General features: G+C 36.0%; 1 protein-coding gene and 1 pseudogene across 1 annotated transcript; both read right to left on the bottom strand.

The window, feature by feature from the left end:
* Window positions 1-49,278: 49,278 nt before the first annotated feature.
* Window positions 49,279-59,020, bottom strand: LOC137400756 (uncharacterized). The gene is made up of 9 exons (XM_068087092.1): window positions 58,877-59,020; window positions 58,529-58,626; window positions 57,078-57,246; window positions 56,562-56,742; window positions 55,964-56,059; window positions 55,323-55,445; window positions 49,744-49,946; window positions 49,358-49,432; window positions 49,279-49,296 (listed from the first exon to the last, which is right to left on the bottom strand). Exons 1-9 carry the CDS (start codon window positions 59,018-59,020, stop codon window positions 49,279-49,281), a joined length of 1,107 nt encoding a protein of 368 aa, XP_067943193.1.
* A 2,084-nt stretch (window positions 59,021-61,104) lies between these two features.
* On the bottom strand, window positions 61,105-67,106 carry LOC137400755 (THAP domain-containing protein 2-like; annotated as a pseudogene).
* Window positions 67,107-72,089: the final 4,983 nt, after the last annotated feature.

The raw sequence follows: 72,089 nt of genomic DNA, 5'->3' as shown, positions 1-72,089 counted from the left end.
TTTGTAAAATTTTATTTTTTGCAAAACCTTTAAAACCTATCCGAGTTTGACTCTATAGATATTTGAAATATAATTATTATAGGAATAAAATGTTTAGTTGATCTAACCTTCTTTGCTTTGGTAATCCTTTTTCCTCTTCTGGTTTTGGGTCAACAGAAGGACATTTTCCCCACCCCTTAAACTTAAAGGTTGACTTGCAACAAATCTCACAATACAGTTATTCAATATGAAAAGATTCACCATGTCTTACTCTGTCGTGTTGTAGGTGCCAAATATGTGGAAATGTGATTACAAGCTCTTAAAAGCTCAAAAACGAACAGTTAATCGCTGCCACAAGAGAGACCGCCGTAGTTTGGATTCTTTTTCCAAAACGGCTCAAATGTGACATAGCTGTGGTAGATGGTTTCTGTTTACACTTTCATGCAACCTTATTCGTCGAAATATTTTCACAAATATACTTCACGCATTCAATAAAACCATTTCTATTGTTCTTATGCGTCTGTTTTATCGTCATTGTAATGCTGTCACTTTTAGCACTGATATCTTATAACTTACCATAAAAATTCGTTTAATTTTTTAGCCTTAGCTTGAAGGAGTACATATCATTGTCTGATATCATGACGAGCCAGTTGATCACTTGTGATAATTGAAAAGTGCTGCAAAATTATTTGCGAAGTATTGGGTCACATGATCAGATGACGACTTGCTGATTAGACCAAACCGAAACAAAACTGTAAAGTAGCAAGCATCTGTATTTGATACGGGGTCTTCGGTAAAACCCAAAGTGTTTGTCATAAACTAGTGCGACGATAAGTTTTATATTGAGCTTTTTATTGGCCTTTCAATTCACGTGAAAACATTACGTGACAAGACAATAAATAAATTTTATGACTTCGTCAGAGAAATAAAGAGATTTCAGTGTACGGCGGCTTTTCGTTGTGGAGCTTTTAAGAGGTTGTAATCACATTTCCACATATTTGTCACCTACAGCACAACAGAGTAAGACATGGTGAATCTTTTGATACCAAATAACTGTAACGTGAATTTTGTTGCAAGTCAACCTTTAAAGTTTATTTGAAGGTTACCTCGGTTCTCCCTGCTTGCGGAGGGCTATCCCCAAGCGGATGTTTGGTAAAATTTGATTTTTTGCAAACCTTCAGAAAGTCGCTAACAAAAATATTTTGCTGATAGTGGTAATAATGATGCCTAAGAACTACTAAAAGTTGTTGTTTATCTCTATGGCTTGGAATAAAGTGATATGCATTCTAAAGCAATAACAACCGTCTCGGTAGCCGTTGGGCAAAAAACTGTTCGAGTTAACGAAGTTAAGGTCGAGTTATCTAAAGCAATTTATCATTGCGTGGGAACGGACCAAACAAGTCCGTTTGAGTTAACCATGTGTTCGAGCTATCCGAGGGCGAGTTATTTGAGTTTCACTGTACATGTAAAGAGCTGCATGGAGATAGACTTCCAGGTGCTCTGCTCTTTGTCGCTTTATCAGCTCTTTTTCTATATTTCGTCTTTGCATGGCTCCACCCCTTCGTAGCATGGCTCCATCCCTCGGCTGCATGGCTCCACCCTTTGGTAGCATGGCTCCACCCCTCGGTAGCATGGCTCTACCCCTCGGTAGCGTGGTCGGCTCGGCAGCATGGCTCCACCCCTCGGTTGCATGACTCCACCCCTCGGTAGCATAGTCGACTTGGCAGCATGGCTCTACCCCTCGGTAACATGGCTCCACCCCTCGGTAACATGGCTCTACCCCTCGGTAGCAGAGTGGACTCGGCAGCCAACCTCCGACCAACTGGAAGTATTACCGGAGGCCGTGTCGTCAGCTGGGTGGGTGCTCGTGCCGGTCGGGGCATCGGCTGCCTGGGGATTGGCTACGGTCTGACATCTGGTTTAGGCCTCAGCGCTCGCTCGCCACACTTTATTTAGAGTTGGTTTGCCGGCCTCAGCAAACCAACTCTAAATGAAGTATTATTTGCATTAGCAAATTTTGCAATATTTGCAACATTTGCAATAATAAACTTTTTGCAAATTTTGCAATATTTGCAAATTTTGCAATATTTGCAAATTTTGCAATATTTGTACATTTTGCAATATTTGCAAAATTTGCAAATACAGTATTGCAGTATTTCCAAAAATTATACTTTTACCTGATTTTCGGACCAATTGTATGATTTGCAGAGTTAGAAGAGACATTTGGAGAATTTAAAGTCTCATGATAAAACTATTATGACAGTGAAGATAAGCCACAGAAAGTAGAGCTGACGCATGGCCAAGAAAAATATTTTAGATCAGCTGAGACAACTTGGAAACCAGATAAGGTGTTAAAGAAGTTGAGTGATCAGTTTTCTAAGGTTAGGAGGTCAAATATTCAGGCTCGAAAAAATAGGGTTGACACCAGGATACGGTATTGTACTGGGAATGAGGTGGGTGAGGATTTTAGCACCACCCATACCTTTTTTCCTTAGTAGTATGTCATGTTAGTAATGCAAATGCCCTATTGGATAGCAAAGCAAGTAATTCCTAGGGGAAATGGTGACATACAAGAGTTACCAGTACCAAAAAACAACCTTCAGCAAAGCTGCATAGTTCTTGCTGATGCAGTATTTTTATAAAGTGAAGGAAATAAACAAAGTTTTTGTTTAAAAACTTTGTTTATTTGCTCAATTTTTTTTTCTGGCGTCATATTTTACAACTTTTGAGAGTTCTATGTATACTAGTATGCTTGCCAGTCGCATGCACTCTGAGAAATCATGAGTAATCAGTATATGGGGAATTATCTAGTAAATTGTTAGGAATCCAAGTGATGTGATGGAAGCGTGCTTGAAGTGCAATTGGATGGTGTTGGTGTTAATCCCAGATGAAATAATCTTTTTCCATCGCTCCTTAATTTGATAACACTTAATATTTGTCAGGGCCGCATATAAATCATCACAACTTTTGGCTCATGCGGTCTATAACAAATATTTTGATACCAAATTAGTCATCATAAAAATTTACATTAGCTGATGCCATGAAAAATACCACAAATGCGTTGCCGAACTAGAACGAACACTTTTTCAGACATTTTTGTAAGCATGTCCGAGTCGGACAACCTATATACATGTATATAAATCTCAAAGTTTGTCGTCGTTTGTCTGTTGTCATTGTCTGTAAGGTTGTCTGCCTGTCCAGCTATAGCTATTAAAATCTTAAAATTAAAAATTATCCCAATTGTCCAATTCAAGTAGTCCAATTGTCTAACCACGAGTCTAGGAAAGCTTTTACTATTTATAGCTTAGACTATATACTGTATACACCTTTTATCGATTGCCCAAACTGAATGACCTATTAATTGAAACTCTATAAACTCTATGAAACATGATGAGTTTTTGACCACGCCGTACTAGGGCAATTTTGTTTTCCGCAAAATGATATCAACAATAATTTCTCTTGAAATTAAAATTTGTTGATTATATCTCAGTTCAGCGTCATCCGTTAGGGTAAAAATGGTTTTGCAACAGATAGGTGATAAAATTTTAGTTGAAAGTTTACTAAAATTTATACTAAAACTTCCTTCAAGTTTGTGTTTAGTAAGCTAAATTCATTTAAGTTAGATTCAGCGTTATGTTACACGTCTGTTTTGAATGTAAAACCTCTGCACGTAGTACATTGTAATGTTACATTTTTTTGCAGATCATTCCTACAACATGCACTAAAGTTATTGTAGGTAACTATAGTTGCTAAAATTAACATAATATGTTAATTATCGTTTTGTTACTATTTTTTAATGATGATGATTTTGAAGATTTTTAACTGGCAGTGTTGGATTAGATAATTAAAATGGGTTTCTATACCACTTTTTACGTTCATACGATATTTTTGCTTTACGATGTAACACTGAAACAAACTAAAATAAGATGCTCATATATAAAATGATCTTTAATTGTAATCGTAGCAAAACAGACTATATTTAGCCATTACTTGCTAATGATTTCCCTTTTACATTTAATCACCTCATGATCGTAACCCGTGAGGACATTATCCACTAATACATCATTTAGCATGTACAATCGAGAAAAGGTTATACAGTAGATGGTAACAGCAATTGAACTGTAAGAACTCTGTAGCCTTGTAGTTGAATGTGAGTTTAGAAAGTTGTGGTCACAATTTCCGTGAGTTCAAATCCAGCATAAATCAAGCTTTTCATTACACGATTTTAATAGCTATAACTGAACAGACAGATGATGGCAAACTTGGAGATTTCTAGATCTATAGTATCTCACTATGATGCTCCTTCATTATATACATTATCTGTTTTGAATCTATTACTACTAACAATTTTAGTGAGTCATTGCGTAGCTGTCATTGTAATTAGTTAGCCTTGATTGATAAACTTTGGTACACAATTTGGGTTCCAAATGTTTTGATCAGCACAGTATGGCCACCGATTTTCAAATCATGCATTATGGAAACAGGGATGTCACATTAGGAATGTTAGAATGGAATGTAAAAACAGCTGCTATGTAATAGTAACCGTCTTTTAGTGAAACTGGTAGTTGCTGCTTAGCTGCTGCTGACTATACATTTACTATCAACTTAATCTGTGTGAAAGCTATCTGTCTTTATTTGAGTCACAAAATAACATTCATATTTTATACTCATCACTCATGTTAATATCCTTTGATTAATATAATAATAGAGTCCTGTTATAACCTCCCAGCGTTGTGATGAGTTATCAATGGTTAATTTTAAACAGACACACGGAGTTGCCTTCCCATGTAGGTACTGCCAGCTCATCTCTTCCTCTAATACTTATTTGCCCTGAATTACCTGGTAGATTACCATTACTAATCTCCTTCAGTCTCTCCCCTGTAAACAGATACTCAGCTGATAATAGTATGGTGTAGACAAGATACCTTAGAGTCATAGTAAGTTATATATGATCTATATTGATGTGTACTAGCATATAGAAATTGTATGTAATCTGTATATTCTATAAGAAGCTAACCTTGAGGAGAGATGATGTAGATGACTTTTCTTTCTTTACTAGTGACATAAATAAACCCATCAATATCTGAGGTGACTGCACGGGCTGCCTCCAGTTCTTCACAAGTCCAGATGGTAATCAGCTGGTCATTCTCTATTTTACATCTAACAAGAGTAGCTCTCAGTATGCTCACAACCAGTAGCTCTCCATCTGGTAAAAAGTGCATATCAGATGGTGGGACGGCAAGAGTCAGAAGTGTTGTACTCCTGGTGGAGAAGTTGTAGGCTACCAACTTCTGTTTAACTCGTTCCGATGCAACAATGTAGTCTTTATTAACAGCCATTACAGACACAGTATTACCTAAATAGTTGAAGGAAAACAACTCCTCTCTCTGGCTCATATTAGGCAGACACTGGTAAACCGTTCTCTCATCTCCAATGTGATCCAAGACATAAGTGCTGTTATTACAGACCTGAACAGATCTATCTCTCAAAGTAATTGAATACTTAATAATCACTGTAGATTCTCTATTCAGAACTCTGATACCATCATTGCATCCTAAATAAAGTTCATTGCTTCCCTTATAAGCAGATGAGTAACACCTGTTGCTAGTGCTGTGTTCAGACAGGAAAGTCAGTGATGTGGGGGTTGGAGCTAACTTTGGTTGCTGGAATGGTTGTTTACCTATAAAATTACACTTTAGTATGTAGTGTGACATACGCTTTGCTATGAACAAAGGACTTATCAAGCTCACACTCAACTAACTTGGATTAACTTGTTTAATCAACATTAGTAAGGAAAGAGTTGGGATAACTTTGGTTGCTAGAATGTTTCTTTGGCTATAAAGGTCAATAATAATATGTATCGCAACAAGTCACATTTTATCAATATAAATATCTAAAACATTGCAAGTAAAGCAAAAGATTTAACAGCCTGTTATTAGTTTTTCAATTATAAATTATTAATAATAAAAATCTTGTAAAACTTTAAAGGTACGAAAGTAGCAAGAACAGCAGTAAAATTACATCTATTAACCATGAGTAGTTTTTCATAGCATATGCTACAATCCTGTTAAATGTATATACTTGAAGAGGTCATTAATGAATACAGGTTCTTGTTATTAACTTGGCTGTATACAAAATTATAACTGTTTAAATTATGCTCTAATATTTCATAAACGCTTTAGAAGACAGTTGTAACTTTATAATATGATGATGTAGCGAAACAGGTGTAAGATTTGACATTCAACAACAGGCTCACTCCAACCAGTACATGCATTCTATAGAAACTATAAAATTGTTGAAATAGAGGTACAAATGGAATTTATCAGAAGAGATGCAAGTAGGGTGGGTCGGAAACAACCCCCACAATTATTGAGCATCGCTTAATAGCAGAATTGAAGAATTCAGCTATCGGATGCGTACAGCTATTTTATATGTAAGGCTAGCTTTGTGCTATAACTACTTTGTACTAGACAATGACTAATGGGGATACACATACTGTATGGGAACACGTAACTTATTGTGTTTCTGGATGTTCTCAAGTTGATCGAAAAACAAGAATCTACAAGTCATAAAACTACAAAGAGACTAATAGAGTGAAAAATGAGGTGATTATATATATATATATATATATATATGAGAGTTAGCTGCTTTCAGAAGCTGCTAACAGTTTGTTTACCATCATAATGTTTGAATAACTGAAGACAGATAGAATAACATGGAAATACATTGGTAATAAAGCGTATAACCTGATGCCTTGTGTCAATCTAGATTTAAAATTTACCATATCACTTCATTGTTATAATGCTTCTAAAAAATAGCTGAACTACATAGCAGCAATAATAAAACTGTTAGTTTTTCTAGAATATCATGTAACACCTGACCATGTTAACTGTGTGTGAATAGGATAATGACCAATAGTGATACTGATTATCAATGATCAGGATCTTATTGGTTAATCAAATATACAACCTCCAATATCACTGTAACTATATAAAAGCTGTTAAAGATGATTTGAGTTTATTTTCCACATCAGAAAGGAACTAAATGTACTCACTAGTCTGCATAAAGGCCAAAGTTCTTGTAAGTGGACAGTCAATAATTAGATCTGTGTTATTCACCAGCTCATCTGTCATCTGCTGCCTCTGCTCCACCTTCTCAATCACATGACTCTCTCTCAACCACTTCAGTACTTCTGTACATGACTCCTCTAGTCTCTCTTTCTTAGCCACCAACTCTGTATTGTATGACTCTACTTGATCTGTCAGCTCTCTCTGGTACTCATAGATCTGCTCTTTTAGTTTCTCACTTTCCTCTTTAATCATTTCAATCTGAAACCAAATCATAATCTAGAAAATTCTGGAGTGTGCTGCACTTATTGAGCCTTTTCGTAGATACTGTTTATTGCAATCAATAGATTTGGAATGGTGAACTTATGTATTATCTATGAATATGAGATAACAAATTAGACTGCTTGGTAAGTCTTGTTCATTAACAATTTGATTTTTAATCCCTCTACAACGAGTGATTATAATTGTGAGAGCCAAAATCTGATAACATGTCACTTTAGTAATGAACTAGTTGAACGCTAGTTAAACGCTAGTTGAACGCTAGTTGAACGCTAGTTGAACGCTAGTTGAACGCTAGTTGAACGCTAGTTGAACGCTAGTTGAACGCTAGTTGAAGGCTAGTTAAACGCTAGCTGAAAATGTGCATTATCAAACCACCTGCTCATCACGGACTTTTTCTATCATCTGTATCCTCTTAGCACACTCAACTTCCTCCTCATCTAGAACTTTCCATATCTGTTTATCAGCCTTACAAATCTCTGTTAACTTCTCACCAGCAGACTGGAGTAGGTTGTTGAAATGAGCAGTTATCTCCTCTTTCAAAGTGTTCAATGAACTGAATTTGTGATCAGTCCTAGCATCTGTAAACAAAAGACATAAAAGGTACATGCATAAACAAGAATACATTTGTATTTTGTATGAAAACCAGTATACCTTTTTTGTGTTGCTGGATCTGGAAAAATTAAAAGTTGGTCTAAATTAGAGGGTATTGGTAAAATCATATTTATTTCTGATCTAGACAAAATAATGGGTGGTGAATGAACATGTAGCTTTCAGTCAGTTAACTAACCTATTGGTTGATTATTAGTTGTTGTATTTAATCAATGTTTCTGTTCCCAAGGTTTACAAAGGCCAAGACTTTGAAAAAGAGATAGCCAGCAAGCTGAGCCTGCCTAATGAAGCGGCTCTCTCATACTGCATGACAAACTTGACTGGCAGGAGGAGGCTGTTTTAGAGACGCCTGCTTTAAAAGTGGAAGACGGTTCTACAACTAAGCCAGCCAAGACTAGTAGGATATCCATGATACGAATGAACCTGGCCAAGAAGAGGATGGAACCTGCTTTGCCATTCAAGGCACCCTCAGTAAAGGTACTGAGGCTAGAGGTGTTTGGATGTCAACTTCTCCCATCACTGGAGACATACAGAAGAGAAGGGTTGTGAGTACGACTAGATACCTCTCAGCCCAAACATTGGAGAAGGTAACCATCACACTAAACAAAAGGAAAGACCAATGCTTTGGTTGCTTCACTGCAAGCAACAAAAGAAGCAGGCTCTATTTGATGCAGCATTTTGCTTTGTTTGTCTGTGCGGCTGGCAGCACGTCTCTTGAAATCAGGTGCAGCAGCATCTACGCAAGCGCAAAGTCGGGGAATATGAGCTGGCTATCTACTATTGGTTTATCCAATAGTTATTGGTTATCCATCTATTGGTTTATCATTAGTTGTTGTACTTTGTCGATGTTCCTGTTCCCATGTTTCCCGTGTTTCTGATATACAATTTATTGAAAAGAACAATTAACTCCGTAGCGTGGCTATTACGTAGCCACAATTTATTTTCGTGTGCTAATCGAAACTGCACTAATGTAAAATTATGCTGCCTATTTTGTGACCAAGGTAAGCGAATAACAAATTTTTGATTTCAATTCACTACTAGTGCTCCCATTTCTATTACCAATTTTTATATTATCTGGCAAACTGCATTTCAGTCAGCTCTTTTACAATCTTTCATGGCGATTTTTAAAATTTTAGTACGGTTACCGCCAAGTCACCATAGCCACATCTTATCCAGATCAATGAGCCCCTGCCAGGAAGGCTGTGGTAAGGACAGAAAATTATTATATCTCAAGATATGTGGGACAGCATAGCAACTGCCTAGAAAAGCCGCAGGACAAATGTGTTTCTATGGTTAAGAGTCAACAGAAACATATCCAGGGTACTGCAGCATTTTGCTATCTTTGTGTGTCCCTGCACGTGGCAGCATGTATCAAGAGACCAAGTGATGCTGCATAAAGAAAAGCATTGGTGTACCAGTTCACCACCCCGAGTGGCCTCAGTTCTTGAAGGTATATGACTGGCTATGATTCTCTCTATGAAGCTCCTTGACAATGGCTCACTGAATCCAACACGATCAGCCGGCACAAACAGTCAGAGAGGACAGATATGAACCCATAGAGAGAAGGGCTAAAAAGAGTTTACAAGAAGACTCACCAGCACTGCCAAAGAAGGCACCAGCCTAGCCTCTGAAGCTTCAACTAAGAAGAGCTCTAGCCAAACCAAAAGCTCTAGCCAGCCCGTCATCTGAGTCATGAGTGTCTGCAAACCCCCTCACACAGATACATGTATTAACATACCACCTAGCCAGCAAGAGGGGCGGGTCCATCAGGTATTATCTGACAGTCAGCACTGGCCTAGATTGGCTAAAGCTACGGTCAATGTTCTACACCATCGATGACTGATTCCAGTATCCAGTTCTTAGGAATGAAGGCAGAGCCTAAACCTTCCCAAACGATATAAAAGAGGCAAAAGCCAGGTTGAGCGCGGAAAAGCCTCATTATATGCAGTCTATTGTATGCACAAACACTGACTATTTATTTATATATTTACATACATTCATTTATGTAAATTTATTTATACCCTTTTAGTAGATCGAGTGGGTGGTTCATTGTGAAGCAGTAAAGGGTTCACGATGAATCTTTTACTAGACAAACATAATCAAAATTAGTTAGCGATAATTATTGGTATTTATCTAAGAATGAAGCCATTTATGAAGCTATTAATTTATAATAGTTATTTTTCAATAGATTTTATATTTAATTTTGTGGCTTCTCATTATTGCACAAAGTGCTCGACATAGATTGTATTTTAAGTCAATCTATACTTGTGATTTATCATAAATCCTTGTGTGTAAGTTGCACCTGTGGGCATATAATTTTGTTTAAGAGTTAGGTGTTCGGCTTATACAAGCAGTCTAAAAATTATACCTGTAAACTTGTCACTTTGTTCAAAGTTAGAGTAGTGTCACATGAGAAACTTAATATCACATATAATAAAAATATATAAATATGCCTATTTAAAAGAATTAAATCAGAGATTATTAGGTCTAAATAGGATTTTTTATAATAGCATATATCGAAACAATTTGAATTAATTGTGGAAATTCGCAAATGCTAAAAATAATTAATTCAACAATGAGATGCTAAGAAATATTTAGTGCTTGTACGTTCGTAATGAGGTTACAAGTCACCATCAATATCATGCAACATCACATGCACTCGATTCCATTCATAAGGTCATTTTTTGTTGATGCCAACAACTGCAACAGTATTATGGATGGTAGTTTTCAGAGCTAAATTCACAACTTAGAATTAAATCGCTGCGTCGTATTTTGCCTTTTTCAAAGATGTGGGTTATAAAATGTGCTTGCTGATCTGGTACTTGTGTAGGTAATGTTTTTTCCGCAAAGATAAAAACACTCAGCAGTCCATTGTCACCATGTCAGCCAACACACGCAAGTGACGACAAACGGAGACAGTACACTTGGCAAATAACTAAATGTGGCTTGTATAAGTTAAATAAATGGAAAGATGGCATTTCCTCATCCTCTCTAAGAAAGTGCTACAAAAACCTTCATCAGCAGAGTTGGTTAGGGACATGTTTGACAAGTCAGCATTGCTTGGTGATCCTGCTGACAAACTTGATGTAGATGAAATTGGTGAATCAGGCTGATTTGATGTACATGGTACAGCTTCTGTAACAATAACAACATCATAGCATACATACTGATAAATACGAGCTATGATTATAACAGCCATAAGAGATTTTGTTAATATTAATAATTTGGCGCTGTGTACATACAGATAAGTAAAAGCTGAGAATAAATAAAATAGGTGAGAGTACTGCAGAACTACAGGAAAATAAACTCTATAGATCTACAAGAAATTGATAGCCAAAGCTCTTACAATTTAAATGATGGAACTAGTAAGAGTCTCTCTAACTATTCATGAAATGAGGTGTGACAGGAGCAAACAAGCATCTTACATAAAGAGTCCTGCAGTTCACTTCAATCAAGAATTGCTAGCTTGCTTCCTCAGAAAATAATTTATATTTTTTCATCACAATTTTTAGTGAGCCGACAATAAAAACAATCAATTTGAGTTAATGATGTCATTGAATAACTTTGAAAACTTATACAACATTAGGATGATCCTAGATAATATGAAAAAATAAGCTAATATTTATGACCAGAGTTTTCATGTCAATAATTACCCTCCATCATTTCGCTAGTGTACTTGATCCTTTTTACCGGTTCTGCACAAAATTCATCACTACTCTTTCTAACTTTTTTTTTCTTCTTTGACTTTTCTACAAACACCTCACCAAATTGATCTTCACACTAAAGAGAAGCCTACTTATAAATTAAAGTTATTCAACAAATGATCAAATTTATTTCTGTTTTAAAATTGGAATGAAATCATGCAAAAGACATTAGAGTACGTTATTTGCAGGGTACCTATTCACATGCAATATAATGTTCAACTTTCATCTATAGGACCGGCTCTTGTGAATTTGAAAAATACCTTTTCTACAGAAAAACCCCCAGAAACTGATTGAGAGGTTATTCTTGAGAGGTAGCTTGATTCTAGACAATTTTATTACATAAAGCCTAGAAAAAAGAGATTAATGTCATTTAAATGATTAAGGAAAAATCAGCAACTGTTTTTCTACTGTTGTTTTTACATGTGAAACTGTGGCTAAGCTGCAAACGCTAAAGTTTAAATAAACTGGCAGTCATCTGATGAGTGAATCAGCATAAAATCAGTATGTTCTGACACCAGCTGGTAAATGAGAAACATAAGCGTTAAACACACACCTTGACAAAACAGCAGAAAAAATAACAAACTTGGGAGAAGTAGATAAATAAGTTCAGAGATATTTACATATATAGATAGATATGTGTTGTAAAGGGTGTCTACCTTGGCATCTCCCCTCATTTCTGTCACATCTTATACAGGCTGTGCGGTTGCATTTATCACAAACCTCAAACACCTCTCCACCATGTTGCTGACACAGGACCTTCTTGTATGTCCCAGGATGCAACTGATATGTAGAGCTTGGTATGGTTTGGTGACGATCCCCAAAAAAAGACTTGTGAATCTACACCAAGAATACATAAAGTAACTGCATATGATGTTGTGTTAGGTGCAGATAGCATTATTCATTTGTATGTACAATATTACAATATCAAATATTTAAATAACATAATTACTACAAAATGGTTAGTCCATTTGCAACTGAGCAAACATAAATGTTAAAGTATAAACAATACTGCAATTGGCTGAAATATGTTATTGTATGATCTACAACACCAAATGACTACTATATGCTGAAGATAGCCTTAAAAGATCAACTAGCGTTGAGGGTTAGAAAAGTAAAAAATTAGGCTATATATTCACCATTATTTAAAGTCTGTTTCAAATCAGCAAAGCCACCTGCTCATGAGTGTCACACATCTTCAGGACGCATTCAATGCAGTAAGAACCAGCAACTCCTCCATCACAGTTGTGACAATCACAGACAAGTGATGCGGGTGAAGTATAATTTTTAGTTGTCAGTTGTGCTGAGGGTAACTCATCAAATGTATCCATATCATACTCAGTTCTAAATCAGAATGTGAAAAAAAGCACTCTTGACTAGATTATCTCTACAAAGTGAAAGTATAAATACTTGCCACAATCGGGAAAAGGGCTCTAGATACAAATATTCAGAACTTTTTTTAAATCATGCTTGTCTGATAGCAGCATGATTCTTTTTCAAAATTCCATAAATTTTTACAGATTAAATATTATATGCTTTTTTTCAACTTTATATTCTCTCGGTGGTTCTTTTCAGTATGACATATACTCCTCAATAAACTTATATTTAGTGCCTTGAATATAACGTAGTAAAAACAATTAGGATTATGTAAAGGAGGCAACAGAGTATTCCAAAAAAGTAGATTGAAGTTTTTGATCTCTACCCTCTCTTTTTCTTTCTATCCCTCTTTTTCCCCCTTCCTCCCTCTCCCCTCTTCCTCTCTCCTTCTCTTTTTCCCTCTCTCTCATTGTCTCTCTCTCCCTATATCTCTCCCTCTCTCTTTCTTCTTTCCCTCTCTCTCTCACACTCTCTCTCTCTCTCTCTTACCCTCTCTTTTCCCCTCTCTCTCTCTCTCTGTCTTTCACTCCCCTCTCTCTCTCTCTCTCTCGAAGGATGCCTGTACCTCATTCTTTCATGTCCATGTTTCTCTTTGCTTCATAACCTTGTACAGAGACTATGTCGTAGTAATAAAGCTCCATATGTACTACCAGTAAAAGCCTATTGTGCCGCACAAAGTTTTGCGGCTACCGGAACCCCAGGGTTGAGCTGACCTGCTCGTGCCTTTTTAGGGCCAGCAGCTATCTCTTTTTGCATTCCACATGGTTTGGGTAAAAGACTTGCAGCTGGAAGAGTTTGCCCTTGGATAGTTTGAGTTTGAACCTGAATCCTTCAGCCATTGGAACACTTCCTTCAGTCTATGCTAGTAGGTGTCAAAATCCAGTAGGACGACTATGTCATTTATTCAGAGTAGCAGCTTTCATCAGTGAAGGCCAAGCATACATTATTCGATACCCGATACCCAATACCTGATACTCGATACATACTCATACATACCCGATACATTATTCTCTAATTGGTAGCAGGGGCTGAAGTTAGCCCAAAAGGTTGCAAACACTGGCTTCTCTGGTGCATCGACATCCAAATAAAAAATGGCAGCCAATCTCTTAGCAAACTAACAATACAACCAGTTGACCACAGCACCAACAGGTTGGAGAGGGAGAGTAGACACTCGGCTTAGCGAATATGAGAGTAGGATCCAGCCGGAAGAAAAACAAAAGAAGACACGTTCAGCTGACCGGCCACCAGATGCCCACCAGACAGTTGGATTACCGGGCAGGTACTGAGCAAACCAGCTAGCACGGGAAATAAGCGTGACCTTGACATTAATAGAGAGCTATTTATCCAAAAATAAGCAAAGTAAAAGAAAACCTCATTCTATGCAGTTAATCGCATTCATAAACTATTGATCAATATATATTTTTATTGAAAACTTAAACTTGATACTTAAACAGAGCGGCTGGTTCCAAGTAAAGCTGTAAACGTTTATGGTGGATTCTTTACACTTCACATCACCCAGCAAACTAACTTCACAGTACTGTTTTAATAGGGCAGCAGTAAGAGAAAACCCAGGGAAACCGAGTAACCTGAGGCGAAACACCCTGCAGACCCTTGAAGGCCGAACTGGCTAAAAAGTGGCCCATATAAATCTCTAATAAGTGAATCTCAGCAAAGGTGAAAACACCAGCATGGTCAACTGACATGCTCAAAGTGCAGAGAGGAGTATGTATGGCTTGGATGACGTACAATGACAACTGATGATGGTGCCTTGGACCCCAGCTTTCCAGTCTAAAGTGCTCCACTGCAAAGCTGAGATCAAGGCTTTTTATGTTGTTGCACGTAAGAGATGCACTGAAGGAGAAGGCGAAAAATTTCTGTCAAGCCAGTCAATTCAAAACTGTTTTTGCTACACTAGACGCACAGTTTAGCCTATCTCTCCAGCAGAGGCAGGTAAAACTGAGTGCTCCATGGAGCCCATTCTCAAAGAGCATGCCGTCTGGGTGTAGCAATTATAATAAGCGGCATATGGCTGTTGGCCTATGGTCTATGCCTGTTGAACCCTCCTCGAGCCAAGATGGCGGTGTTCAAGGAGGTGTTCTGTAAAACACTTAACAACCCCTGTCTGCAGCAGCACTTACTGGCCATACTCACTCTCACTATTAACTGACACGGTACGAGCTGGTACAGAGTTCTTCCAGCTTAAAACTGGGTAACGTCAGCAAATTGCCATCACGTTCTTTGAGGGCCAGTTGGGCAGATAACAGTAGTGCAGGACCAATCTATTTGACCACGTGTATTTTTGGTAAAGCAGCTAACAAAGTAAGTTAGTTAGTTGCAGAATGAGTAGCAAAGCATCAAAAGCCTTCTTATGCTGATGACCTCTGTAGCAGGATCTATAGAGAGCAGGGTTAAATGCGACGAGACTGCCTTAGCAAGAAGCACCTGAACAAAGAACCGTTTATGAAATTTGCAGCAAAACTAGTATTTGATTCAAGCACGCGAAAATGAAGAGGTTTCTTTTTGAAAATTTAAAAGAAAAATGACAGCACTACATCACGGAGGCTTTACTGATGTAAGCACGGATGGTTTTGTGATAGTGTAAACCTTGTTATCATCGATGATCACTAAGGTATTGTGACATCAACCTCGAGATATGGCGATATAGTGCAAACCAGCTTTTAACCATCAGTATTTGATGCAGAACTGCAAATTTTCCATCATTTTAGACCAACACTACAGGGGGTTTCAGGCACTTTCTTCGTTCGGTTCAACAAGCTCTTTTTCTAAAAAGCCCTGTACCTGGCACTCCGTCTCAATCTTTTCTCAGGTTCAAGTCAATGGGAAAAAGGGAGAGGGGCTGTTGACATATGGGTCGAGTTCTTTCCTTTCATGGAATGAAGTGTTCCACATGGAAGTGTAGCCTTTATTTGCTTCCCATGGTGGCCTGATGCCGTGTCAGAAAGTCAGCCAATCGTTCGGCTTGTCAAAGCTCATTATAATTCTTCCAGTTTGTCTAAAACAAGTTCTTTAAATGGGTTGGCACCCATACTTCTAGTGCTTTTGCATCCCGGGCCATTTGGCACAAACATAAAAGAGGTCATTCCTTGGTCATTCGGTGGTCCTTTTAATCCAGTATCAATCTTAACAGTGGTACGAGCACAGAATGTCTGATGCCGCTCAGTGAGACTGAGGCACCGCGTGACTATGTTTCTCTTCAGACCTGGCTGGTTAATACTAGTAGCTATCAGGACCCACTGGCAGCCTTGTATCATCTCCAACAGGAAGTAGTTCTGGTTAGTGACCCAGCATGGAATAGCCATTTCAGTCAAAGCAAGTACTACCACTTTTCTCATCAGCTGCACTTTGCTCAAAAGCAGCTGCTGGTGTCTATCCATGTTTGTCAATGGCCTTTCATCCACAAAAACCACAAGCTTCTAGAAATCCATAGAGCACAGATGAGCCACCAAAAATGGCACCCCTAACATGGCATCATTTCTGATGTGACTCACTACAAAAACCTTTTTGGTTTTTATGTCTTTCAACCCGTAGAGCAGTTGGCGAGTTTTATCAGCCAGAAGGCTGTGGCTAATGCTCTCATCTATTCAATCCTCTATGACTTTAGGAGCCACTCGCCACTTGCTCATTCAGCTAGTCGATAGTGCACTCAGTGCTGATACGGATAGATCATCTTTTTAGATTCTCTGAGGAGAAATCGCTAGTAGAATGGGACTGATTTAGAGCCTATGCTCTCATGAGTTCTGCACCACTATTAATCTGACAAGCATATGGGTCTAGATTAGATGCTCTTTAGCCTGTCACTTCTTGTTGCTGTTCTCTGGTTTTCCAGTTTGTTCTTGAGGCTGAAGGCTGCTGGGACCAGGTTCTGTCACTTTAGAGGCAGGCTTCTGGTAGGCTGCTGGTCCAGTTCCCTGTACCTCTGTTTTCTTTACCCTTTCTACTGTTGCTCTCCCAATACCTGTGTATGGAGGAGCTTCTAAATTTATGGCCAGGACTGAGGTCAGTGACACCGTTCTCAGCCTTCCATACACAATGGCCATGCAGGCAGTACCTCTTTCATCGCTCCCAGCATGCCAGGTGGCCATGCCGGTGACTTCCCTAGCGAGCTTACCCCTTAGAGATATAGAGGCCAGCTGCCACTTTTAAAGCAGCTCAGTCTCTACCAGCTTGCAAGATGTTTTGGCTTTGGTTGATTTATCCACTACTGCTGCTTTTAAAGCATTTGTTGGAAGTTCATCTAGGGGCTCGCTGGCTTGTGTGAAGCTGGGACTAAAAAGATTTTGCTGTTTCCACCAGTGTACCACCAGTGTTGCCAAGCCATTTCTTTCTTGACCTGTCAGATTGATATTTTTACACAAGCATGCACCCCCACGCTTCTACAGTAATATACATAGAAGTTTAGTGCTCAACCACAAAGTCTCTCCAGCAGAAGTCACTAAATATATACAGTGTGTATTTAATATTTACTGCTGTACCTCAAGATTCCAATGTCTTAATCAGTTACTATTGTCTTATCAGAATAATCTTTTACCATACTTGTAATTATGAAATACATCTATGTAATAACCAGGTATATTTGCTTTAAGCTTTAAGAAGATGAGAGAATATCTTACTTACAGACATGATCTGCATACGATATTTCTATGGTCTGAATAGTCCTCTTCTAAACATGTTATACAGAAAACATGGAGACATGGGAGTTCTTTAGGGTCAGTCATAGAGTTGATCTGTTCATAACAATATCCACATCTGTAGTCCTCAGTCAATTGAAAATCAGCCATCTTGTTGATAATCCTCCGCACCTAATTACGTACTTGTACAGTAATGTTGTGTTAGGAGCCTAACAATTACGCTGTCTGCGCCATTTACTGTTCATTCTTGTTAAACTAGTATGAATACAATCATTTTATTGATGCATCAACTAGATATCTATTTTACTGTTGGATAGTTATCATTTTATCAACATCAAAAAAGCATATACATTTGACTACCTTGGATGTACTCTTTGAAAAATACTACTGGTTTTTATCGAAACCAAAACTAATTTTCAGTTATAGCTAGTTTTAAAACTCTCCTTTCACTGCATCGCCATTATGTATGTACTTAAATACTAGTTTCATGTGATCAGTACTAAAGTACTCGTTTGATCTAACCACTTCAAATGTACTTGCTTTATTACTTAAACTCAAATGTTATGCCAGCTTTATTATGCATTACTAGTATATAGCTCAGCTGCTGTTCACTCAATGTAGAGTTCACTATTTTTTCTGGTTTATAACGTACAAGCACAATGAGAAACATAACAGGTAAAGATTATTAGTTTGAAAAACTGTAGCTTCCATACAGCTACAATGTGATAAATACTATACCTATCACTATTTACTTGATGGACAGAAAACTTTATGAGTAGTAATTCCATCAATATTTTAGATAATAAAATTAAGGTTAATACATAAAAATGTGCATGTAAAACATTCTGACATTCAAAATTATTCAACATTGCCACCTCTTTTCAAGTTCAAATTTCTTTGACTTCAGTTTTTCGCACTAAAAACTACCTAATGCCTTCAAAAAATACAAGCTTGTGAAAAACGAACTTGTGAATATTATTTCACATTTTCTATTGATTGTCTAACAGTTTTGCATTATAATGAAAAACTTCTCGTAAATCGTTTTTTCCAATTTCAGAACAAACAGTAGTTTCATAACATCAAATTAATTAATTAAAAGTGCGCCTACTCACTCTAAAACACGCAAGCTGCACACGAAAATGTAGCAGATATGTATACAAGTATCAACGCTCAAAAATACTACCTGAGTCTAGTTGTTCATTTTCTTTTGTTGGAAAATGTTAGCCGCTTTTATTATAACATTGTACGAATGCATTAGGGTGCTTCCAAAAATGATTTTGGAAAGCAAAACTGCTGGGATTTCCCAGTACATTAAACCTGAATTCCACATTTTAAGTCAAATTCAATATTGATTTTCAAAAAGAGGCTGCATCTAATGCAATCTAAGGCTTAATAAATAATCGTTTTTATTTAATCGTTGTCCAGGCTGTCTTGACAAACTGTGGTTTTTGCGGAGTTGTCCCACGGCGAGTGCGGCGAGAAAAACAACAAATTGTTGTTTTGCTCACCTCACTCAATGGGGGACAACTTCGCAAAAACAACAGTTTGTCAAGACAGGCTGTACCATAAAGTTATCTCCTCCCGAGTGTGATAACTGTGCCTTCAAAAACACGAGCGTTTCCGGTGCCAACAAGGAGCGTTTAGGCCATGCCCCTTTTTGTGCTAGTCAATCGTAGTGATTGAGTGAACAATAACATCAGCCATGAGAATGACCATGACTTTCCACAGTTAAAATAGTAATTATTGCTCATATTAAAGAAATGATGATTATAGTTTATTACTCTAACATATGCTTATTATTTAAAGCAATTCAATACCTAAATGACTTGCAAAGTCACTGAATAGATATATGTGTTAAGCAAGTGAGTTAATGCAATCAGTTACTCCAATGATATACAGCCCCACACATGGTGGCTGTATATCATTGGTTACTCAATAGATAAGATAGATAGTCATACTGGGGTTGTATTACATTGGTGTGATGGGAAGCTAATCGACTACCATCAACTGAAAGTATTGACATTGTATGATGATAGAGTGATTCATTGACACCACAGTCCACAAACAGCCCTTGCATGTAATATCAGATTTCAACACATATCAATCAAATACATAGACTAGCTTGAAGCAAAGATGTCCACTAGTTAGTGGACATTTTTGCTTGATGTAAGCAAGCAAAAAGTTTGAAAGTTAGAGTGGCAAATGTTGTTATATGTTAAATAAATTATACTTAATTATACTAAATTATAATTATTTAAAAATAGAATAGACTTTTTTATTACTTTATTTAAATAATTTTTTATTGTAATCAAAGCTAAACAGATTGTATTTAGCCATTACTTGCTAATTATTTCACATTTACATTTAAACACATTTGCAGTTTCATTTTTCTTCGTAATTTATTTCAACAAAAAACTTCTTTCATGATATGAAATTTAAAAGTTGTAGTTGTTTGAAAAAGCTTGAATACATTTACAGTTGTTTTTATTTTCTTTCTTCTTTTCATTTATTTCAATTACACAAAACACTTCTCATGATATGTAGTTTGAAAGTTAAAGTGGCAAATATTGCTATACGTTAAACAAAAATAAATTATACTTAATTATACTAAATTATAGTTATGTAAAAATAAAATAAACTTTTTTATTGCCTTAATTATTAAATAACTTTTCATTGTAATCATAGCTAAACAGATTATATCTAGCCAATACTTGCTAATTATTTTACATTTAAACAAATTTACAGTTTTATTTTTCTTCCTAATTTATTTCAACAAAACACTTCTTTCATGATATGAAATTTAAAACTTGTAGTTGTTTGAAAAAGCTTGAAAACCTTTACAGCTGTTTCCTTTTTCCTCTTAATTTATTTGAGCTGCTTAAAAATATTTTCTCATGATATGAAGTTTAAAAGTTAGAATGGTAAATGTTATATAAAAATAAATTTTCTGTCCAAAGACTTTTTTATTGCTCGGGCAACTTGGGTAGTACAGCTCATAGTCGATGGCAGTCGATTAGCTTCCCATCACACTAATGTAATACAACCCCAGTATGACTATCTATCTTATCTATGAGTAACTGATTGCATTAACTCACTTACTTAACACTATCTATCCAGTGCCTTTGCAAGTCATGTAGGTGCTAGGTATTGAATTGCTTTAAATAATAAGCATATATTAGAGTAATAAACTATAATCATCATTTCTTTAATATGAGCATTAATTACTATCTTAACTGGAAATTCATGATGCTTGTTTAACCATTCTCATGGCTGACATTATTGATCTAGTCAATCACTATGATTGACTAGCGTAAAAAAGGGGCGTGGCCTAAACGCTCCTTGTTGGCACCGGAAACGCTCGTGTAGCTATCACTCTAAGGGGAGATAACTCTATGGGCTGTACTCCCGAACAAGTGTGGCGCACATTGAACTCAAAACCCCTGGAATGGCAAAGGTCATTCGCGAGTACAGAAATCTGGCCGACGCCATGTTCAGTTAACGTTTGAGTTAATCTCATCGTGTTCAATGTGAGAAAGAAATCTAATTTCAGGTTTAACAGCTATGGAAGATAACGAATACACAGCTAAATCAAAAGAACAGACGACTGAGATTACTACTAATAATTTATGTAAGAGACAGAAGAGTGTAGGTGCCCAGTACTATTGCTATTCTATGAACTGCAAAAACCACAGGAATGGACTTTCAAAGGAAAGGGCATGACATTTCACAAGTGAGTCACTTCTACTACTAGTTCGATTACTATTGCTAAAGTCTACGACTACTACTAGTTGTGCTACCACTAGTTAGTACTGCCACTAGTTAGTTCTACTACACTAGTCACTGGGTGAGTGAGAGTCGATCAGTGTCCCTACTGAGTGTACGAGTCTGTATGTTGTCAGTGATTAGATAAATTTATAAGCTAGTGAGTGGAAATTTTCTTCTTTCAGAACGAAGGTTTTTTATTATTTAAATTTGGAATTTTTATTATATTAATGTTTCGGAACTACAAACCATTAGGTTATTTCTAAATATTATATTTGAAAACAATATAATACAATACTATAATATTACAATTACTATAATATTACAATATTACAATACTATTATAGTAGTGCCTATAATATTATTTATTGTTGTACCTGGATATAGCTAACAGTAAGGAGATAAGAGTAATAATACTATTGTTATTATTACTGTTGCTAACTAACTACTACAGTTTCATTTTAATTTTTATATTTCCAAACAAAGCAACTGAGAACTCTCGTTATTTACAATGGTATTGCAACCACAGAAGAGTGAATAAGCCTGATCCTTGGGCACTTATCTGCAACGAACGTTTCAATGATCCATGTTTTGACAGAGCAGGTTAAAATGTTCGACTGAAGTAATTTAAAGGTAATATTTTTCAATGTTGAATGGTGCTTTTCAATGATTGAATTCAAAACAATATTGTCAAGCACAGTGCTGCAAGGTTGTTCAAATTAAAGTAGATATATCTAAAAAAAAATCAGAAACCTCAAACAGCACGCAAAACAATGACAGCTGCCACAGCAAGTGCTTATGAATATGTCTGCAGCTCAGCAGAAGATGTTGATGTGAATTTCTCTAGTAATGCATCTGTGGCAATGGTTAATACATCTTTGCAGTATTTCTGCAATGTTTGTTGTCATTTCTATTGAAATAATCTCATAGATGTAATCTATTTTTGAGTCATACTTGATTAAGAAATTTCCGCCTAAGACGTGTGTGAATGACTTCCAGTGAAAATTGCCACATTTTCATTTTACATAGCGATATGGTAGAATTTTGAGCTGTTTTATTTTTGCTTATTTTATTAGTTGTATTGTTGTATATTAAGGGTACTATGTTTATGTGAATAAGACATTCATTTTTATTGATTTTATGTAATTGGTTTAATTGATGCTTTTGTTTAGATTGTTGAAATAATAATCTTACTGTTACTCAGTTTAAGGCTACCTTTCGCAAACTTTTCAGCAAATGTGGTGCAAAATCAGATGCTGGTAAAACAGGTAATGTTACTGCTCAAAACGAGATTCTCATCATACAGGCTACTCCAAAAGTTGATCAGTTTGTGGAGCTCACAATGATTTCAGATGTCAAATTTCTGTTATAGGTAACAGTGTAGTCTACATAGCTGGCTACATTGTGCAAAAGCTAACTAAAGTGTTGTCATGACATTGGCAGTCAGTCGCTGGTTACTACTAAGTCAAGTATCTGGTACCGACATCTCTATACTTTAATCGAGCTACAAAACAATGGAGGATTGGTGTGTCCATCAGACGGTGTCATCAGGATGCTGCTAGTTGCAGATCGATACTTTCGTATTAATACAAAGCCAGATCCACTCTATTGTGTGGTGTATGTTATCAGTAGTGTAGGATATAGTGATGTGCTATGCCTTGAGAAACACCTTACGAACTCGGTAGATGGCATATCCAACCACTGCGTCATTGATGAAAAACCTTATTCAGTCGTTTTATGATCTCCGAACGCATCATTATGCTAAAATCCTACATTCAAACTGCAAGGTGCATCTTTGTGGCAAAAAATACTAAAGTAGTACCTTTTAAAAGCCAGTAACAAAGTAATCACTGTAATATTCATCTGTAGTTGTTGTTGTGCTGTTATTTCTAATCTGATTTAGTTCTAAGAAACTCTGATGCACCTTGGCTCAATAATCAGTGGTATACAAATCTCCTTTTACACAGTTTCTGTAACGTGTATGTATAAGTTTAATCATCTGATTACACTAATTCCTGCATTTCCTTGTTTGCATCATTTTATTTATCCTCTATTACAACTGTTTTTAATTTCAGTTTAGTTGTTGCAGTAGTTTATTTCATCTTTTACAGATACTGTATTATACATATCATACATTCATAAGCTATTATCACTTAAATCTTGAAAACGGTTTCTGTTTTGGCAGCATATGTGTTGTTTTTATTGAAAAACTTTATGTGCTAAGTTTCTCCATTATGGTTTATGCATATGTAATATAGCTTTTAATATAATGGAACAGACGTTATTTGCCTGAATATATCATTTGCTGGGTTTATGCATCCGTAATACAACAGTTTGTATGACTAATATGGTGCACGAAAATCTATTTTACATCTACTTATCATTTATTATATCCCACACCATATGTTATAAGTTTTCTTCTATCAGGGCACTCTAAACGTTGTGTAGGAAGAGTTTTCAATAACACCCAGCTGGAAAATAACTATTCAACATGTATGTTTCTGTCATTTTTCACTGTTTGTTTACAAACGAAACTAGTATACGATTAGCTCTCCAATACGGCGCATGCATTACATATCGCTGTCAATGTAAAAGTCACGTGATTGCCATTTCAGCGGTTCTAAGTTCAATGGTGGCGCAGCTAGCAGTGCAGCACCAAGTGGAAGAGTGAGAGTGGATGCATCGGTCGACTTCCGGTAAAGCACTGGCAGCGGATAGTCAGTTGTACCATTAGAGTTAATATGAATTGTTGTAATTTTGGCCTCTGAAATATCAAACTCCTTAGAAGCAAAGGCTCTAACAGGAGTAACCAACGAAAAGCCCAGAATGTGCCCTATTCACTCATATACCTTTCCCTATAAAATTACTCACCAGAATGAATACATGAGTACACAATTCTCCTCATATTATGTTATACAATAACCAGGTTACATGGTATAATGCACATGGTAGATGATACCATTTGATCATGTATGCAACTAATGTGTATATGTAAATATGTACATAAAAGAAAGTTTTATATTCCAAATGTGTTGCCAGAAGGTGTTTAATCTCAAAATAACAAACCTGCATGTATAGTAGTAAATGAAAGTTTAAACAAATAACATAACATACTGCAATATTAGACATACAATAACCAACAATATTGTGACAGCATTTCATTTACCAATCAATATAATTCATAATGTTATATCAAATAATTAAATTATCAATATTGCCACAAGTAGTATTTCAATTAAAAATTTTAAAATTAATATTTTGCATGTTGCATGCTTTTATAAACTATAAAAATGTATTATTTTTATATGATTTATTGTTATTATAAAATATTTAATTTTAATATCATAGTCCTACACATATTTAAGTTTAATTTTTATTACTTTAATAATATTATATGATACACGTTTTACAATAAAATATAATTTTAATGTAAATATAGTAAATGAAAATGTAATTGAATAAATTATTATAATTATTACACTGTGACTAAAGCTAACTAATAAAATAAGACATGATGAAATATTATAATAGTTATATATTTATCACTCATGTATTGTATGTAGTTTGTGTAGTATTGTTAATGGTACAGAATATTATTTAAAAAGATAGATAAACTATGATAACGATATAGAGTTATGTGTAATTTAAACTTTGTAATAAATCAATAAATACATTTATATAATAGTATAAAACATAGATAAATGCAAATAATATTTATATTTGTTTTATGATACTATTTTAAAAATATATCGCCTGATACTCACTCAGACACTGGTAACTTTTCCTCTATTTATTGAACTATTCTGTTTAATTCTGGAATGGCAAACTAGAAATTTGAACATAAAGGTTGACTTGCAACAAAATTCACCTTACAGTTATTTGGTATCAAAAGATTCGCCATGTCTTACTCTGTTGTGTAGTAGGTGCCAAATATGTGGAATTGTGATTAAAAGCTCTTAAAAGCTCAAAAACGAACAAAAAATCGCAGCGACACGACACCGCCCTAGTTTGGATTCGTTTTCCAAAACGGCTAAAATGTGACGTATGTGTAGGAGATGGTTTATGTTTACACTTTCATGCATCCTTATTCGTCGAACTATTTTCACAAATATACTTCACGCTTGCGATAAAAACCATGTCTATTGTTCTTACGCGTCTATTTTATCGGCATCGTAATGCTGCAACTTTGAGCACTGATATCTCAAAACATAGCATAAAAAAATGTTTAATTTTTCAAACTTAGCTTGAACGATTGCATATCATCCTTTGATAAAAATGATGAGCCTTTTGGTCCGCTATGATGGTCGAAAAATGCTGTAGAAGTTGTTCGCGCCATATGGCGGGAATTGTAAGTCACATGATCAGATAATGTTAATTTCAGTTCAAGTTTGATCTATCGCAAATAACAGATACGCTTTCTCGTATTAAACTTGTTAATTTTAATTCGTCATAATCTTTAACGCGCCACATCGTGTTTGTGCAGCTGGCAAGCTGAGAAGCATCTTTTTTCTTAGCCAAGAGCAGAGAAAAGACCAGACCTTCACCGGGCATGGAGCAACTGGGTGAAGCTAGATGTGACAAACTTTATTTATTCGCCTGCTTACTCTTACCTTTGTTTTCGCCATTTCAAAGACGACATGTTTTCTAACCTGTTTGCATACTCCACATGCCACCAAAGCATGTGAGTAATTTATTTTATGAACCACTTGTATTAGTAGTAGTAACTCGGGTTATTTTTTAGTATTCTCCTAATACTACTGTATTAATCTATATTTAATATTACAATATTAATGTCATTTAATTTTAATATGATATTATTAGTATTTTATCTTTTTAATTACATGTATTATTCTTATTATAATAATAAAACTAATTCATACTGCATATATATCTGTAAAACGTAATATATTAATCTATAATTGATAAAATATTGTTATAAGTTTCACGATTAATTTCGCCAAATTTCTTAACCCCACTCACTTATAGATATGTTATATAGAATAGTTATCTTCATTTTCAGGTACCATCGTTAATAGCATATTAGTATTATTAGATGATTATTATTAGTATTAGATGATGAAGAGTTTGTGCCTACCACTGAAGACTGGGAAGAGTTTGAGCGCTATGTTGGCCAGCGTGAAACACTTTCCAATTACATGTAAGATAGAGCTGAACTTAACCAATCTTGACAAAATATAAAGAATATCCATAGAGTTATTACTCACATTTTTATGTTTACAATATCATGGATTCTGATAAGGTTTTGTAAAATCTGTGTCGTGGTTGCATGGCTATATATTTATTTTTTTTCTGATCAAGCAAATATGATATAATAACAGGAAATGATGTTGTACAAATCTCATTGCAAGTCAACTATTGTGTTGTGATTTCAGACCCGAATCCTCCTTCAAAGAAGAGAAAATAATAGTAAGTGTGACAGCACTCCAGCGACTATTTCACTGTCATGCCTGCGCCCTCCCCTGCTCATTCACGATGGTACGAGAAGGCGGATAGGTAGAGTTCAAGGTTACATGTGCCTCCTGTCACCAATCGTACACTTGGGAAACAACTGCCAGGGTGAACAGAGCTCACGTCATCAACTCCCTGCTGGCAGCTGCATCACTCTTTTTTGGCGGATGCCTTACGCAGAACCTCCGTTTTCTGTCGCTCCTGAACATCGCGATACCAAGCCACAGCGTTTGCCTCTACCAACAAAGAGAATACTTACATGGTGTGTGTGTGTGTTAATATTTACCCATAAACTTGGAAAATGTGAGTAAAAGCTAGGCACACTAACTGAATAACGACATTTAGAAACAATTTTTTTCTTGAAATGAAAATATGTCATCCTTCAAGCAAAATATATTATAATTTGAAATTCTGATTCTTCATCATAATATAACACAAAAAGGGGGAAGAGGATTCTACATTCTTAGACTAATGATAATGATACAAATTAATCTTGTATAATGAAGTTTTACAATATTTTACAGTGTATTGCTGAGCAGTACACCCTGCATAACGAGGGACTGATGGCAGCAATCGATTGGGAGCTTGATTTGGCAGGTGACAGTAGATGTGATAGTCCGGGGCATTGCGCACTATACGGGCCTACACTATGATGGATCAGAGCTGCGGTTTAATAGTCAGCAGCCATCTTTGTCAAGGTAAAACTTTGACAGTTTTTACTTCACAGCCTGACAAAAACCGAAATTTTTTAGTAGGTATTAATACATAAACATGAAGTTGCTGATCTAGATAAATAATACATTCAAATAATGTGAAAGTGATTGTTGGTCGTAACTTTTTTACTTTGCAGTCAACGGAGACCACCAGCTCTAACGCTATGGAGCTGGAAGGCTTCAAGCGATGCCAGTCCGATCTAATTTCCTACGGCCTGAGAGTGAGGTCTATTACAACGGACGTTGTTACAAAGGTTGTGTGCATACCGCAAGCTTGTGTTTTGGCTTATGCTGCAAATTAGTCGCGGTGAGCGACGGCCTCTACCTGCCTGCTTGGTGTCTAAGATTCGGGCTCTTTTCCTACCAACGAATGATGAAGAAGAGTTTGCAGACTTGCAAACAAGATTTGCGGCATAAACCGAAACACAAGATTGCGGTATGCACACAACCTTTTCCGAGCATTTGGCGATGGCTCTCCAAATGGGAATAGATTATCTACCAAAACAATTATTGAAAAACAGTAATTGCTGATCATCAAAATAATCTCGATCTTTATATAATAAAATGTTAAAACTAATACACTCTCTACTGTAGTAAGTGTACAAGCCAAATATAACAATTCTCTTTGTGTTCCACTAGTTCAGAATATGTGTGTTCAGCCGATGCATTAAATGTGTAACACTAAAATTGTAGATAATGCATGACACATTAGCATAGCTTTGGTGTTATTGGCATTAAATGAAAATCCAACTCACTATGATATCGCAGGTAATTATTCCACCCCAACTCAAGGGGCGGACGCCACAAGTTCGTCTACACCAGGATGCATACACAGGCATTCATGCTCCCCGCGGTCATGGAGACGATGCACAAACTCAGCATCATGGCAGCACAAACATTCAAGAAGAGATGGCATGTCTTGACAGCGCTTGCAGACACACCACTCTGTAGGCGGTGGTATTAGCTCCTAAAGAAATGAACAGATATGCCTATGCAACCATAGCTAATACATCAGGTCGATGTTATCCAACAGTATATCAGTGCAGCACTAGATTTAAATATTAAAATTGTTAATGTTGTCATTCGAGAAAAATCTTTAATTATTTTTTCGCAATATGAAGCGATCATTATTAAAATCATATACATGTATATAATAATAATATTCGTTCTATCACTCTCAAGCTAAAACTATTACTACTAGCTAGCTTGGCACATAAAAGCTGGCTAGTGGCGGTGCTTACTTGCTGGGAGGTTTGATTCTGTTGAGGATCTTCTTCCGATAGAGCGACAGGCTCGAAACGCCAGAATCTTAACTCTTCAGAAATTGACATTTTTTATGATCGCAACTCGGACATGTACACGTATGTTGAATTGTTGGACGAAATGGCCAAGCTGAAACTGTAAAGTAGCGAGCATCTATATTTGATACGGGGTCTTAGGTAAAACCCGAAGTGTTTGTCATAAACTATTGCTACGACAAGTTTGATATTGAGCTTTGTATTGGCCTTTCAATTCACGCGAGAACATCACGTGACAAGACAATAATCAAAATCCGCGGATACGTCATCGAAATCAAGAGATTCCAATCTACGACGGCTTGAGCTTTTAAGAGCTTTTAATCACATTTCCACATATTTGGCACCTACCACACAACAGAGTAAGACATGGCGAATCTTTTGATACCAAATAACTGTAATGTGAATTTTGTTGCAAGTCAACCTTTAAATTATAATGAAAATAGTACATGAGATAAGCAAAAATGTTAATTTGAGTTCAGAATTCAGAAATCACTAGAATAATGTTGGTGTAACAACCGTGCGGTTAATCTAACAGTCAATGATAGCCAATGTTAATGACGGCGTACATTTGGATTTTCAGTTAAGGCATTAGGCATAAGATTTACCTGCTAGATTGACTATTGTACTTTCAATAGACTCCACAGGGAACTGTTCAGTATACCTCAAATTATGACTAGCCTGTGAGTAGTTTAAAGTTTATTGGAAAAAACAATTTCAGTGTCATAGTGAACTCAATAAAATACGCCCATTTCTGCCCCCACTTCTAGGAGCTCAACGCAAATTGCCTTGGACCGGGTTGCATCCACTCTCATTCTTCCAGTCAAGCACAGCAGCTTATCCATTCGCATCATGAATTCTGTGTTTAACAAGTGGCGATTCCGTTTCTGTTTTATGTTTGTTGAAATAATGAATAAAAATAATGAGGGATGATTTGTATATTGTTCAGGTTATTGAACAAAAATCCTAACACCGCAACCAGCTGTAATAGATAACTAAGTAACTGCAACAGCATATATATTATTTGATAAGTTGCAAAATAATTATAGTGATTGAGACTGTATTCGGCGACAAGTTTTTGATAACTAGTCAATCAATAATAGTTAATGCCCTTTTACTCGTGGATCATATAATACTCCAATAGACACATGCCGTGTATAAGACGTTGGTTTCAGCTACCTCCTGTTGGTTTTAGCAAGTTGAATTTTAGGAAACGTTGACTTCAATGCACTTTGTTAGTTTCATCAGAGCACAAGTGAGTTGGTTTCAGCTGCCTCCTGTTGGTTTCAGTAGATTGTATTGTAGAAAACATCGAGTTCAGCGCACTCTGTTTGTTTCAGCAGAGCACTCAAACATGTAGACCCCTATCATAGATTTGCCAAAAGATCAGAGTTGTCTTCAGCCTACTCCAATAAATTTTCTTCAAACCAATGATATAAACCACCCATGAGGTTTGTAGGGTTTATATGGGGACTTTATATCATTGTTCAAACTTAGTAATAAAATTGTTTTAAATTTGACTTGAACTTTCATTTTACTTAATTTTATATTATATACTGCAAAATCTCTATTTGAACGTCATGGTGCTCTAATGGTCAACCCTTTTCCTATAGTGGTGCTTTATTAGAGGTGACATTCAAATAAAGGGTGGCATCGAATTTTTCAAATAGCTCATCAGAATTTTGGGAAGATGAATATATCCCTTCTACTGGCAAAGCGAGTGTCACCTGTATTTGCACTCTCCTTCGAGAGTAACGACATTAACCCTTTTAGATTAAAGAAATCTGCTAACTTGCCTCTAACTTGTCAAAGATCTCTAAATATATATGCATTGGAAAGCTGAAAGATATCTCTACCAGTTGACATGTTAATATATACATTTATTTATATACTCATTTAGATTCAAAACAGTAGGCCTACATCAAAATAGTGCAAAAACATCGGGAGGAAAGAAGTGAGAACGGAACGCTGTCCGATCCTGTAGAGAGCCTATATGGAGCAGTAGAGAGCCTCCATGCATACATTCCTGATCTACAATGTAAGATTAAGTACGTCACATAAACAAGAATCGCATGGCTTGTGAGCTTACATTTTAATCTTTGTATTTTGCAATTTTTATTTTATGTTAATTTTAATTTTGGTGTGTCATGCTAACTTTATTTTATTGTACACTAGCAATGTCAAGGCGGTCACAGAAACTATCCAACTCCTAAAAACAGCCCTTTTAACTATTTCTCTATTGGATTTCTTTTAATCATGGAATTTACCAAGGAGTTGGCTTCTAGCAGTAATCGGAGCCTCTGAAATATAAGCTTTAATAATTTTTCACAGCTAAAAGAAAATTTTTTAAAATATGAAATTCAGAAAACAAAAAGAAAGGAGCAAAATATATACATGTACTCAGAAATTTTCTAGAATTTTAAAGCTGAAAACAACAGAAATAGAGACACTTTTATAAATTCTACACTCAGTAAAATGATTAAGTTTTTCAAACATCATGTGCTCTCCCAAAAAGTGAGGTAAGGCGCTCAACTACAACAGATGGGTTGTGCTATGCCTAGTCAGTATTTACACATTACTTGCAAAATGCTGACAAGAAGCCAGTTAAAATCTATTTCTTCTAAGTGGCTTGTATAAAAAGAGCCTCTGAAAGTGATTAAAAGCAAAGATCAGACCAGAGAGGCCAAACAAATAAAATATTACAACTGTTTTACTGCTATTTATTGAGGAGAGAAGGCCATTTGGTCGAGTCCTGTTACTACACTAATGCGTTTTGAGGACAGTTTTGTTTACTATCATTTTGATGAGATATATATATATATATATGTGTATATATATATTATACTATGAATTATTTGAATGATTTTTTTATTTGTTTTATGCCCAAGTTAGGTTCACTATTATTGGTAAATATATATTATATCAAAGCCTGAGATAGGCATAATTAATAAATCTTTTGATGATATGACAACCACTACGACATTTGAGATTGCATACAAAATTTACAATTGACGCCCAAGAGAGACTGTACACTAGTGTACTAGTAATAGAAAAGTGGCTAAAATTCATACTACTGAGGACTGAACATTGGTGCCCGAGCGAGGTAAGACAACTACTGAACTGAGAGTTAAGTGTGCAAATATTCAGGAGAAGGCAATTGATGTCAGAATTACAAGTATTCAACGGATCATACACAAATTCGCAGGATTGGATTGACAGTTGATTATCTTAGAAAATATTTCTTTTGCCTGGCAGAAGAAGCCACTTTGTCAGCTCGAAATATTTATTTTTTACATGAGAAATCTAGTCAAGAATGCTACCTTGCACAAAGTAATATAGAACTACAAAAACACAATTATATTTTACAAGTTTTAATTTAATAAATTTGAAAACCTATTTATCATTTAAAGAATAGTGAAAGCATAATATTATTATGCTTTATTGTTGATCTTGATGTGTTGACTGATGGTCTAAAAAAAGAATCAAGGAGATTGACGAACCAAAATCTGAGATGTAGCCAGCCAAACACAGGTCTTCCAAAAGACATAAGTGTTTTGGTAATTCTCATATTATCATCATCAATACATGACGTATGAAATCGATTTGTGTGCCATTGGTCAATTAAGCCAACTAATGCGCTCTCCTACTGTATAACAATCTTAGAGTTTTCATTGGTTTAATCCCTGAAAGTATAGAACAATCAAATTGGGCCTAACAATCATTGCTCTGAGAATTCCGAACCAGTTCCTCTGACATGTAGATTAGTTTTAGCATGAAATAATTACACGCATCTTTTATTTCGCAATATTTTGCTACTTTGCTAGTTCTGCTCAGTTTTGTTGTTCTCCCACTTAGCTTCCCTATTTAGACACATTTTTAGCGCTGTTCAGATTTTTTTATCTATAGCTAATAAATGGAATCAATTAAATCAATTATCAATCTTGGTTACCATTTGGAATTTTCTACAAATTATCTTAGTTACATCATTTATTCTATACACAGTTATATTATTATTTTGTATAATATGCATTATGATTATTATATTAATCATAAAAAATAATTTTTTAATTTAATCATAAAAAATATTCATAGATAAGATAATAGATAAATAGAAGAATCAAATCAATAGTTATCGTTTTCTTCTCTTACAGCAAGATCAGCACGGTCAAGTTATTCTTTTTAAAATTATGGCTGTAGTGAACTTACAGTGTGTTAATAGTGACGATAATCATGCAAATCAACTGAATGTTGCAGTAGGTACACAGTCAAAAGATGATGAATGAACAAAAATTCACATTCCCATTTCTTATTCTAAACAAACTGCAAATCATGGATATCGTATAATATAGACTATACACGCACTGTTCGTTGAACAGAGGATCTTCGAAGCATATCCGTTGGGATCGAGTTAAAATTTGAGACACAATAGTCAAAATCTGCTCTCCTGTTTTGAAAAATCATGGCAAGGGGTTGTGGGCAACTGCCTTTACCACACAATGTTTGCTTGGTTTTCCTGAGAAACCAGAGCTAGTGTGTAAACTCTTTTCTATCGTGAGAAGCGTTTCGCATCTCGTAGCCTAAAACAATCCATATACGTAATAGCGGTAAGGGTGCGCAACTCGGGCACATGTCCAATAAATCGATTTCATATGTCACAATTCTCGGGATTTTCGAAGGGTTTTTTTTCTGATTCGTTATTAGGTAGACCTGTGTTTGGCTGGCTATATCTTAGCTTCTGGTGGGTCAATCTCTTAGATTCTTCTTTTATAACATCAGTCAACACCTCAAGATAAATAATAAAGCATAATAACATTATGCTTTTTCTATTCTTTAAACAATTATTTTATATAGTTGTATAAATTACTCTACTGGATTAGAGCTGGTATGGTTAGCAACAGTCTTTATATTTATGACACTGTACTCTGTAATCAATAAAGCAAGAAAATTAATAAAAGTTAGTTATAACAATCTATAAATGAAAACATACAAATATTCATGTTAAAACTGACAATAACTTCTCATCCTGGTTATTAAAAGAAACTAAACTATCATGATTACACCACAATCAGGAAAAAAATTAAGCTGTTTTACACGATGTGTTTACTTACTATAAAGTTCCCAATTGCTCTCGCACCAGTATATTAAAAGAGTTGAAGTTTATAAAACACTCATGCTGGTTAAAAGTAAAATATAATACTATGCAGCACAACTTGCTTTCTGTATGTCTCACATTCAACCGCCCTACCGTAATTAACGCAAAGCTTGCTATGGTTAACACCCAAACCTAAAAGATTATAAAATGTTGCTATATTTTTGGTAATAAGTGAAACAAAGATAAACCCATAATAGAAACGCCTATTATATACTGATACACTTATACACTTACATTATACACTAATACATTTATATTTTTCTCATGTGACAAAGCTTTAGCTTTGTCACATGAGAAAAATATAAATGTATTAGTGTATAATGTAAGTGTATAAGTGTATTAGTATATAATAGTGACAAAGCTTTAGCTTTGTACTATTTGAGTAAATTTAATTTGTTATGCCTCATCGGGATGGAAATGCATGCGACAAAAGGACATGATAGTCATAAGACACTGATAAACTCGGCAGCACAGATTAACGTGACACCCTGTTTACTGACTTGCAGGAACAAAGTACACTGTTTTAATGTTTTGCCTACTTCTCCCTTCATACTTCATCTCTTTTAGCTTGTAGCTTCTCCTCTGTCACATTGTAATTATAACTGCAACACCACTGACTGTTGATTTTTGGGTTCCTCTTCCTGCACGTTGCAAAGATTTGGTTAACTTCTACCTTCTTTCAATTTAAGTGGCATTTTTCTTAAAGGTCTGTTTAAAATGAGATTTTAGTTGCACCAGTAGTGTATTATATCGGGTAGCCTACTGCTATTATAGTACTTTATTTCTAGATACATATATATATACTAGCGACATGCCCGGTGTTACACGGGTGTCAGCTTATAAACAGTGGCAGGTAATGTAGCTGCCTGAAACTTGTCATTTGCCTGGCACATTGCCAATGGCTAATTTGAGCAAGCTAGCATCCATATTGCTAAACATACTAACAAAAGCTGTGAAAGCAAGTTTTAGTGGCGTTGTGCAGTAACGCAGTCGCTATGCATATTTTAATCTAGATACCAAATTATATCGCGCTGGAGAATTCAGGCATCTTGCGTAGCTCAATTGTTTAGCTAGTTGTCTGGAGAATGGAAGTTCCTGTGATCAAATCTTCTGCGATATGGAATCGTCATTTCAAGATTTTAATAGCTATAGCTGAACAGAGGGAATCACAGACACTATGATAAGATAATATGTAAGATACATATAGGATATATATAGGATATACATGGTGTCCGTAAAGTCCTGATACAACATAAAAAATTTATTACTAAGCCAGTTGTTGAGATATGTTAACCAGATTTGTTTTATTTTTGTCAGTGATTCCTAAAGTTTTTCCCACAATCAAACCCGAGCAAAGCGAGTGTTTGGAAGCTTTATGATAACTGCATATGAGCACAATACTCCTGAAAAGTATCCACCAACGGCCATACCCAAACCCTTGTACCATTTAAAAATAAAAAGAAAGTTTAACCATTTTTCTGTGGAGTCGTTTAAGTATAATAATGATACAAAACACATATAAACCTATTTAAATATGTTACCAAGTCTTTGAAAATTCTCGACAATATCTTAAAACTTACCTATCTGATCGGATGATACATAACTAGAAAGATTTATTTGGCCTAAAATCGCCATTAAAACCTGAAAAGCCTTTTTATCAAAATTAAGACCGGCCAACAAAACGCCCATAAAGCCGTGCGACAGATAGTAGAACCATAAAGCCGTGCGCATTTCACGAGAAAAACGTGCACATTTCACCACTCTGTGGCCGAAATTACCACTGGAATATCGTTTGTTGCTCTCTCTCTCAAGTTCGAAACATTAATGACTTACTTGTTAACAACTTCGCTAGGGAGCACATCACTCGATTAGCTATCAATGACCAAATCCTACAACGCAAAAGAGAGGAGACTAGACTGCGTGACCTTTAACAGAACACTGCACTTATCTAACAAAACTATTTCTATTATTTTCTATATGAACTTGTTCTAAACACTTTATGTCTCCTTTTCTATATTTCTATTATTATATAATTATTTCCTTTGTTATTAGTTTTGAGACAAAATACTTAACATATACTTATAATATAGGGCCTACACTGTACATATAAATCTATTTACAACATTATTCTATATCATACACCATTATTCCATTACTTTATATACAACTTTACATTTCCCATATACTTTCCATTCACATTCCTAACATTTTTCTATACTTACACTTCTAAAATAGAACTTTTTTACCTTTATATATCTATTTATATTACACTATCAAATACAGCTGTAATATCAACAATTAACCAATTACTCATATATGTACCTGGTTTCAACCTAACTTTGCCTCCAAAATAAATAGTTAGTTGCACCTTTTTGGAATCGTGCTCCCGCAATTTTTTTTATATCATCTCAAACAGCTCTCATGTACACTATACTCTGTCACTTTGGTCGTGGGCTGTATGACAGGGGAATTTCTAGTTTTTATCAGTGATTCCCAAAGTTTTTTTACTGAGGGAAAAGGTAAAATTTCCTTTCTTCTTGCAGTCTTGGTTTCAGACAGTTGAAATTACAGCCATTCTACTAGCAGAAAGCAAGCTGGATAGATTAGCAAGGTTAGGATAGATACTGCTCAACAGAAGGCGTAATGCGTATCCTGGTTCATTGAGACAAAGTCAGATGTGCAGCCTTAGCGAAACTACAGAACTAAGTATGGGGGAGATCCACCATTACGTTCTTCAATTTGTAAATGGCACAAAAACTTTATGGAGACCGGGATGGAGTTGGATAAACAGAGGAGTGGGCGACCAAGAACTTTGGAGAACAACATCAATCGTGTAAGGCAATCCTTTACAAACTTTCCTTTCCGAGCTATCCGAACTGCTGCCAGACAGTTGGAAATGCAACGTTTGACAGTACACAAAGTCCTACATAAAAACTTAAGGCTGTATGCTTACAAAGTGCAATTGTTAGCGGCACTTCAGTCAAACGACAAACTCAACCGCACAGAATTCACAGTGAACATGCTGGAATGATATCTAAGGATGAAGGACTCCTCAAGCGAGTCTGCTTTAAGTGATGAAGCAACTTTTCATGTTTCAGGAAAAATAAACAGACACAATGTGAGAGTCTGGGGGGGGGGGTCAGAGAATCCTAATGAGAGTAGAGAGCTTCAGCGGGACAGTCCAAAAGTGAATGTGTGGTGCGGGATCATGTGCAATCGAATAATTGGTCCATTTTTCTTTCATGAGGCAACAATAACTGCAAACGTTTACCTAGATCTTCTAACTGAATATGTGGCACCACAATTAATCAACCTGAAACCAGCCATAATTTTCCAGCATGATGGCGTACCAATACATTTGGGGGCTGCATGTTCGTCAGTATCTCGATAAAACATTTCCTGACTGACGAATTGGAAGAGATGGGCCAATTTAATGGCCACCACATTCACCAGATATTACACTCCTAGACTTCTTTCTGTAGGGTTATATGAAGAATATCTACTATATAAATGGCAATCGTTGTCTGTCTGCGAGTGTGATTGAGTGTCCGCCTTATAGAGTACCGTATTTTTCGGACTATTACCCGCTACTAGGTATCTAGGGCGCATTAACAGGAATCTCCGATTAGTACACGCCTCTATTATACATAACCTATTAATCGTTTTTACACAAAATCACGTCATCTCTGGTTAGCGCCCCTCTTTACGGTGCCCAACGACACTGGTGCGTTTGAAACAGCAAAGTTGATGCCATGTTAAAAAGCACCGTCTTGAGTTCTGCGGCCTATACAAAAGTGCCTATACAGCTATACAGATGTACTAATCATTAAATTAAATAAATTAATGAATAGTAATTTACATGCGATTAATATTTACTGCCAATGTGTACTGAGAAGGTCACGCGAACGTTGGTTTCTCGCGGTCACTGGAAAAAACGCAGTTCTCACCTACTAACTTTCTACATAAAAAAAGATAAGTACTTCTTATTCAATGTTGTATTGTCTATGAATTGCCACACTTCCACTACATAACCCTTTCACTTGCGTCCATGTACAAATTTAGCTATCGGCCTACTGCCAGCCATTTTGCCAATATTGCTTAATATGTATACAATATTTTTTCAATTTCAAACTCTATCTAGAACGTTTGTTTTGGTTATATATTTTATTTTGCCAACATGTTAACAAGCCCTGCTATGCAAAAAAATTGTTGTATTTATACTTTGTGCATTGATAAAGCGATGTGAAGCTACAAAGCAAAACAATCCTCTACAATGTTCCTTATTCTTACAAAACGATTACTTTCATCGCCATCAAAACCAGTGCTGCTATTGCTATTTTAATTATCTGTGTAATCACAAAAATCTGAATCGGCTACAATGTCATCAACATAAGTAGTTATTTGTTTTCTAATTCAGACACCTTTGATGAACTTACACAAAAATGTTCGTTTTTAAGTTGGAAATCCCCAAACAAAGATTAAAATATTAAACTTTAGGCTAATTTTATAAGAAAATCTTGGGACAACACTGTCACTACCATAAAAGTCCTAAGGACTGTTGGTTATGCTATCAACAAATAATAAAATTCAGTTACTAGCCATTGCTGGGAAAGTCGCAAAGATGTGTCTACGGCGGTCAACTATAGAAAACGCATAAATGAGTCTACTTCGGTGAAAGGGTTGAAAAAATTAGATTTGCCACTGTTTGTGATAGTAAACATGTTCATTTTTTTTTGAGTTACTTTTGCTTTTTCTTTCAGCTTTGAGTACTACAGCACTACAGCTACTACAGATGCATGAGTACTGCTACTGCGTTTTACCTACTAAATTTTTACATCGAAAAGGTTAGTACGTTTTATTCAATGTTGTATTGCCTATGAATCGCCACACCTCAACTACTTAATAACGTTAGATTTGCCACTGTTTGTGATAGTTGGACAAGTTCATTTTCTTCAGCAGCTGAGTTACTAATTTTTTTTAGCTACGAGTAGGCCTACTGTAACTTACTACAGCAGAACTTGCACGAGTACTCCGAGGGTTGCGATAGGCGATGGTGAAAAGAAAGAGAGCAGCCGGTGTCGACTTACTGTCACCCTGCTTTAACCATGACCAGCTGTATGTTGCCTGCTAAAAAGTAGGCACAAGCCGAAAACTGTTTGTTCATACACCCGACAGAAAAACAAAAAATGTTGTCTCTCCGCAAGTGTTGTGTTGAACTAACATTGTGTTATTGTTATGTCATGCTATGTTTTTCATGTTCTGCTATACCACATGCAGCATTTTCTAACATATTTTTCAGTATATATATATTTTCATGCATTTTTTATCTTTATTGTATCTCATAAAAAGGCTATCAAGTTGGTTTTATGTTTTATTATTGTAAGGTGCTAATGCTGTATCTGCCTTGACATCATACTGTCTGTGCTGTTATACATATAAATTTTATCGACACAACCTCATTACTGTTTGTATATACCATGTCAAAACACAGGCTATAGGCGAAAACCTGTTGAGCTATGATTAGTGTTTTAAGCATGTAGTCTCTATTCAATAAATGCTGGCGATAGCAAAATATTTTGTATAATTTTTAGAAGATGCAAAACTTTTCAATACTGCCAGTTTGAAGAACTTCAGTTTGCCTAGAAATGCCAATTTCATTATCAGTTCTCTGTACACAAATAGGGCAACGCCGATTTGAGTGGTTTGAGACTGATGCATTGTAGACTAGCTGTAAAACATATTGCAGATTTCCATTGTGCTCCCCAACATTATTGACATATATGACTGCATATGTGTATGCATAGTGTAATCAGGCAAAAAATTTCAGTAGACTGCATATTTGGAGTTGTTTTACAGTATGGAAGACAACTCTCGATGAACCTCTTGCTGTACATGAATCTGTTTCCATGGACGGGTAATGCAGCTAGCGGTTTGGGGCCGTGACGTCACTTGGGGATGCGCGGGAGACCTTTTTTGCCTCGAGTGCAGCGAGAGTATCTAGGCGTGGTTTTCCAGATAAATGAGTTGACGAGTGCGAGGCGATTGATTGCGAAGCGATTGAGTGCCGGGCGGTTGATTGCGAGGTGATTGATTGCGAGTGCGAGAGGATTGGTTGCAAGGCGATCGATTGCGAAGCGATTGAGTGCTAGGCAATTGATTGCGAGGTGATTGATTGCGAGTGCGGGCCAATTGATTGTCAACTGAGCGAGATTGTCAACTGTTCGGCGGGTAAAGACTGGTCAGCCAAGGCGGAGGCTCGGCGGCAGAAGTGCGCAATCGTCAACTGCAAATATAGACGAGTATGGTTGGACGCATGAATCTAGACACATGAATCTAGAATATTTACTAGATTTTACACGCATCTAGCTGTAAAACACATTGCAGATTTCCATTATTCTCCCGAACATTATTGACATGTAATATGTGTATGCATATTCAGGGCAACAATTTCAGTAGACTGCTTATTTGGAGTTGTTATACAGTATGAAAGACAACGCTCAATAAACCTTACGCTGCGCGTAAATCTGTTCCTGTAGGCAGGTAATGCAGCTAGTCAATTATAAAACAAAGGTTCATGGCCTAACTGACTTGAAAACAAGGCTTTCTAATGCCATTGCCACTATTGATGAAGATGTTCTACAGCGAACATGGCAAAAACTGGAATATCGCTTTAGTGTGCTTTGTGTAACTAATGGTACCCAAGTAAGGGTGTATTAACCATGTAAGAATACTTTACTAACCACTGATAAAAATGAAACAAATCTGGTTAATATATCTCCACAACTGGCTTAGTAGTAATTTTTTAAAGTTGTGTTAGGACTTTATGGACACCTTGTATATATAAGATATGTATTAGATATATATATAAGATATGTATAAAATGTATATACGATATTTATAAGATATATATAAGATAGTTGTGTATATATAGGTTTATACATATGTATATATATATGTACATATACATGTATATGTATGTACATATATATACATATGTTCATATGTATACATAAATTTTTACATATGCCTACATATGTAAAATTGTGTGTATTTTTACATTTTTACCTATTGGTAAAATTTTTACTTAATAGTAATTTGTACCTATTGGGAAAATACAATTAAGTAAATTTTTACCGATAAGCAAAATTTTTACCAATAGGTAACAATTTTTACTTATTGGTAAAAATTGTATTTGAACTCCCAGAAGCCTATTTTGAGCTGCTCACAAGTGCGTGTGGCGGCCATTTGCAAAATAACTTTCTGGCAGGCTACATTAAAACTTCATTTTAATGTCGAGGATTCTTTTGTATCAATATGTTGTATTAATAGACTTTTCTTTACCTGTAATTACCTATTAGTGCAATATGTGAAACTAATTAAAGTTCTATAATCCTTTAGACAAAGTTTTTTTTTAAATTCAAAATCAGGTAGTTTATACCTTTTTTACAGAAATTATAGGCCTTGTGGTATATCATTATTGGATATTCCTTACTATCATGACAGTTATTATAACAGCATGCCGTTATGGAATGTTGCAATTGAAAGAAATATTTCAAAACTTTTTATTTACACAACATGTTGGTAGAGCACGCCTACACTCAGTACACTGCACGGATGTGCCATGATACCTCTGATTGTGCTCTCAGTAAAATTGCCCGTTGTCTAATTTGAAACTCAACCCTTATTGTCAGTATAAAGCAGAATTGTATCAAATGTTTTCAAAATATGTTCTAAAATATTTATTTGAATATAATAATTTAAGTGTATAATATAAAATGTATAATTGTCAAACATGTAAAATCATTTCACTACACTCTGCATCAAACTTCAGGCAAATTCAGTCAAAAACCAATCACTGTCCACAGCTTGCTGATGACACACGTTTTTCTTTGAACATCGGTAATTTGTAAGCGTTTGTTTTTTAAAGTCTGTGACATAAATTATATCAATTCAACTAACATCTCTGAGCATTTGTGTTAAATCTTGTGTTACCGAAAACTCTCTTAATCATCGATACAAGAGTAGCATGTGCTGCTCTTATATAAAAACCAAAGGTTTTAGCCGAGATAATATAACATAATTATCCAGATCTTTATCACATAATAGATTCAACTAATAAAACAGTGCAAAAAGATTCAATTATCCAGATAATGAGCCAACTAGATATCAAACAGCCATATCTGTACTAAATGATTAAACAGAACATACAGTTAATTATTCACACTTTATAATCATCACTCGCATTAATGTCCTTTGATCAATATAATAATAAAGTCCTATTATAACCTCCCAGCATTGTAATGAGCTATCGATGGTTAATCTTAAACAGACACACTGGGTTGCTTTCCCACGTAGGTACTGCCAGCTCATCACTTCTAATACTTATTTGCCTTGTTGTGTCTGGTAGATTGCCATTACTAATCTCCTTCAGTATCTCACCTGTAAACAAATACTCAGCTGATAATAATATAGTGTAGACAGGATTAGACCTGTATGACCTTAGATTTATAGTAAATTATACATGTTAGAGACAATGTAAAGCTCTCTCAGTTATCAATACCAGTGTAGAATGTATTGCTTTTATATGAATCACAAGAATTCTAGCAAAGGTAATACAAGTATGGTTTAATTATTCAGATGTTTATCACATAAAAGATGAAACTAACAAATCACCAGTGCAATAGGATATGATTATCCTAATAATAAAAAAATAAACCAATTTGATGGCATTCTACCATATCAGTAATAAATTAATAAACAACATAAACTTGATTATTCACACTTTATACTCATCACTCATATTAATACCATTTGGTCAATATAATAATACAGTCCTAATATAACCTCCAAGGACTCTATTGATATAATATAATAATAGAGTCCTGTTATAACCTCCCAGCGTTGTGATCAGTTATCAATGGTTAATCTTAAAAAGGCATACAGAGTTGCCTTCCCGTGTAGGTACTGCCAGCTCATCTCTTCTAATACTTATTTGCCTTGTTGTGTCTGGTAGATTGCCATTACTAATCTCTTTCAGTATCTCACCTGTAAACAAATACTCAGCTGATAATAATATGGTGTAGACAAGATACTTTAGAGTTATAATAAGTTATACATGTAAGATACCTAATCATGGTCTACATTGATGTGCACTAGTATGTAGACAATTTACATGTAATCTGTATATCCTATAATAAGCTAACCTTGAAGAGAGATGATGTAGATGACTTTTTAATCATAAGTAGTGACATAAATAAACCCATCTACATCTGAAATAGCTCTACGGGCCTCCTTCAGTCCTTTGCAACTCCAGGTGGTAATCAGCTGGTCATTCTCTATTTTACATCTAACAAGAGTAGCTCTCAGTATGTTCACTACTAGTAGCTGTCCATCTGGTAGAAAGTGCATATCAGATGGTGGCACAGCAGGAGTCAGAAGTGTTGTACTCCTGGTGGAGAAGTTGTAGAGTACTAACTTCTGCTTAACTCATTCCGATGCAACAATGTAGTCTTTATTAACAGCCATTACAGAAGCATTACTACCTAAATAGTTGAAAGAAAACAGCTTTTCTCTCTGGCTCATATCAGACAGGCACTGGTAAACTGTTCTCTCATCTCCATTGCGACCCAAAACATAAGTACATGTACTGTTATTACAGACCTGAACAGATGTAACTCTTAAAATGATTGACGAAATAATCTCTGTAGATTCTCTATTCAGAACTCTGATCCCATCATTGCATCCTAAATAAAGCTCATTGCTTCCTTTATAAGCAGCAGAGTAACACCTGCTACTAGTGCTGTGTTCAGACAGGAAAGTTAGTGTTGTGGGAGTTGGAGCCAATTTTGGTTGCTGGAATGATTGTTTACCTATAAAATTACATGCTAGTATGTAATGTGACATATGTTATTGTTATGAACAAAAGATTTATCAAGTTCACACGAATATGTATTTACAAATATTTTTGGTGAATGAAGGCTCAAGGTGAAGTTAGATTATTGTTCATTTTCAACTTTTCATGCTTAAAATGTTTGCTTCAAAAACGTTTGAGTAAAGCAACATATTTAGCACCATGTTCTTAGATTTTTCATCATACATGATTATATCATATGATATTATTATTATATCATATGATATTACTATTGGCAGCGAGACAGTAAAACTTACAAGATTTTGAAACCAACAATAAAAACAGTAAAAGTCACATATTTATATATAAATCTCCAAGTTTGTTTGTGTGATTCGGTTTGTCCAGCTATTGCTATTAAAATCTTGGAAAGAAGAATCTGTATCGCATAAGATTTGATCTCGGAACCTTATGTTTCCTAGACGATATGCTAAACCATTGAGCTATGCGAGATTGATGAATTGATTAGGCGACATGAGTGCTTATCTAAGTTAAAATACGCATAGCATTACGTTACAGTGCAACTTCACTAAATCTTGCTTTCACGGCTCTTATTTGTAAGTTTAGCAATATGGATACTAGCTTGCTCACATTAGCTATTGGCATTGTGCCAGGCTAATGACAAGTGGCAGGCGACTACAATACCAGCTTCTGTTTTTTAACACTCATGCAACGCCGGACATTCTTATAGTCTTTGAATAAATTGAACTTCAATCAATCGAGATGGTCTGTAAAAATTCTCTTTTGCAACAGGCCTAAATGCATGTCACTGAAAACATCAGCCTTCCAGCCATGTGATGAAATGAACCTGCGCACTTTGCCACTAACAAATAGTTTCAAAAAGCCAACTAGTATAGCGTATGAACACCCATGTGGCTTTTTTCATAAAATAGTGTGTCAAATCTTTTGCCGTTCAAATTAATCAACGTTTGTTTAAGTTTGATGTATTATTAAGAGTTGTTTATCCTCATGTTTATATTGCTGTTAACCACACTCACTGTTCTGGAAGTTTCTAGTGACTCATGTTCATTCGTGTGACTTATGAAAGGCACTTATTAAATGTGGAACGTTCACACAAGCTGTGTCATTTATCTAACTGTTATAATCTAACGTGGTGGCAGTGGTAAATGTGTGGATAGCAAGATTATATTTAGAACTTTGAGTATAACAGTGACATATTAATCATTATGGAGGGAATTTTGCCTCCTCAGCAGCTAGATTTAAAGTGTGAAGATTTGTCTGGTACATGGCATCGTTGGCAGAGGGCCCTCAGAGACTACCTTTTGGCAATTGACCTGACTGGAACTGCTAAGGCAGCTGAAAAGAGAAATCTGGTCTCATACAGGCATGAAGGGATTGAGGATGTAAGAGAAGTCTATTCGCAGATGGAGTTCAAATCACAACCTGATGGTGATGGCAATACTGAAGAGTTAGAGGTGGGAGCTGCTGGGAGAAAGTTGGATGATGTTATTAAAAGATTCCATGAATATTGCAATTCTAGGTCAGGTGTTGTAGTGAGTAGATTTAGGTTTCGCAATAGCAGTCGAAATAGTGACACTGTAAATGTATTTTTGATAAAACTGAGACAGTTGGCTGAGGGTTGTCAATTCGGTGATCAGAGAGATTACTTGATTCAAGGCAAACTGCTTTTTGGCTTAGATGATACAAAAAGAACGACAAGCTTTCGAGAGAATCAGATGAAAAGTTGTCCCTCGACTATGTGATCAAGTCATTGAGAAATGCTGAAAAATCAGGAAAACTGAAACATCAAAATGATGAGGAAAAATCTAAAGATGTCAATGCAATATCTCAGTTTAGAAGAGAGAAACCTGCCAAGTCAGCAAAACATGGATTTTCCAAGCAGAAATGTGAGAATTGTGGTAAGAATCACAATAAGGGTCAGATATGTCCTGGGTATGGTACGCATTGTAAACATTGTCAGAAGTTTAATCACTGGGCAGTTATGTGTAGACAAGATACTCATATAAATGAAAAAGAAGATCATGATGTTACAGAAGAGGTTTATCTGGGTGAAATAAACACCATATGGTATATCAAAATGGCGTTATGGAATGTTGCAATTGAAAGGAATATTTCAAAAGTTTAATTTATACTAAGTATTGATAGAGCATATCTACACTCAGTACACAGCGTAGATGTGCCATATTATCTCCGATTGTGCTCTCACTAAAATTGCCCATTTTCTAATTCAGAACGCAACCCTTATTGTCAATATGAAACAAGATTATATCAAATATTTTCAAAATATGTTCTAAAATATATATTTGTATATAGTAATTGAAATGTATAATAGAAAATGTATAATTGTCAAACATGTAAAATCATTCCACCACAGTCTGCATCAAACGCTGGAAAATTTAGTTAAAAACCAATCACTGACCGGAGCTTGCTGATGACACACTTCCTTCTTTGAACATCAATAATTTGTAAGAGTTTGTTTTTCAAAGTCTGTCACATAAATTATATCAATTCAACTAAAACCTTTGAGCATTTGTACTAAACATTGTGTTACCAAAAACTCTCTCAATCATTGATACAGGAGTAACGTGTGCTGCTCTTACATAAAACCCAACAATTCTAGCCGAGATAATATAGGACAATCATGATTATAATTATGCAGATCTTTACTACATAATAAATTCAACTAACAAAACGCTGGTGCAAAAAGATTTAATTATCCTGATAATGAACCAACTTGATATCAAACAGTCATATCTGTGCTATATGAATAAACAAAACATAAGGTTGATTATTCACACTTTATACTCATCACTCATATTAATGTCCTTTGATTACTGTAGGAACAGAGTCTTGTTATAATCTTCCAGCATCAAGATGAGTTATCAATGGTTAATCTTAAAAAGGCATACAGAGTTGCCTTCCCATGTAGGTATTGCCAGCTCATCTCTTCCTCTAATACTTATTTGCCCTGTTGTGTCTGGTAGATTATCATTACTAATCTCCTTCAGTCTCTCACCTGTAAGCAGATACTCAGCTGATAAGAATATGGTGTAGACAGGATACCTTAGAGTTATAATAAGTTATACATGTAAGATACCTAATCATGGTCTACAATGATATGTACTAGTGTATAGAACACCGAATGTAATCTCTATATTCTATAAGAAGCTAACCTTGAGGAGAGATTATGTAGATGAGTTTTCCTTTCTTAGTAGAGACATAAATAAACCCATCAACATCTGAGGTGACTTTATTGGCTGCCTTCAGTCCTTCACATGTCCAAATGGTAATCAGCTGGTCATTCTCTATTTTATATCTAATAAGAGCATCTTCCTTCACGCTCACTACTAGTAGCTGTCCATCCGGTAGAAAGTGCATATCAAATAATGGCAATGCAGGAGTCAGAAGTGTTGTACTCCTTGTTGAGAAGTTGTAGAGTACTAACTTCTCTTTAACTGGTTCAGAGGCAACAATGTAGTCTTTACTAACAGCAATGAGAGAAGCAGTATTACCTAAATAGTTGAAAGAAAACAACTTCTCTCTCTGGCTCATATCAGACAGGCACTGGTAAACTGTTCTATCATCTCCATTGCGACCCAAAACATAAGTGCTGTTGTTACAGACCTGAACAGGTGTAACTGAAAAGGTGATTGAAGATTTGATAACCTCTGTAGAATCTTTATTCAGAACTCTGATCCCATCGTTGCATCCTAAATAAAGTTCATTACTTCCCTTATAAGCAGCTGAGTAACAGCAGCTACTAGTGCTGTGTTCAAACATGAAGGTTAGTGATGTGGGGGTTGGAGTCAACTTTGGTAGCTGGAAAGGTGATTTACCTATAAAGGAAATAATAATAATTATAATATATTGTGTAACAAGTCAACAGTTTTATTCAGATCACAAGTTAACATAATTGAGACAATCTCAAGTAAAGCGAAACATTGCGCATTTAATGTAACATAAGTTGATGCTCTGAACAACAGATTCATCAAGTTCAAACAATTGTACATGTGAAAATGTATTTAGCTCATGAAGGGTAAAGTTGGAGGTATACTATTACTCATTTTTAAATAATTGTGTTTGCTAAATTTGCTTTAAAAGTTCCAAACAAAACAAATGAGAACAGAGTATTGTTGGTTTTTCACTTATGTTTTAATATAACTGGTAGAGAAAATATAAAAATTTAAAGTTATAAAAACTACCAACAGTAAAACTACATCTACTAACCATGAGTAGCTCTTCACAGAATACACTGTAATTCTGTTACAGATAGACCTATGAGTAGTTGAAGAGGTCAATAGTGAATACAGGTTTTTGTTATTAACTTGGCTGTATACAAAATTATAATTGTTTAAATTATGCTCTACTAACTTATAACCACTTTCGAAGGCAGTTATAATTAATTTTAATAATATGATGATGTAGTAAAATAAGTGTAAGATTTGACTATAAAAAATCGACTCACCTAAACCAGGACATGCTAGTCTTTAGAATCAATAAACTTATTGAAATAGTGGTGCTAATAGATTTCATCAAAAGAGATGAAAGTGGGGTGGTTCGGTAACTATACCTCCATCATTTTTTAGCATCATTCAATAACATAAGTAATAAACTCAGCTATCATGTAAGGCTTACTTTGTACTACACTAGAAAATGGTACAGAGGGATACACAGATATAATCAAACTTGTTGAGTTTGTATATATTCTCAAGTTGATTGAGAAACAAGTAACTACAATTCATAAAGCTACAAAGAGACTAATAGAGTGAGAAAAGATCTGATTATATGTATGAGAGTCAGCCGTTTTCAGATGCTGTTAACAGTTTGTTTAACATCATGATGTTTAAATAACTGAAGATATGCAAATAAAATATTGTAGAAACAAGTAATTAATAAAGCTTATAACCTGATGTTTTGTGTCATTTTAAATATAACGATTTCCCATATCACTTTATTGTTATAATGCTTGTAAACACACAACATAGGTAGTAAAACTGTTAGTCTGTCTGGAACATCATGACCATGTAACACCTGGCCATTTTTACTGTGTAATTCAGATAATGACCAATAATGATACTGCTTATTTAATGAACAGCACCTCATTGGTTAATCAATTATACATGTACAACCTCCAACATCACTGTAATCCCTTAAAAGTTATTCAAGATGATTTGAGTTTATCTTCCACATCAAAAAAGAACTAAATGTACTCACTAGTGTGCATAAGGGCTGGAGTCCTTGTAAGTGGGCAGTCAATATTTACATCTGTGTTATTCACCAGCTCATCTGTCTTTTGCTGCCTCTGCTCCATCTTTTCAGTGACATGACTCTCTCTCAACCACTTCCGTACTTCTTTACATGATTCCTCCAGTCTCTCTTTCTTAGCAATCAACTCTGTATTGTATGACTCTACTTGATCTGTCAGCTCTCTCTGGTACTCATGGATCTGCTCTTTTAGTTTCTCACTTTCCTCTCTGATGATTTCAATCTGAAACCAAATCATAATCTAGAAAGTTCCCTGCTACGCTGCACTTGTGGAGCCTTTTCATAGATGCTGTTTACTGCAATCAATAGGTTGGTAATAGTAAATTTATGTATTCACTATGAACATCACATGACCAATTAAACTGCTTGGTAAGACTAGGCCATTACCAATTTGATTTTTAATCACTCTACAACAAGTGTATTATAATTATGAGATCCAAAAGCTAGTAACATATCATTTTGGGAGAAAAATGAATTCTTGTGGAATGAAACACTAGTTGAACACTAGTGGAAAATATGCCAAAACCAAACTACCTGCTCATCACGGATTCTTTCTATCATCTGTATTCTTCTAGAACACTCAACCTCCTCCTCACCTAGAACTTTCCATATCTGTTTATCAGCCATACAAAGCTCTATTAGCTTCTCACCAGCAGACTGAAGTAGGTTGTTGAAATGAGCAGTTATCTCCTCTTTCAAGGTGTTCAAAGAACTAAATGTGTGATCAGTCCTAGCATCTGTAAGCAGAAGACATAAAAGGTGAAATATTTTCATAACCCATGATTATTGATAATGCATAAACAAGAATATATTTGTATTTTGTACGAAAACTAGTATCTCTTTTTTCATATCGCTATATATAAAAAGATTGTTAGTTAGAAAAAGTTTTGCCTAGATCCGCGGTATTAATAAAATCAAGTTTATCTCTGATTTAGACAAAGTAATGGGTGGTGAATGAGCGCTTAGCTTTTTGGTAAGTTAGCAAATCATTGGTTTATTTTTAGTTGTTGTACTTCATCCATGTTCCTGTCACGTCAATTTCACTTTCAGCATTTTCAGGTAGCATTAACATATGACTGTGCATTATGTGTAGATTGGCTATCATACTATATTAAAAATGGGCAATTGGAAAGCTTCCCCATATGCAGTTCACTCTATGCACATACATTGAATGTATTTTTAAATATTTATTTTTATAAGTACCATAAAACTTCTATTTGAATGCCATGGCGTTCTATTTTTCAGCTCTTCTCCAGTAGTGGTGGTCACATAGAGATGGGGTTCAAATAAGATGGCGTTCAATTTTACGTTATAAAACGAAAAATTGTGGAGGTTTTACGTTATATCTATACCTTTGCACTCAATCAGGTAATTTGTTCATTGTGTTGCAGTAAAGGGGTTGCGGCGGGTCCTTAGTGATGGATCCAGTTATGCCTCTGGGTTCCGCTAGCAGATATGTAAAGACTGCAGACGGTGTGAGCTCGTTGAGCTGAGAAATATTGGACCTGCTCAAAAAGAGCTTGTCTTCTGAGACCTATGTCAAGAGTCGCCAAGGTAGCTGACCATTCAGATCAACCCACTGCCTCTAATGTAGTAGCCAGACAGGATGACTTAGAGCTGGCCGAGGCCACCCTAGAACCTTGCGGCACAGCTTGGCTGAGAGTCCGAAAAGGCCAAGGGTTTATGGCTACCATGCACCAGGCACTCTCAAAAAAGAGGTGATCGGAGAGCAACTAGAGCTAAGGGTGGGTGATCAAGAGTTCTGACAAATACACAAAATCTGGCATTTTTCAGGATAAGCTGGGATGGAGCATTAGAAGTCCGAATTTTGGTCCCTTGCCCTGTTCAGATAGTGTTCAGTTTACCTGTCATCTGTCAGAGAGAACATCGTGTGACAAACGCACATATAGACCCATTCTGTGATAAGTAAGATGACCTGCCGCCTCTGTCCAATTTGGTAGTGACAAAAATCATGAGGAGACTGGTCAAGAGTTGTGAGGTGAGCCAAGTCATGAGACACGGTAAAACAAGGACAGCCAAAGAAAGACAGATGCTGGATGCCTTTAGCAAAAGGTAGCAGTAGACTTGATGAACTACTGCTAATGACATTGAAAGGTAACAAGTGAATACTGGTAGTAACCAACTCACTTTACCCAACGATTGGATGCTTTGGCCCTCACAAAAGCTATGGCGCTAGTGGTAGCCAGCACCTTGGACAAACAAGTTTGCTGCTACATACATGTAGATTTGCCAAAACAGATCCACACAAACCAAGAAGCACAGTTTGAGAATCTGATGGCAGAGCTGTGTCAATTCTGGCATATGGAAAAGTCACACAACACCCTGCATCAGCCCAAGACCAACACAAAAATAAAGTACAACACTCGGCAGCAATACATAGCAAATTGCATATGGAGCGTTTCATGATATCTCTTCCCAGTGAAGCCCTTCACAGCTCTGATTGGTAAAGTATATCGCCAGTCAAAGCTGTTAAAGGCTGTGTCCGTATCAACCCTGTTAATATGGTTTCTCAGTAAAAAGGTAAGCTCAATAAGTTTTGTAATAGGTGATTAACCAGCTGGGATCCTTAGAAGCAGAAGAAGAAGATCGCTTGAACAACCTACTAGACTCAGATGAGGAGCCTATGGTTGTGAGGTAGCCTGTGGTCACGGCAGCCTCAGATGAGGCAGTGAGGTCCTTTACCAAAAAGCAGACCAAAGACGTGAATCGCCTTGGCCTGGCTGACTCCAAAAGTGTACCTGCTTTTCACTCTGAAACAGATTGTGTTCACATCGAGTTTCAATTAGGTCCACACTTGAACCTCTGACACAAGCCGAACTAACTACAAAGGGCAATTGCCAGGAGGAGCCGTTAGCAAGTCTGTTTCAGAGGAGTTTGTGCCACTCAAAATTCACAAAAACTAGGACTAGCTAGAAAAGGTGGAAAAGGTCAATAGCTTCAAGCCCTGTTCGAGTCTCTTAGGTCAACGCGGACATCGAGCCAAAAGAGCCGGCCACCGCGGACTGCCGGCTAGCACCAAGTCACCATGGCCACAGCTTGTCCAGATTAATGAGCCTCTGCCAAGAAGGCTGTGGTAAGGAGAGAAATAGTTATGTTTCAGGATATGAGGGACAGCATAACAACTGCTCAGCAAAACCGGCAGGACAAATGTATTTCTGTGGTTACAAGACAACCAAAACACATCCATGGTAGTGCAGCATTTTGCTATATTTGTGCGTCCCTGCACATGGCAGCATGTACCAAAGGACCAGGTGATGCTGCATAAAGAAAAGCTATGGTGTACTACGCTTACCACCCCAAGTGGCTTCAGTTCTTCAAGGTATATGACTGGCTATGATTCTCTTTATGAAGCAGTGTACAAGCTTCCTGACCACGGGCTCGCTGAATCCAAAACGATCAGCCAGTGCAACCAGTCAAGTAGGACAGGCACGTGCCCATAAAGAGAAAGGCAAAAAGAGCCTACAAGAAGACTCGCCAGCACTGCCAAAGAAGGCACCAGCCTAGCTTCTGAAACTCCAACTAAGAAACGCTCTAGTCAAACAGGAAGCTCTAGTCAGCCCGTCATCTGAGCCAGGTGCTTCTGCGGACCCCTTCACATAGATTCTGAGATGCCGACTGGCCAGTCGGTTGTTTAGCAACCAGCAGAAGTGAGAGGCCTGGCAAGTATTAGCTGACAGTCAGCAGTGGACTGAAGTGGCTAAAGCTATGGTCGATGTTCTACACCACCGGCGACATACTCCAGCATTCAGTTCTCTAGAGATGAAGGCAGAACTAGCCTGTCTTGACAAACTGTTGTTTTTTCGGAGTTGTCCTCATCGAGCGAAGCGAGCAAAACAACAGCTTGTCACAATACACACTGCACCCGATGCATCAGCTGCACTGAAAGAGAGTTGTTCTCTTCCGTCTATGCGGCGTCGCTGCAATGTTATGTCGGGCGCTCCATTGGTAATCATAATGGATTTAGCCCAAAAATTTAAGTAGAAAAAAATAAGATAAAAACGTTTAACCAGAGACCAGTCTCTGCGGTAAACTTTAGTTGAACTTGAGAACTCAGGCAACAACAGCAACTAAACAAGTTGTTATTTGTGCGCTCAGTTAGTTTTATTTGTATTTTTGTATCAGTCAGTTTTATTTGTTCTAAAGTATATTCAGTTTCATTGCTGGCTCATTCATTGTTTTCAGTTAATTAGATTATAAATAGATAAGTTATACAGATGCCGAAATTCAGTTACCATGGCCTCTGCTACAGACGCTCAACATTAGCCAGATCAGGCCACTACAGTATGATTTTTTGCAACTTCAGTTGCAGTTTAAAGATATGTTAATGTTAACATTTTCATCTTATTTTTTTCTACATTTTCGGGCTAAATCCGTTATGATTACCAATGGAGCGACTGACATAACATCGCAGCCAAGCTGGGTAGACGGAAGAGAACGACTCCCTTTCAGTGCAGCTGATGCATCAGGTGCAGTGCGTATTGTGACAAGCTGTTGTTATGCTCGCTCAGCTCGACGGGGGACACTCCGCAAAAACAACGGTTTGTCAAAACAGGCTAAGTTCGACTGTTTCTAAATGATTTATGAATTTTAAACATTTGTTCACTCGCTATCAGAAATGTGAATCCTACTGTCTTCAAAGTCATCGCACGTGATAGATTTCTAATAATCGTTAAATATGTTTTTCAACGTTACAATTTAACTTCCACGATAGTAAATTCAGGGTTTATAGAAATTATGAATGCTAGGATGCTGCAACATGAATTTGAAGTAGTGTGTTTTTTTGTAATTTAATTTACAGAAATTGTTGATATCTAGTAATACATTGCTCATTATTCTAGTGAGCCCAATTTCTTGTGGAAAACTGCAGAAAAAAAGTATAAAACCTTGTGAACCATATTCTGATAGCAGGAAGGTTAATGCTCAGCCTTACCATTCAATCACTAGTGTTACATGCTACGAAGTTTTGTCGTATTTTTCATCTTCGTAGCATGTAAACGGTTTAAAATGCCAAATCTTGAATTCTTCGAAGCGATTCTAACCTCTGTTTCAAGGAGAGGTGTTTTTAAAAACATCGTATCAACAATGAAGTACTGCATATAATGTGAACATCGATATTTGTGTTATTTCTCAAATCTTTGTGATCCGATGTTGGATTTTTATCATTTTCATTAGTGACATCCTTACAGGATCCCTACGCAGCTCTGCTTTTAATGCACAAATGTAATTTACATATGTAATGCACAGATGTAAGCGTCTGATTTTTTGTTTGTACCTCATTTGCTAGTACTCAACATAGAATGTATTTTAAGTCAATCTATACGTGTCTATATCTATCTGTACTTGTGATTTACCATAAATCCTTGTGTATAAATTGCACCTGCGTGCATATAATTATGTTTAAGAGTTAGGTGTTCGGCTTATACAAGCAGTCTAAAAATTATACCTGTAAACTTCTCACTATGTTCAAAGTTAGGATATTGTCACATAAAAAACTTAACGTCAAATATAATAAGAAAATATAAATATAACTATTCAAAAAAGTTACATCAAAAAATATTAAGTCTAAATAATTTTTTAAGTTAGCAATTATTAAAACAATGTGAATTAATTGTGGAAATTCGCAAATGCTAAAAATAATTTATTCAACAATAAAACACTAGGAAATATTCAGTGCTTGTACGCACATAATGAGGTCATAAGTTGCAATGCTTATCATACGACATCTCCTGCACTCGATTCCATTCATCGGATCGTTTTTGTTGATGCTAACAACGGCAACAGTATTTTGGATGGTAGTTTTTAGAGCTACATTCACAACTTTTAATTAAATCGCTGCGTCGTATTTTGCCCTTTTCATAGACGTAGGTTATAAAATGTGCTTGCTGATCTGGTACTTGTTTCCTGATGAAGGAACAATGCTTTTTCCGCATGTGAAAACACTCATCAGTCGATTGTCACCTCGTCAGCCAACGCGTGCGTGTGATGACAAACGGAGACAGTACGTTTGGCAAATAACTAAATGTGGCCTAGATAAGTTAAATGAATAGAAAAATGGCATTTTCTCATCATCTCTAAGAAAGTGCTACAAAAACCTTCATCAGCAGAGTTGGTTGCGGACATGTTTGACAGGTCAGCATTGCTTGGTGATCCTACTGACAAACTTGATGTAGATGAAATTGGTAAGTCTGGCTGATTCGATGTACATGGTACAGCTTCTGTAACAATAACAACATCATAGCATATATACTAATAAATATGAGCTATGATTATTACAGATATAAGAGATGTTAATAATACTCATAATTTGATGCTGTGTACATACAGATGAGTGAAGGCAGAGAATGAATAAAATAAGTGAGAGTACTGCAAGACTACAAGAAGATAAACTCTATAGCTCTACAAGAAATTGATAGCCAAAGCTTTTACAATTTAGACGATGGAACTAGTAGGAGTCTTTCTAACTATTCATGAAAGGAGGTGTAACAGTAGCAAACAAGCATCTTACGTAAAAAGTCCTACAGTTCACTTCAATCAAGAATAACTACCTTGCTTCCTCAGAAAAGAATTTATATTTTTTCCTCACAAATTTTAGTGAGCAAGTAATACAAACAATAAACTTGAGTTAATTATGTAGTTGAATAAGTTTAAAAACTCATATAAAAATAGGATGATCCCAGATAATATGAAAAAATAGGCTATTATTTATGACCAGAGTTTCCATGTTAATAATTACCTTCCACCTTCTTGCTAGCGTCCTTGATCCTTTTTACCGGTTCTGCACAATATTCATCACTGTTTTTTCTAACTTTTCTTCTCTTCCGTGACTTCACTGAAAACACCTCATTAAATTGACCTTCACACTAAAGAGAAGCACACTTATAAATTAAAATTATTCAGCAAATGATCCATATTTTTTCTATTTCAAAATTGGAATGAAATCATGCAAGAGATATTAGGGTACTTTATATACAGGGTACCTATTCACATGGCAATATAATGTTCAACATAAAAACTGGCAGAAACTGATTGAGTGGTGGTTGTTGTTGAGAGGTAGCTTGGTTCTAGACAATATTGTGTAACAATCTATTACATGAAGCCTACAAATGCAAAGAACTAATGAATCATTATAATTTATTAAAAAGCTTGGATACTACACTTTCATAAGATGTTTAATCACACTTTATACTTTGAGCAGCTTTGTTTTTGCTAAAAAAATCATTGAAATCGTTACAATTTCACTCATCATGTCACACTGACTGTTTAGTCAGTATGACAGTGCTTAAGTTCAGAAATATTTACATATATAAATATGTGTTGTAAAGGATGTCTACCTTGGCATCTCATCTCGTTTCTGTCACATCTTATACAGGCCGTGAGGTTACATTTGTCACAAACCTCAAGCACTTCTCCACCATGTTGCTGACACAGGACTCTCTTGTATGTCCCAGAATTCAACTGATATGTAGAGATTGCTATGGTTTGGTGACGGTCACCAGAAAAAGATTTGTGAATCTAAACCAAGAATACGTGAAGTAAGGGCATATGATGTTGTTTTAGGTGCAGATAGCAATATTAATTTGTATATACAATATTACGATATTGAATATTTAAATAACATAATTACTACAACATTGTTAGTTGATTTGCAACTGAACAAACATAAATGTTAAATTATAAACAATACTGTAATTGGCTCAAGTATGCTATTGTTTGATCTACAACACCAAATGACTACTATATGCTGAAGATAGCCTTAAAAGATCAACTAGCGTTGAGGGTTAGAAAAGTAAAAAATTAGGCTATGTATTCACCATTATTTAAAGTCTGTTTCAAATCAGCAAACCCACCTGCTCATGAGTGTCACACATCTTCAGGGCGCATTCAATGCAGTAAGCACCAGCAACTCGTCCATCACAGTTGTGACAATCACAGACAAGTGATGCGGGTGAAGTATGATTTTTAGTTGTCAGTTGTGATGAGGGTAACTCATCAAATGTATCCATATCATACTCAGTTCTAAATCAGAATGTGAAAAAAAGCACTCTTGACTAGATTATCTCTACAAAGTGAAAGTATAAATACTTGCCACAATCGGGAAAAGGGCTCTAAATACAAATATTCAGAACTTTTTTCTAACTCATGCTTGTCTGATAGCAGCATGAATCTTTTTCAAGATTCCATAATTTTTTACAGATTAAATATTATAGGCTTTTTTCAACTTTATGTTCTCTCAGTGGTTCTTTTCAGTATGACATATACACCTCAATAAACTTATATTTAGTGCTTTGAAAATAACATAGTAAAAACCATTAGGATTATGTAAAGGAGGCAACAGAGTATTCCAAAAAAGTAGATTGAAGTTTTCGATCTCTACCCTCTCTTTTTCTTTCTATCCCTCTTTTTCCCCCTTCCTCCCTCTCCCCTCCTCTCTTCCTCTCTCCTTCTCTTTTTCCCTCTCTCTCTCATTGTCTCTTTCTCTCCCTTCCTATATCTCTCCAACTCTCTTTCTTCTTTCCCTCTCTCTCTCTCACTCTCCTTCTCTCTCTTTCCCTCTCTTTCCCCCTCCCTCTCTTTCTCTCACTCCCCCTCTCTCTCTTTCTCGAAGGATGCCTGTACCTCATTGTTTCATGTCCATGTTTCTCCTTGCTCCATGACCTTGTACAGAGACTATGTCATAGTAATAAAGCTCCATATGTAGTACCACTAAAAGCCTATTGTGCCCCACAAAGTTTTGTGGCTACCAGAACCCCAGAGTTGAGCTGACCTGCTCGTGCCTTTTTAGGGCCAGCAGCTATCTCTTTTTGCATTCCACATGGTTTGGGTAAAAGACTTGCAGCTGGAAGAGTTTGCCCTTGGATAGTTTGAGCTTGAACCTGAATCCTTCAGCCATTGGAACACTTCCTTCAGTCTATGCTAGTAAGTGTCAAAATCTAGTAGGACGACTATGCCAATTAGGCAGAGTAGCACCTTTCATCACTGAAGGCCAAGCATACATTATTCAATACCCGATACATACATACATACATACTCATACATACCCAATACATTATTCTCTAATTGGTAGCAGAGGCTGAAGTTAGCCCAAAAGGTTGCAAAAACCGGCTTCTCTGGTGCATTGGCATCTAAATAAAAAATGGCATCCAATCTCTTAGCCAGCCAACGACACAACCAACCGGTTGACCACAGCACCAGCTAGTTGGCGAGTGAACACTCGGCTTAGCGAATATGAGAGTAGGATCCAGCCGGAAGAAAAACAAAAAGGACACGTTATGGTCTTCTCTGGCATCTGGTGGCTGACCGGCCACCAGATGCCCTCCAGACAGCCGGCTTACCGGGCAGGTACTGAGCGAACCAGCTAGCACGGGAAATAGGCGTGACCTTGACATTAATAGAGAGCTATTTATCCAAAAATAAGCAAAGTAAAAGAAAACCTCATTCTATGCAGTTAATCGCATTCACAAACTATTGATCAATATATATTTTTATTGAAAACTTAAACTTGATACTTGAACAAAGCGGCTGGTTCCAAGTAAAGCTGTAAACGTTTATGGTGGATTCTTTACACTTCACATCACCCAGCAAACTAATCTCACTGTACTGTTTTAATAGGGCAGCAGTAAGAGAAAACCCAGGGAAACCGAGTAACCTGAGGCGAAACACCCTGCAGACCCTTGAAGGCCGAACTGGCTAAAAAGTGGCCCTTATAAAGCTCTAATAAGTGAATCTCAGCAAAGGTGAAAACACCAGCATGGCCAACTGACATGCTCCAAGTGCAGAGAGGAGTATGCATGGCTTGGATGACGTATAATGACAACTGATGATGGTGCCTTGGACCCCAGCTTTCCAGTCTAAAGTGCTCCACTGCAAAGCTGAGATCAAGGCTTTCATGTTGTTGCATGTAAGAGATGCCCTGAAGGAGAAGGCGAAAAATTGCTGTCAAGCCAACCAATTCAAAACTGTTTTTGCTACACTAGATGCGCAGTTTAGCCTATCTCTCAAGCAGGAGCAGGTAAAACTGAGTGCTCCATGGAGCCCACTCTCAAAGAGCATGCCGTCTGGGTGTAGCAATTAGATTAAGAGGCCTATGGCTGTTGGCCTATGGTCTATGCCTGTTGAACCCTCCTCGAGCCAAAATGGCGGTGTTTAAGGAGGTGTTCTGTAAAACACCTAACAACCCCTGTCTGCAGCAGCACTTACTGACCATACTCACCCTCATTATTAACTGACACGGTACGAGCTGGTGCAGAGTTTTTCCAGCTTAAAACTGGGTAACGTCAGCAAAATGCCATCACGTTCTTTGAGGGCCAGTTGGGCAGATAACAGTAGTGCAGGACCAATCTATTTGACCACGTGTATTTTTGGTAAAGCAGCTAACAAAGTAAGTTAGTTAGTTGCAGAATGAGTAGCAAAGCATCAAAAGCCCTCTTATGCTGATGACCTCTGTAGCAGGATCTACAGAGAGCAGGGTTAAATGCGACGAGACTGCCTTAGTCAGAAGCACCTGAACAAAGAACCGTTTATGAAAATTGCTGCAAAACTAGTATTTGATTCAAGCACCCGAAAATGAAGAGGTTTCTTCTCAAAAATTTAAAAGAAAAATGAGAGCACTACATCACAGAGGCTTTACTGATGCAAGCACGGATGGTTTTGTGATAGTGTAAACCTTGTTATCGTTGATGATCACTAAGGTATTGTGACATCAACCTCGAGATATGGCGATATAGTGCAAACCAGCTTTTAACCATCAGTATTTGATGCAGAACTGCCAATTTTCCATCGTTTTAGACCAACACTACAGGGGGTTTTAGGCACTTTCTTCGTTCGGTTCAACAAGCTCTTTTTCTAAAAAGCCCTGTACCTGGCACTCCGTCTCAATCTTTTCTCAGGTTCAAGTCAATGGGAAAAAGGGAGAGGGGCTGTTGACATATGGGTCGAGTTCTTTCCTTTCATGGAATGAAGTGTTCTACTTGGAAGTGTAGCCTTTATCACCTTCCCATGATGGCCTGATGCCGTGTCAGAAAGTCAGCCAATCGTTTGGCTTATCAAAGCTCATTACAATTCTTCCAGTTTGTCTAAAACAAGTTCTCTAGATGGGTTGGCACCCATGCTTCTAGTCCTTTTGCACCCCGGGCCATTTGGCACAGGCATAAAAGAGGTCATTCTTTGTTCATTCGGTGGTCCTTTTAATCCAGTATCAATCTTAACAGTGATACGAGCTCAGAACGTCTGATGCTGCTCAGTGAGACTGAGGCACCGCGTGACTATGTTTCCCTTCAGACCTGGCTGGTTAATACTAGTAGCTAACAGGGTCCACTGGCAGCATTGTATCGTCTCCAACAGGAAGTAGTTCTGGTTAGTGACCCAGCATGGAATAGCCATTTTAGTCAAGGCAAGAACTACCACGTTTCTCATCAGCTGCACTTTGCTCAAAAGCAGCTGCTGGTGTCTATCCATGTTTGTCAATGGCCTTTCATCCACAAAAACCACAAGCTTCTAGAAATCCATAGAGCACAGATGAGCCACCAAAAATGGCACCCCTAACATGGCATCATTTTTGATGTGACTCACTACAAAAACCTTTTTGGTTTTTACGTCTTTCAACCCGTAGAGCAGTTGGTGAGTTTTATCAGCCAGAAGGCTGTGGCTAATGCTCTCATCTATTCAATCCTCTATGACTTTAGGATCCACTCGCCACTTTCTCACTCAGCTAGTCGATGGTGCACTCAGTGCTGATACGAATAGATCATCACTTTCAATTTTCTGAGGAGAAATCGTTAGCAGAATGGGACTGATTTAGAGCCTGTGCTTTCATGAGTTCTGCACCACTATTAATCTGACAAGCATATGGGTCTAGATTAGATGCTCTTGAGCCTGTCACTTCCTGTCGCTGTTCTCTGGTTTTCCAGTTTGTTCTTGAGGCTGAAGACTGCTGGGACCAGGTTCTGTCACTTTAGAGGCAGGCTTCTGGTAGGCCGCTAGTCCAGCTCCCTGTAGCTCTGTTCTCTTTACCCTTTCTACTGCTACTCTCCCAATACCTGTGTATTGAGGAGCTTCTAAATTGATGGCCAGGCCTCTGAGGTGAGTGACACCGTTCTCAGCCTTCCATACACAATGGCCATGCAGGCAGTGCCTCTTTCATCGCTCCCAGCATGCCGGGTGGCCATGCCGGTGACTTCCCTAGCGAGCTTCCCCTTAGAGATATAGAGGCCAGCTGCCACTTTTAAAGTATCTCAGTCTCTACCAGCTTGCAATATGTTTTGACTTTGGTTGATTTATCCACTACTGCTGCTTTTAAAGCATTTGTTGGAAGTTCATCTAGGGGCTCGCTGGCTTGTGTGAAGCTGTGACTAAAAAGATTTTGCTGTTTCCACCAGTGTACCACCAGTGTTGCCAAACCATTTCTTTCTTGACCTGTCAGATTGATATTTTTACACAAGCACACACCCCCACGTCTCTGCAGTAATATACATAGCAGTTTAGTGCTCAACCACAAAGTCTCTCCAGCAGAAGTCACTAAATATATACAGTGTGTGTTCAATATTTACTGCTGTACCTCAAGATTCCAATGTCTTAATCAATTACTATTGTCTTATCAGAATAATCTTTTACCATACTTGTAATTATGAAATACATTTATGTAATAACCAGGTATATTTGCTTTAAACTTTAAGAAGATAAGAGAATATTTTACTTACAGACATGATCTGCATATGATATTTCTATGGTCTGAATAGTCCTCTTCTAAACATGTTATACAGAAGACATGGTGACATGGGAGTTCTTTGGGGTCAGTCATAGAGTTGAACTGTTCATAACAATATCCGCATCTGTAGTCCTCAGTCAATTGAAAATCAGCCATCTTGTTGATAATCCTCCGCACCTAATTACGTACTTGTATGGTAATGTTATATTAGGAGCCTAACAATTTGGCTGTCTGCGCCATTTACCCTTCATTCTTGTTAAACTAGTATAAATACAATCATTTCATTGATGCATCAATTAGATAACTATTTTACTGTCGGATAGTTATCATTTTATCAACATCAAAAAAGCATATACATTTGACTACCTTGGATGTACTCTTTGAAAAATACTACTGGTTTTTATCGAAACCAAAACTAATTTTCAGTTATAGCTAGTTTTAAAACTCTCCTTTCGCCGCATGACCATTACGTACTTAAATACTAGTTTTATGTGATCAGTACTAAAGTACTCATTTGATCTAACCACTTCAAATGTACTTGCTTTATTACTTAAACTCAACTGTTATACCAGCTTTATTATGCATTACTACTATATAGCTCAGCTGCTGTTCACTCAATGTAAAGTTCACCATTATCTCTGGTTTTATAACGTACAAGCACAATGAGAAGCATAACAGGTAAAAATTGTTAGTTTGAAAGACTGTAGCTTCTATACAGCTACAATGTGATAAATACTATACCTATCACTATTTACTTGATGGACTGAAAACTTTATGAGTAGTACTTCTATCAATATTTTAAAAAATAAAATTTAGATTAACACATAAAAATTTGCATGTGAAACATTCTGACATTCAAAGTTATGCAACATTCCCACCTCTTTTCAAGCTCAAATTTCTTTGACTTCAGCTTTTTGCACTCAAAACTACCTAAATCCTTCAAAAATACAAGCTTGTGAAAAACGAACTTTTGAATATTATTTCACATTTGCTATTAATAGTCTAGCAGTTTTTCATTATAACAAAAAACTTCTCGTAAATCGTTTTTTCCCAATTTCCAAGAACATCCCAAGAACAAACAGTGGCTTCATAACTTCAAATTAATTAATTAAAAACACGCTTACTTACTCTAAAACACGCAGGCTGCACACGAAAATGTAGCAGATATGTATACAAGTATCAACGCTCAAAAATACTACCTGAGTTTAGTTGTTCATTTTCTTTCGTTCGAGAATGTTGTTAGCCGTTTTTATTATAACATTGTACGAATGCATTAGGGTGCTTCCAAAAATTTTGGAAAGCGAAACTGTTGGGATATCCCAGTCCGTTAAGCCTGAATTCCATATTTTCGCTCAAATTCAATATTGATTTGCAAAATAGACTTCATCTAATACGATCTAAGGCTTAATAATTAATCGTTTTTATTTGGTCGTTGTCAAGGATATTGCCGAACAGATAACGCGTTCGCGAAGGAAACGTCTTTTAACCGGCCAACTCCTAAACTAGATATGTATCAACGTAGGCATTGTTAACGACTGAAATAGAGTTTTTGGCAAATGAATATTGTTTAGAAATATAAATAAGTTCACAATTTTTAAGTTTACCCAATAGAATCGGTCGTGAAAAATAGTAACTTTTGTGGTGAACTGTACTCTAGCCTGCCTTGACAAATTGTTGTTTTTACGGAGTTGTCCCCCGGCGAACGCGGCGAGCCAAACAACAAAATAATTGTTGCTTTGCTCGCCCCACTCAACGGAGAACAACTCCGCAAAAACAACAGTTTGTCAAGACAGGCGAACTGCACTCCCGAACAAGCGTGGTTAATAAATGCTAGCAGCGCAGCACCGAGTGAAAGAGTGAGAGTGGATGAATTCGTCAACTTCCGGTGAAGCACTGGCGGCGGATATCCAGTTATATCATTAGAGCAGTGGTTCCCAACTAGTGGTCCATGGGCCCCTAGGGGTCCACAGCACTGACCTATACAACCTGGACGGCTCATTGCTTATTCCCGTGGGTACGAGCACTTGAAGCGGGTTGGCGGCCGTGTTACACTTCCAAAAGCGATATGTAACGCAGTGTTGTATTGTAAAGGCGTTAGCGTTTTGACAAGGTTTCATTACCAAGGAGTTTCCTTCAATATCACAGGAGAACTTAAACGTTAGATGAAGCCCACTATTTTTTATTCTCACCAATAAAACATAAAATGCATAATTCTATTTCCAGCTGCAAGATGGTATTTATATATCTATATATATTATATATAATGATTTACATATATAGTATATGATATACATATATCTATAAACATTTTCATATATATATTTATATATATATGTGTGTATATATATATGTGTATATATATAACATTTTCATATATCATTATATACTATATGATATACAAATTTTTTTTTAAATGTTAAAATTTATTTGAATGTTTAAAAATATTTAAAATAATGTTCGTTATATATATGATATATATAATGAACATTTTATAAAACATTAGATTATGAACATATATATATATACAGTTCTGTACAAAATAATGAAACAACCTATGATTTTGAGTTGTTTCATTATATATCCATGAAAAGCATATATATCAATGAGTGCAGAATTTTGTGCTCTATACAATGGTATCTAATAAATTTAAGTATTAAACCGTTAATCTTAATCTAATTAATGGATTAGTGGCACTAGATTAAAGTAAGACAAATCTAATCAAAGCAAAGTGTGGTTAATTAAATTTAAAATATTAATTAATTTCCCATCACATTTTATCCGAATGTTTATGATATTACAATATAACAATGAAATATGAATTTACCAACCATTTAATTTAATGTAGATATGGGTAATAATATGCCATTTGAAAAATACATAAAGTGATAAGTTGATTAGCTAAAAATATTTGCGTCTATTTATTATGCATATAGTTGCACCTTATACCATTCTCTCTGGCACAAAATTTTTAGTCTGTTAATATGTATACTATAAGGACTAAATGCAAATTTGAGGGTGTAACAGTGTTCAAAATAGAGACGTTTAATGACTTTTAAAAACATTGAGGGTGGTCTCATAATTTTGCACAGCACTGTATAAATATATATATAATTTTGAAATTGTACATGAGAAGAAGCCTGGAAGGACACACATTTGAATTGATCACTTGAATTCAAAAGTTTCCTTACTGATGTTTGAATGATATCAACTTTGATAGCTGGTTCCTTATTTTGGGTCCACCAAGTTTTTCATTACAGCCTTTGGCAAGATGATGCATGCGAATTTTCACATAACATGATGCTATGCACTTAATCAAGACAAAGACATGATTATAATCAGGCGGACAATCAAACATGTGGTCATTCAGCTCCACAAATATGGTGCAGGTTTGTCAGCAGTATCTGGGAGGTTGTTTGCTGCACTGTCACATCTTTCTTTCGGGAGTTTCCTTGGTTTGCATAAATTCTGAAAGGGAAAGTTTGCGAAAATTCACAAGGGATAAATTAAAAAGAAAACCAACATAAAAACATTATAATTATGTTATATATGTTATAATTATGGACAGAGTTTAGTTTAAAGCTTATTTTAGCTCAAAATGGACACAGAGAGCCGAGATTTTGCACACTGTTTGGAAGATAAGTACTTACTAATCACACAAAAATCATTGAGCAGTTTTTGAGATATGGCCATCATCAAATTTGTTAGTTTTACATTTTTCGATTTTGTGAATCAGTTGCTACACCAAAATGCTTGTTCTTGGTGTCAAATTGAAGCTCATAATGTGCTTTTAGCACTGATAGAAACAGAGTTTAGATACAGATTACAAAACAAATTTTTGAGCAAAAAATTGATAACGATCGATATGACAAGACTGCGACCTATGATTTACAGAATAGCAAGACAGGTACTCGCTTTAGCCAAAATCTGTTACTATCACTTTATTCTACTCAACATTCTGAATATACAAGTAAAATCTCATGACAATATCGTATCTTCTTCTTTCTATAGTCTTCGGTAGCACCTGGAGTCCCTGAAAAAGCAGATTTGGGAAAAATGACTGAAAACAAAAACTCTTTATGCCGCTGTCTCTGTTGCTCAAAAGTTCTGCGACGTGCTGATGACTTATTCCGGCAGTTGCATAAAGACATTTTCAACTCTTTCAAGAGAATGCCTACCAAATGCAAAAGGAAGTCAACCTTACTAATGCTTTCTTCAACTTCTGCTCTTCTTTATGCCACTATCTCTGTTGCTCAGTAGTTCTGCGACGTGCGGCCTACTTACTGCTACAGACAATTGGCCTTTTTTCTCAAATCTTTCAAAAGAAAATAGCCAACGGTCTATAAGAGGAAGTAAACCTGACCATGATGTTGATTTATTCTGTTTGATGCTGATGCTCCTTCTCTTCAACCTCTTGTGAAGTAGAAACTTGAATGTTTTGAACAACATGCTATCAAAACAGAGGTGGATAAAAATACAGAGAATACATATTTCTTTCTTACATATATAATGTACCTTCTGAAGATGAGGCGAAAAATCAAATATGGTTGGGACAGCATCCTGAGTAAGACGAATTGTTTGCCCTGCCCTGTCAAAGCAAGCCTCTTTAAAATGATCAGAGCAGAGTACAGAGCTCTTGGTGGGAGTCCACAAATCTCGCTTCATATTGACCATCCATAGTACAAGTACAGACCGGCGGCTGAGTGGGAATCTGCAGCAAATGTACGAGAAGTAGTTAATACGAGAAGTCAATTTAATTCTAGACATAGCAAGGCAAAATCTACTTTACAGTCTAATAGTACAGCTACAGTTAACATCAGCCTGATGTTGAGGGTAGACTGTAGAGTAGATTTTGATGATCAGGTTTATTTCCAGGAAGGGTTGAATATAAAAAATGAAAACAAGTTGCTATCACGAAAAACTCTAAAAAGTATTTGTTGTAGTTGTTCAACTGAAAATATTTTACAAAATGGTGAGCTAAACGATACATAACCGTACATAAAATATAATACGTGGGACTACACTAAGGGTTACACGCTACCGACTTCCAACTAAGGTGAACTTCTAACTTCATTTTTTGAATACATGGAAAGCATAATTGAACTTACGAATGAAATGTCAGTCCACATCATTTATAGTATCTATTGGAACAATTGGTTGCAGCGCATGTAGGCATGTTTAATAGTGGAAATTAATCACAACAAAGTACAGATGGTAAGATTGTATACAAAGCGCTATTCTAGCTCTCTCACGCGTAGATCTTTTTGGAAGTGCAATATGGCGGCCAAACGGCTTCACTTTTCCGAGCCAATGACCCGTCCAGGTAATAGAGGTCAGTGGTCCACAGAAGGTTTTGAGGGGGTCCACAGGCTGGTGCCAGTATTGGTTTTTTCTAGCTAATCATTTACATATATTTCTCTCTTATAGTGGTTGGATCAATGATATAAAACCCTAAAAGGATAGGCGATGGCTATCATATGGGGTGGGGTGTTTAATGATCGAGCTCTGATGGGATTGTGCTAGCCTGGGTTTCAGAGCTAATGCAATTCCCGCGGGGGGGGGGGGGGGGGGTGGGGGTTGGGGGGACGTTGGAGTTGCGTTGTCTTGTTAAGTTTTTGGGTCCAGGATTTTATCAACTATGCGCATTAATCGCTGGATAGTACCTGATTTCCAGTTAGTAGCACAAAACAAGAAAACCTGTAACCAGCAAACACGTAATTATCTCTCTCTCCCTCTTTAATTTCAGCGATATACTGTACTAAGATTCATAAACAATAAAACATTTCAATTTGCAATGCATTGTTATAAACATATATTATGAGGTTCATAAAGGGGTTTGTGACTTTTAGATAAGGACCTCAGGGGGTCCATGGCTCCAAGAAAGTTTGGAACTACGGCATTAGAGCTAATATGAATTGTTGTAATTTTGGCCTAATTTTGGTATCAAACTCCTTAGAAGCAAAGGCTCTAACAGGAGTAACTAATGAAAAGCCCAGAATGTGCCCTATTCACTCATACACCTTTCCCTAAAAAATTAATCACCAGAATATATATATATATATATGAGTGCACAATTCCCCTCATATTATGTTATACATTAACCAGGTTACATGGTATAATGTATTGTGTTATAATGTACATGGTAGATGATATCATTTGATCATGTATGCAACTAATGTGTATATGTAAATATGTACATAAAAGAAAGTTCTATATTCCAAATGTGTAGCCAGAAGGTGTTTAATCTCAACATGACCAACCTGCATGTATTATATTATATTATTGTAAGAGTACTAAATGGCAGTTTAATCAAATAACATAACATACTGCAATATTAGACATACAATAACCAACAATATTGTGACAGCATTTCATTTACCAATCAATATAATTCATAATGTTATATCAAATAATTAAATTATCAATATTGCCACCAGTAGTCATTCAATTAAAAATTTTAAAATTAATATTTTGCATGCTGCATGCTTTTATAAGCTATAGAGATGTATTATTTTTTTATATGATTTATTGTTATTATAAAATATTTAATTTTAATATCATAGTCCTACATATTTTTAAGTTTAATATTTATTAATTTAATAATATTATATTATACACAATTTACAATAAAATATAAATTTAATATAAATATAGTAAATGAAAATGTCATTGAATAAATTATCATAATTATTACACTGTGACTAAAGCTAACTAATAAAATAAGACATGATAAAATATTATAATAGTTATATATTTATCACTATTGTATTGTATGTAGTACGCAGTAGTATAATTGTTAATTGTACATAATATTATATAAAAATATAGATAAACTATGATAACGATATAAAATTATGTGTAATTTAAATTTTGTAATAAATCAATAAATATATTTATATAATAGTATAAAACAAATAAATATAAATAGTATTTATATTTATCTTATGTTTTATATAATTATATAAATGTATTTATTGATATTATAAAATAAATATAAATAATATTTATATTTATTTTATGATATTATTTTAAAAGTATATCACCTGATACTCACTCAGTCACTGGTAACTTTTCCTCTATGTATTGAACTATTATGTTTAATTCTGGAATGACAAACTAGAAATTTGAACTTGAAATATAATAAAAATTGTACATGAGATAAGCAAAAATGTTAATTTGAGTTCAGAATTCAGAAATCACTAGAATAATGTTGGTGTAACAACCGTGCGGTTAATCTAACAGTCAACGATAGCCAATGTTAGTGACAAAGTACATTTGAATTTTCAATTAAGACATTAGGCATAAGATTTACCTGCTAGATTGACTATTGTACTTTCAATAAACTCCACAAGTATTGAATGTTTGCTCAATATACAGTGCACCCTCTAGATACGATTACCCTGATATACAATTTTTTCCCTTTACGAAGTCAAACATTGTGATATCTTCACCTCGCTATACGAATTTTATTTCACTATACGATTTTGAGAAGTTTTGCACGAGTTAAAATTTGGCAGTCGGTGTGCTGATAACGCACACCCAAATAAAAAAGACACCGACATATAGTTTGCCGAAAGCATTTTCAGAACGTTTAGAAGAGACACGATGATCGACTTCTCTCATGTCAGCATTCCACGTGGAAAATTTCGTGTAAAATACACAAGCGAGAGCAAATATTCATTTGTAGCGTTATTATATATTTTACTATAAACTTTTAAGTCAGCATACGTATATAACTACAAGTATATACATTTAATTCATTAGTTATGGAATCTGAGACCGATACAAACATTACAAAACGAAGGAAAAATGATTTCTATGTCAACAAAGTTGGATGTCGTAAATAAGAAGGCACCCGTATTATTAACGTTGTCAAGGAACATGATCGCAACCAATCAGCATTTGCAATTATTATTAAAACAAGAACTCCATTAAAGCAAGCACAAGAAAGAGCTTCCGATTGAAGATTTGAAGGAGCTGGGTCATGCACGCGATCAGCATTCAAAAGGAGCAACCATTTAGTAAAGGCAAGGAAATAGAAGATACAGAAAACTCCACATTGGCAAAAATATTTCAAGTGTTTAATTTACTGATGTGGATTGGTACATTAAAACAATGCATGTATAATATATATTATTTATCTCTTGTGTGGCATGTTTTTCATATTTTATTCATTTTATTTGTTTCCTTTTGATTTTATGCTTTATTTTCTTGTTTAACCATGTCTTTGCAGGTGGGCTTGTTATCTCCTACGTGAATACAATTCATCATATGTATGTAACTCATATAACTAGCTACTCAAGATAGTTGACAAATTTACATTACTTTCTGAAACTTGTTAAAGCCCTTTCCTCTAGGGTATATATACGTACAAACTTTGTATGTATGGTTACATTGATTCTTGTGCACATTTCATACAAGAAAAACTACTGTAGCACCTTTTCTGGATCCTTCTACAAGCTTTAGCTAACTAGCAGTTTTTTGCATTGCACCAGTATTTTTTTCTTTTAAACTAGAGGAAAAATTGGACAGGACTAGACAACCTTCTTTAGCCTGCTAAAAATTCCATTTTATTACGTATTAAATTAATCTTCAAGTGTACAGCAACATAATTAGCATTGATACGTTTTTGCCTCTTCTCTGCTTTATTCACTACAATATACAAGCTAAAGTCACGTTACTCCAAAGGTATGTACGTCCTGTATAGTAAATAAAATTTCATTTTTCTTTTCGGTAGCCATTAAATGGTCAGGTGTGTGAGAGACCGCTTTCGATAACTGCATCGCTCAGCCTTTCTTATTGAATTCTGGTTGAAAAAGGTTTATACCAGACACGCTAAATTTTATAATGAAAGTGAAGACAGAAACTTATGAAGGATAAAATTTCGTGATAACAGCCGAAATTCATTAAAATAGTTCAAAATACATACTAAACCTTGGTTTTAAAGGTGAGTTTGGCGACCTAAACTTATTTCAAGTAAATTCAATGTTTATGTTATGCGTACCTTTTGAAGGTAAGAACTTGTTACCGTACGATCTGCATTTGGTACACAGATTACAATTTTACAGTATTGCAGATTATAATCACTAGGTGCACTTAATACAATGCAGCTACTGTAGGTAACTATAGTTACTAAAGTTAACATACTATTTTGTTACTAATTTTCAATATGTACAGAATTTTTATAAAATTTTGGACGATTTTTATTTTCTTTTTTTTCACTGTATAATTACAATGGTTTCTATACCCCTACATACAATTTTTTCGTCCTACGATGCCAGCCTTGGAACGGATTAACATCGTATCTCGAGGGTGCACTGTACCTAAAATTATGACTAGCCTGTGAATAGCATAGTTTATTGGAAAAAACAATTTCAGTGCCATAGTGAACTCAATAAAATATGCCCATTTCCGCCCCCACTTCTAGGAGCACAATGCAAACTGCCTTGGATCGCGTTGCGTTCACTCTCACTCTTCCAGTCAGGCGCAGCAGCTTATCCAATCGCGTCATGAATTCTGCGTTTAACAAGTGGCGATTCCGTTTCTGTTTTATATTCGTTGAAATAATGAATAAATAAAATGAGGAATTATTTGTATATTGTTCAGTTTATTGAACAAAAATCCTAACACGCAACCAGCTGTAATCGATAGCTAAGTAACTGCAACAACATATATATTATTTGATAAGTTGCAAATAAGCTAAGTATAGGCCTATAGTGATTGAGACTATATTTGGCGACAAGTTTTTGATAACTAGTCAATCAATAATAGTTAATGCACTTTTACTCGTGGATCATATAATACTCCAATAGGCACATGCCATGTATAAGGCATTGGTTTCAGCTGCCTCTTGTTGGTTTTAGCTGTCTCCTGTTGGTTTCAGCAGGTTGTATTGTAGGAAGCATCGGGCTCAGCGCACTCCGTTTGTTTCAGCAGAGCACAAGTAAGCCAGTCTCAAGCATGTAGGCCCCTATCATAGATATGCCAAAAAAATCTGAGTTGCCCTCAGCCCACTTCAACGAGTTTACTTCAAACCAATGATATAAACCCCCCCATGGGGTTTGTGGGTTTTATATGGGGGTTTTATATCATCGTTCAAAATTAGCAATAAAAAAATAGTAATAAAATTGTTTTAAACATGACTTAAACTTTCATTTTA

This window comes from Watersipora subatra, chromosome 7 (genome assembly GCF_963576615.1).
Source record: "Watersipora subatra chromosome 7, tzWatSuba1.1, whole genome shotgun sequence".
NCBI classification, from domain to species: domain Eukaryota; kingdom Metazoa; phylum Bryozoa; class Gymnolaemata; order Cheilostomatida; family Watersiporidae; genus Watersipora; species Watersipora subatra.
Note: the sequence above shows the minus strand (reverse complement) of the source record. Positions and strands in the feature narration are given on the sequence as shown.

What these genes read in the sequence shown, in the direction of transcription:
- LOC137400756 (XM_068087092.1), bottom strand. Translation starts at nt 59,020, where the DNA reads ATGCATACTCCTCTCTGCACTTGGAGCATGTCAGTTGGCCATGCTGGT. An exon ending in AAACGAGATGAGATGCCAAG is followed by an intron (nt 56,060 to 56,561) that starts GTAGACATCCTT and finishes AGGTGTTTTCAG; the next exon opens with TGAAGTCACGGAAGAGAAGA. An exon ending in AACCAACTCTGCTGATGAAG is followed by an intron (nt 49,947 to 55,322) that starts GTTTTTGTAGCA and finishes TTCTGCTTACAG; the next exon opens with ATGCTAGGACTGATCACACA.